Source organism: Muntiacus reevesi, chromosome 19 (genome assembly GCF_963930625.1).
Source record: "Muntiacus reevesi chromosome 19, mMunRee1.1, whole genome shotgun sequence".
Classification (NCBI taxonomy): Eukaryota; Metazoa; Chordata; class Mammalia; order Artiodactyla; family Cervidae; genus Muntiacus; species Muntiacus reevesi.
The window spans coordinates 33152528-33224616 of NC_089267.1; the positions used below are offsets into that span (position 1 = coordinate 33152528).

Genomic DNA, 72089 nt, shown 5'->3' on the forward strand with positions numbered 1-72089 from the left:
TCTTTCAGGATTTGAAATTGCTCAACTGGAATTCCATCACCTCCACTAGCTTTGTTCATAGTGATGCTTCCTAAGGCCCATTTGACTTCACATTCCAGGATGTCTGGCTCTAGGTGAGTGATCACACCATTGTGGTTATCTGGGTCATGAAGATCTTTTTTTCTATAGTTCTTCTGTGTATTCTTGCCACCTCTTCTTAATATCTTCTGCTTCTGTTAGGTCTATACCATTTCTGTCCTTTATTGTGCTCATCTTTGCATGAAATGTCCCCTTCGTATCTTGAATTTTCTTGAAGAGATCTCTAGTCTTTCCCATTCTGTTGTTTTCCTCTAATTCTTTGCATTGATCAGTGAGAAAGTCTTTCTTAACTCTCCTTGCTATTCTTTGGGAGTCCGCATTCAAATGGGTATATCTTTCCTTCTCTCCTTTGCCTTTAGCATCTCTTTTTTTCTCAGATATGTAAGGCCTCCTCAGACAACCATTTTGCCTTTTTGCCTTTCTTTTTCTTGGGGATGATCTTAATCACTGCCTCCTGTACAATGTCATGAACCTCTGCTCATAGTTCTTCAGGCACTCTGTCTATCAGATCTAACCCCTTGAATCTATTTCTCACTTCCACTGTAAAATCATAAGGGATTTTATTTAGGTCATACCTGAATGGTCTAGTGGTTTTCCCTACTTTCTTCAATTTAAGTCTGAATTTGGCAATAAGTAGTTCATGATCTGAGCCAAAGCTTCCGGTCTTGTTTTTGTTGACTGTATAGAGTTTCTCCAGTTTTGGCTGCAAAGAATATAATCAATCTGATTTTGGTATTGGCCATCTGGTGATGTCCATGTGTAGAGTCTCTCTTCTGTTGTCGGAAGAGGGTGTTTGCTATGACCAGTGTGTTCTCTAGGCAAAACTCTATTAGCCTTTGACCTGCTTCATGTTGTACTCCAATGCCAAATTTTCCTGTTACTCCAGGTAGCTCTTAACTTCCTACTTTTGCATTCCAGTCCACCATAATGAAAAGGACATCTTTTTTTGTGTATTAGTTCTAGAAGGTCTTGTAGGTCTTCATAGAATAGTTCAACTTCAGCTTCTTCAGCATTGCTGGTCGGGATATAGACTTGGGTTACTGTGATATTGAAGGGTAACTCCTAGGTAAATTATTAACTTGAACTTTTTAGTGAATTAAGTTATTTTCAAGAAAATCTTGAGTTATTGCTGAGTTGGAATGAAAAGTATGATTTTTGCAATAAATGCATTTTTGATGCTCCAAGAAATTTCATAATCTCCATATTTGATCAATCCTAAAATAGAGTTTAATGGTAAAATGAGATTCTCTTTCATCTATATATCCTCATACCATGCTCCCCATCATCTACAGAGGCTTGAGATTCTGTGAGGGTCTTTTGAATTAAATCTCAGGGTCCACTGACTGTGACCATAATAACCTATGCAGGGAGTTAATTGTTTTATTTTATTTTAATTACATTATATATATAACATTCATTAGTACATACTGAGGCATATCCTTCATATCATTTGCTTATATTCTTTTTGTTTTGATGAGAATATTTTATGATCTACTCAGCAACTTTCATATATGCAATACTTTTGTTGTTAACTATAGTCAATATGCTGTACACACCAACCCTAGAACTTGCTAATCTTATAACTGGTAGTTTGTACCTGTTGACCCCCTTCATCCATTGTTTTCTCTTCCCAGTTCCCCACCTCTGGCAGCTTCTGATCTGTTCTTTGTTTCTCTGAGTTCAGGTTTTCAGGTTTTATCTGTAAGTGAGATCATGTGTTAATTGTCTTTCTGTCTGACACTTCATTTAGCATAATGCCCTCAAGGTCCTCTCCCATCCCAGACACAGGATTTCCTTCTTTCTTACCATTGAATAACATTTCTTTGTTATACAAGGCACCATTTCTTTCTTTTTTTTTTCTTTTTTTTTTTGTAAGAATTTTTTTTGATGTGGATCATTTTTTGGTCTTTATTAAATTTGTAACAATATTGTTGCTGCTTTATGGTTTGGCGTTTTGTCTACAAGGCATGTGGGATCCTAGCTCCCTAAGGAAGGATTGAGCCTGCACTTCCTGCATTGGAAGGTGAAGTGTTAACCACCTGAATACCAGAGATATCCCTATGCCACATTTTCTTTAACCATTCTTCCATCAGTGGACACTTAGGTTATTTCCGTTTCTTGGCTATTGTAAGGAATATTCTAATGAACACAGGGATGCAGCCATCTTTTTGAGATAGTAATTTCATGTTTTTGGATATATACCAACATTAGAATTTGCTAGATCAAATGGTAGTTCTATTTTTAATTTCTTAAAGAACCTCCATACTGTTTTCCATAGTGACTATGCCAATTTATATTCCCATTAACAGTGCATAAGAGTTCCTTTACAACACTTGGCAACACTTGTCATCTCTTGTTTTTTGATGACAGTTAGTCTACAGACATTAGGTGATATCTCATTGCAGTTTTGATGTGTATCTCCCTGATGATTCATGATGTTGAGCCCATTTCATGTACCTGTTGTCAATTTGTTTGCCTTCTTTGGAAAGAGGTCTATTTAGAGCCTCTGTCCATTTTAAATTGGATCCTTTGGATTTTTTTTTTTTTTTGCCACTGAGTTGTAAGAGTTGTTCACATATTTTGGATAGTAACATCTTATCAGATAGATGGTTTGCAAATGCTTTCTCACATTCAGTAGGTTGCCATTTCGTTTTGTTGATTGTTTCCTTTGCTGTGCAGATGCTGTTTCATTTGGTGTAGACTCTCTTGTTGATTTTTTTTTCCTTTTGCTGTCTATGCTTTTGTTAAATTAAAAAAAAAAAAAAAAAAAAACAATGTCAAGACAATTTACTCTCTATATTCCTGATCTTAGAGGAAAAGCTTTCAGCTTCTTTACATTGAATATGATGCTACCTGTTGAATAAGAAATAATTCTGTGTTTTACTAAAAAAGTTTTGGTTATTTGGGTTAGAAAAGTTAAAAATGTATACTCCTTTGCTGTATCACTAGTCATCGTGATTCCCAGAGATAAACAAATATTCTTCCAGAGAATTTCTAAGATTAATAATTTTGTAAGGAATTTTGGAGAATGTAGTTCTTTGTGACTTTGCTAAGAGGGAAGAATATTTTTTACCTTTTAAAGAGCACAATTTTTGTATAACTATTGTCTGATTTTTTGCTACTTATAATTTTGATATTTATCCTATCTGCTGTCATTTTTTTGTATCTAGTGATGCAAAAATTTGGGTTCTTTCCAGAAATGGCAGATATTCCATATCCACAATCCTAATATTGGCATAGATGATAGAGCAAAGTGATTTTTAACTTTAACTCCAGGCAAATTTGTTTTCATTGTAAATTCAATTGTGTACAACTATAATAATATACTGACTTTTTATTGAATTAAAGATGCTATTAGAGCATGGTTAAGTGAAAAGAATGGAAAAAGGCTCTTAGCTTTCAGTTCAGAGAAGGAATAAATAATTGTGTCACAGTAAACATTTTACCCTCATCTATAAACACCAGAATAAAGAATTCTGGCATCAGTGTATAACCAGATGTTTACCTCTGTAAATTAAAGATCAAAATAATTGTCACATATTTCGTCAAAGAGATATAAGTATGAATTAGATCATGACTTCAGGGCAAATTTTATATACATCTTCTCAGTGGATATGATTATGTAGATATAATACATACAGAAATAGCAAATCATTATTACCTTTTTTTTTTTATTAGTTAGAGGCTAATTACTTCACAACATTTCAGTGGATTTTGTCATACATTGACATCAATCAGCCATAGAGTTACAAGTATTCCCCATCCCGATCCCCCCTCCCACCTCCCTCTCCACCCAATTCCTCTGGGTCTTCCCAGTGCACCAGGCCCGAGCACTTGTCTCATGCATCCCACCTGGGCTGGTGATCTGTTTCACCATAGATAATATACATGCTGTTCTTTCAAAACATCCCACCCTCACCTTCTCCCACAGAGTTCAAAAGTCTGTTCTGTACTTCTGTGTCTCTTTTTCTGTTTTGCATATAGGGTTATCATTACCATCTTTCTAAATTCCATATATATGTGTTAGTATGCTGTAACGTTCTTTATCTTTCTGGATTACTTCGCTCTGTATAATGGGCTCCAGTTTCATCCATCTCATTAGAACTGATTCAAATGAATTCTTTTTAATGGCTGAGTAATATTCCATGGTGTATATGTACCACAGCTTCCTTATCCATTCATCTGCTGATGGGCATCTAGGTTGCTTCCATATCCTGGCTATTATAAACAGTGCTGCGATGAACATTGGGGTGCACGTGTCTCTTTCAGATCTGGATTCCTCAGTGTGTATGCCCAGAAGTGGGATTGCTGGGTCATATGGCAGTTCTATTTCCAGTTTTTTAAGAAATCTCCACACTGTTCTCCACAGTGGCTGTACTAGTTTGCATTCCCACCAACAGTGTAAGAGGGTTCCCTTTTCTCCACACCCTCTCCAGCATTTATTGCTTGTAGACTTTTGGATAGCAGCCATCCTGACTGGCGTGTAATGGTACCTCATTGTGGTTTTGATTTGCATTTCTCTGATAATGTGTGATGTTGAGCATCTCTTCATGTGTTTGTTAGCCATCTGTATGTCTTCTTTGGAGAAATGTCTATTTAGTTCTTTGGCCCATTTTTTGATTGGGTCATTTATTTTTCTGGAATTGAGCTTCAGGAGTTGCTTGTATATTTTTGAGATTAATCCTTTGTCTGTTTCTTCATTTGCTATTATTTTCTCCCAATCTGAGGGCTGTCTTTTCACCTTACTTATAGTTTCCTTTGTAGTGCAGAAGCTTTTAAGTTTCATTAGGCCGCATTTGTTTATTTTTGCTTTTATTTCCAATATTCTGGGAGGTGGGTCATAGAGGATCTTGCTGAGATTTATGTCGGAGAGTGTTTTGCCTATGTTCTCCTCTAGGAGTTTTATAGTTTCTGGTCTTACATTTAGATCTTTAATCCATTTTGAGTTTATTTTTGTGTATGGTGTTAGAAAGTGTTCTAGTTTCATTCTTTTACAAGTGGTTGACCAGTTTTCCCAGCACCACTTGTTAAAGAGGTTGTCTTTTTTCCATTGTGTATCCTTGCCTCCTTTGTCAAAGATAAGGTGTCCATAGGTTCGTGGATTTATCTCTGGGCTTTCTATTCTGTTCCATTGATCTATATTTCTGTCTTTGTGCCAGTACCATACTGTCTTGATGACTGTGGCTTTGTAGTAGAGTCTGAAGTCAGGCAGGTTGATTCCTCCAGTTCCATTCTTCTTTCTCAAGATTGCTTTGGCTATTCAAGGTTTTTTGTATTTCCATACAAATTGTGAAATTATTTGTTCTAGTTCTGTGAAAAATACCGTTGGTAGCTTGAAAGGGATTGCATTGAATCTATAGATTACTTTGGGTAGAATAGCCATTTTGACAATATTGATTCTTCCAATCCATGAACACAGTATGTTTCTCCATCTGTTTGTGTCCTCTTTGATTTCTTTCATCAGTGTTTTATAGTTTTCTATGTATAGGTCTTTTGTTTCTTTAGGTAGATATACCCCTAAGTATTTTATTCTTTTTGTTGCAATGGTGAATGGTATTGTTTCCTTAATTTCTCTTTCTGTTTTTTCATTGTTAGTATATAGGAATGCAAGGGATTTCTGTGCATTAATTTTATATCCTGAAACTTTACTATATTCATTGATTAGCTCTAGAAGTTTTCTGGAAGAGTCTTTAGGGTTTTCTATGTAGAGGATCATGTCATCTGCAAACAGCGAGAGTTTCACTTCTTCTTTTCCTTTCTGGATTCCTTTTACTTCTTTTTCTGCTCTGATTGCTGTGGCCAAAACTTCCAACTGTATGTTGAATAGTAGTGGTGAGAGTGGGCACCCTTGTCTTGTTCCTGATTTCAGGGGAAATGCTTTCAATTTTTCACCATTGAGGGTAATGCTTGCTGTGGGTTTGTCATATATAGCTTTTATTATGTTGAGGTATGTTCCTTCTATGCCTGCTTTCTGGAGAGTTTTAATCATAAATGAGTGTTGAATTTTGTCAAGGCTTTCTCTGCATCTATTGAGATAATCATATGGTTTTTATTTTTCAATTTGTTAATGTGGTGTATTACATTGATTGATTTGTGGATAATAAAGAATCCTTGCATTCCTGGGATAAAGCCCACTTGGTCATGGTGTATGATTTTTTTAATATGCTGTTGGATTCTGTTTGCTAGAATTTTGTTAAGGATTTTTGCATCTATGTTCATCAGTGATATTGGCCTGTAGTTTTCTTTTTTTGTGTCATCTTTGTCTGGTTTTGGAATTCATTATTACCTTTTAAGTACCAGCCTCTATACCACATACTTTAAGATGCATTATCTCATTTTATCTGTAATATTGAAAGAAACTAGAGCAAAAACGAAACCATTTATGTTATTTATCGTTAAAACTGAGTCCAGGACTAGTCTACCGTGGAATGTTAAACTTAAAACAGTTTTCCAAAGTTTTAATAACTTCTAATATGAGTCTTTTTTTCTAGTGCTATTTTATATCTTGAAATTGAATCCAACTAGTTTTATGAAGTCTGACTGTCAGTTCACTCATTTATTTGCAAAAGTAAACTAAATTTTTAAATTGAATTTTCAAAAGGAGCCAAAGATTATTGACACCTCCCTGTCAATAGAAGTTTTGTTCCATTTGGCTACAATCTGACCATTTACATCAGCAAAACCTCCTTTTGAAAACTGAGTCTGCTAATTGTTATGAAGTCTGCAAAGATTTTATTTATTTTCTTATTTGGTATCATAGGCTTTAATTTCAGTGGCTGGAATATCCTTTTAAAACCACCAGACTAAGGGATTATTGATTTAATTTTGAAAATTGTGACCATGGTCTGGGAAACACTAAGTGTTTGAATATTTTCCCTCATTCTACAGCATGTCTTATAAAATTATGCACAGAGAATGACAAAGTGAACTGTTCTGATTTATTGCCTGTTTTTTTTTTTAAAAAGAAGGATTAGGATATATAGACATAAAACTTCTTTAGTTCAAAGTATCAGGAAAGGAGCAGCCTTTTCAATTACTCTTGCCAGTCTTCAATAGTAACTTTGTTTTGATTCCATCAGAAACTGCCTTCCTTGTCTTGATATTCTTTGTGACTGCTTAAATAGATTTATTCTCAGTGTAATCCTTATTTTCATCACTGTCAAATGTGTTCTCCACTTCGGTGGATGCATTTAGATGGCAGAAGAATGTTTCCTTGATTACAATTTTCACAAAAGGCATCTCTGATGTGTGTCCTCTTACTTGATTATATTCCAACTTCTCAATCATCATCTCCTTCATTTTCTACCCAATATTTTTCAAAACTCAATTTGGATAAGAAATCTCACTCAAAAAATTGTTGGTGCTATTCAGTTTATACACATGACTATCACCTAAGAAACAGAAAGTGCCCACATGCTTTTTGTCAGTAATGAGCACTTACACAAATAGCCTGGCTTTAGCAACAGTAATAAAGCCTTTGATTTCTTTCCTCAGTCAATCATGAGACTTTTTTATTTTCCCGCTTCCTTAAAAGTAAACTATATATTTGCCATTTCACTGTTTGACAGAAAATCCAAACCTGCCATTATAGAAATTTTAGAAAACGAAATGATCTGAGTCCAAATGATAATGATAAGTATTAAAACAAACACATATATAGCACTTTCTCTGTGCCAGACATTCTTCTAAGAGTGTCCTTAAATCATACATGTATCATTACTGCTCTCCCAAATCATCCAATGTATGAGCTTTATCTCTGTCCATTTTACAGATGAGGAGAGACAGCGAGGCTCAGCTCTGTAAATACAATGGTGATTAAGGAATTTTTTCAAAGTCACTTATCTACTAAGTATTGAAGATAAATTTAAACCTTGGCAGTCTGAGTCCAGAGCCTATATATTCTTACTGACTACATTGTAGTAAAGTGTCCAACACAGTGTCTAGGATATACAGCTCAGAATCAATACAAGTGTTTGTTTTCTTACTTTCTTCCACCTTTAAGACTGCATGTGATCTGTTCTTATAAAGGTGCTTTTATTTATCACCCCTAGTTATCATATCCTTTAAAAGTTATGCTGCAGATGACCACATTCTCCAAGTCTGAACAAAATCTGCCCAGTACCACCCATAATTTTGCTTCAAAAAAATGGAAAACCAGCAAACCAGAACTTCTATTTGCAAATTCTGCAGGCTATCTGATACATCAAAATCCTGAACTGGTAGCCTATGGGAGAAATTGGGCAGGATTCTCCCGTGAGGGCAAAGAAAATGGTGACTGAAAGAAAACAGTTTGAATCTTTGGTGAGATAGGAGAAATGTGGAAAGGTTGGAAACCGTTTCTCAAATGCATCTTTTGTGATAAGGAGAAGTGATTCCCAAATAACATTTCAATCTGGTATAGTCTTTCTCAGGAAAGGATTATGAGGATATGGGATTGGGGAGAACTTGAATTTATCTGTATAAACTTTAACACATATTTAACTGCCTCCGATATTCATTATTTCCATTCGTCCATTAAGCAAGTAATTCTTCAGTGATACCAGGCATTGGGGTAGGTATTGAGATGGGACAACAACTAATGTAGTACTACTGATTAGGGTATAGGATATTGGGGAAGACATATAAATAAATGTAAATAGATAATATGATTATCCTGGGATAGAGGCATAGCGGGTGCTCTGCTTGTGAGAGAATGGACATCCCACTTGTTACCTTAATGATGAAGGGGAGGTAGCAAGCAGGGGTGAGAAGTAACTGTTTCAAGGAGAAATAACACCTTAGGCTAAGGCCCTGAGTCAGGAAAGTGTCTAAAATATATGACTTGTCAAACCTTTAACTTCTGAGTGATGTGCTTCAATTCCTTTTTCCAATGGTTTAAACAATATGTCTCCAAGAAAACTTCTGTACTCAGAAAATGACTGGCAAATTACTCTCTCTGTTCAAGCTCACACTCTTACTTGTAGCTGTTTTTCCATATCAAGACGCTATCCTCAGGACGGCTGTACTTGTTAGCACTCAGTATTTCAATGCGTGCTACCATATTTCCCCTTCCCATTTATAATTTGGCATGAGGTTTAAAGCCATTATTTATCATGTTAGTGTTATAATTAGCTGAAAATGATTGAAGCACATTTTTAAATGTCCTTAAAAAATAGACTGAAGCTTGCCAGGGTCACAATTGACAAAATATGTGGTGATAAAAGAGACAGTTGGATTGTACTTGGCAAATACACTGCCTTTCATTTTCTAAGAAATGATATAAGATGATACTCTGTTATTTCTGTAAAACTCAAATGCCATGTGTAATTTTTGGTAGTGATTAGAAATGTAGACAGTCTCTTTCCTGTCTTTTAAACCTGGTCATAGACTACCTTGGATTTAATATCAGAGTATGTATTGAGTCAGATGGAATTTTACTGCCTAGCATTTGGCCTCCAATACTTGAAATTGTGAACACTTGACCATGAGCTTTCTTAAAGACGAAAAAAAATTTTTCTGAACTCTTTAAAATGTTCATAACTTATCAGCCTAATACAATTTTGTTATAATTGGCTATTAAACCATCAATTGATTTTTTTAAAGAAAGTGTACTTTCCTATCCACACATCATTCTCTTATTCCTGAAGTTAACTGTTCCTAAAAGAGGTCTGCACTTTCCAAAAAGTAAATAGAATTAGAGAAATTAAGAAAGCTCCCAGGCCATGCAGCTTATTATTGCTAGAGCTGGAATTCAAATTTTGACGTTGCGCCTTCAAAATACTTGCTCTTCAGAGTTTAATAAATAACCAGACAAAATCACAATATAGCACTTTCATCATATATATGACAAACAGACCAGACTGAGTTCAACAGAGCTCAGCAAATTAGAAAGAATGGGAAATTCTACTTTTTATTTCTCAACGAAGTGACAGCTTCTGCATCTCATCAGGCCCACTTATAAATCATAGCGTCCCCATATGAGCTGTAATAAAATTAGATGAGGAAGAATCTTGTTGAAGTGGAATAACAAGAACACCAGATGTGAAGCAACTGGAGAGATGAATGAATGAACACCTTATTAGTCACACAACTCTAGATTTGTCAAGAAAGTATTTTTTTTTAATCAAGCAGATTCTCCAACATCTTGCTCTTGTACTCAAACCGAAGTGCTGACACTTGCAAAACCAAAAACCAGGTCCTGTTTTTGTTAGTGTTTGGTGGGGAAAAAGGCAAGGTCAGTAAGATATGCTGAAGTGTAGCTAAAAATATCAGCATTTATTAAACTTTGCCATGAGTGAGGACACATTCAAAAATTGGTGCAGACACAGTTCCACGTTAATGGTCACCACATTAGTTCTGCTGCTGTTTCATTCCATTTTTTTGAAAGTGATTTGTATTTAATTTGCCTTTGATGCTGCAAAAGTATAAGGGTATTTAATGCCTGCACATTGTTGGACTCTGAGATCTTAATAATGTTCCCTGTAAGAGAGTTATTAATAAAACCTAGAAGACAAGGTCTTGGAAGAAGTCACCTCTAGATTTTAACCCCAGTTCTAGAAGTAGTAGAGATACAAGGACCAACAGGTAAAACAAGAATTAATTCTAGGAGTAAGTTAAAGACCCAAGTTGCTTTGCTAAGTTCACACCAAAAATCCAGTAATGCAGGATGCAGCCCACAAAGCTTTGGATTAAAAAAAAGATGGAGGCGAGTGCCTTCTTGAGATAGGCTTATCTCTGAGTGCCTGAGAAGTGGTAACACAAAGAGATTATCAGCAGACGAATGGATAAGGAAGCTGTGGTACATATACACCGTGGAATATTACTCAGCCATTAAAAAGAATTCATTTGAATCAATTCTAATGAGATGGATGAAACTGGAGCCCATTATATGGAATGAAGTAAGCCAGAAAGATATAGACCAATATAGTATACTAATGTGTATATATGGAATTTAGAAAGATGGTAACAACAACCCTATATGCAAAACAGAAAAAGAGACACAGATGTACAGAACAGACTTTTGGACTCTGTGGGAGAAGGCGAGGGTGGGATGTTTTGAGAGAATAGCATCGAAACATGTATATTATATAGGGTGAAACAGATCACCAGCCCAGACTGGATGCATGAGACAAGTGCTCGGGGCTGGTGTACTGGGAAGACTCAGAGGGACGGGATGGGGAGGGAGGTGGGAGGAGGGATCAGGATGGGGAACACATGTAAATTCATGGCTGATTCATGTCAATATATGGCAAAAAGCACTACAATATTGTAAAGTAATTAGCCTCCAACTAATAAAAATAAATGGAAAAAATAAATAGATAAAAATAAAACTTATCATTATAAAACAAACAAACAAATAAATAAATAATTCATGGTTCTAACAGAAAAGGGAGACTAGCTATCAAACAAGACAACCACCCTGACCTATCTCCTTCTTTGCAGAAATACCTTCATAATAGCTTAAGGAAACCTACCTTATTTAAACAAAGGGAAAAAGAATCGTCCTTGAACTCTAAACTAAGACATTGGACTAAAAAGATGAAAATAAAATGAATAATATCTCAATAGCTAAATAAAACACTCCAGAAAAAAAATTGTTTATGAGGAAGGTGATAAATGTAACCTAATATTTAAAAATTATCAATATGAATTTCAGAAGTCATAAATATGAAAGCTCAGAAATGATTTGGGTAAATGTAGAACAATACAAATCAAGAAATAGGGGACTTAAGGGAAAAAAATATTTAATGAAATAGAACAAACTTCAAAAACTAACACTAAATGGTAACCTAAAGCAAATATTCATCAAATAAATCATAGGGGAAGAGATAAAATACAGTTAAGGATGGCTTGGGAAAAAAAGTAACACATATAAAAAATATGCAAAGAGACATGATGTATACCTAGTGGTGTTTATGAAAAGGTAATGCAAAGCAGTAAAATGTAATAAATAGTTAAAACTATAATACCAGAAATTCTCTTAAGAAAATTTGAATTGCATGTTACTAAGGTACACTCTCTACCTCAGAAATTCTATTCAGAGTATTCAAAACTGAGACCATTCCTAAAATAACTATTGCATTTTAAATATTAGAAACAGAAATTTGGGGACTTGGAAGAAGCATCACTTAAAAGGAAAAATAAAAACAGCATCAGACTTGATTATAATCCCTTATTACACTAAAATGTGAACTTAAGACCATAGGACAATATTTTTAAGTTGTACAAGGAAAGACAATTATAAGCCAAGTATTTTATACACTGACAAACTGTTCTTTGAGAATGAAGAAAATATTTATGAATTTTTAAAAAACTGGAGAAGTGTTCAAATGATTCTCTCCTGAGAAATCTAGTAGAGAACAAATTTCTGGTAACCTTAAAAGAATGAAATTTGAGATGAGCATTGGGTATATTTATGCTGTGTGCTCTGCCGTAATAAATTGCTTCAGACATGTCCCACTGTTTGCGACCCTATGGACCAAAGCCTGCCAGGCTCCTCTGTCCATAGGGTTCCAGACAAGATGCTGGAGTGGGTTACCAGGTCTTGTTCTGGGGGATCTTCCCGACCCAGGGATCAAGCTCTCATCTCTTACGTCTCCTGCAGTTGGAAGGCAGGTTCTTTTCACCATAAGTGCTACCTGAGAAGCCCATATTTATGAACTAAAACTAAACTATAAGAATGAGAAATAGAAAGTAGAATGTGTTATCTTTTCTTTAAACATAGACCAAAATAACTGAGATATTTCTGGTGAATAAAATTGGAGAGTGGAAGAGAAGATGGAGGTGGGGGGCGGAGAAGAAATGCTACTTACAGTAAGATTGTAACATATACCATCTAAAGGAGGGTTGATGGACTTCCCTGGTGGCCCAGTGGATGAGAATCCAGCTGCCAATGCAGGGGACGTGGGTTCAATCCCCGGTCTAGGAGGATTCCACGTGCCATGGGGCAGCCAAGTCTGTGTGCCACAACTTCTGAGCCCACAAGCTGCAACTACTGAAGCCCATGTGCCTAGAGCCTGTGCTCCAGAGAAGCTGCCACAGTGAGAAGCCCATGCTCCGTAACTAGAGAGTAGCCCCAGCTCTCCGCAACCAGAGAAAGCTCACACGCAGCATCGAAGACCCTGTGCAACCAAAAGGTTTACCTTTTGGTAACTATTGACTACTTTTTTAGAAAAGAAGAGTTGATTGAGGAGTTTATATGAGGCTATTAGTATCAAAATACAACTTGGAAAAATGCAAACTACTCAGAATAAAGTAGTTATTTTCTTGAAAAAAAAAAAAACAAAATTAAAAAGTAAAGAAAAAAAATCAACTACATTTGATCCTTGAACAGCATAGGTTTGAACTGCTCGGGTTCACTTATACGTTAATTTTTTTCGTTAAGCATATCAGCACTATTTGCAGTTGGTTGTATCTGTGAATGCAGAACTGTGGATGTGAAGGATTGACTGTGAAATTATATTGAGATTGTCCACTGCAAGGGGTAGGCCTCCCTAAACTCTGCTTTGTTTAAGGGTCAACAGTAACCTGAAAGTAGGTTAGGTATTAGATAATTTTAAGGCACATTTTAAATTTTGTTAAGTGTGATAAAGATATTGGGTTATTTAAGAAAAATTATCTATGTTTTTGAGATGCATTACAGAATTATTTATGGCTGAGTTGACATGGTACAGACATTTTGCTTTGAAATACTCCAGTAAAACAATTTTGAAAATATTTTAAAAATCTGAGTGGAGGATAAAGTATGGGAAAATACACCTTTCAACAAGCTTAAAAAGCTATCATTTTGCCAAACTTGCTTTAGTTTCTACCCACTCCTACTTTTATAAAATGATACCATGAAAGATTTAAAACATACCAAAAAAGTTACAACTAATACTCAAATCTAATGCTTTATTGTAGATTTAGATATTTTCCTAATACTTTTAATTGCTTTATAGCAATTTAATAAATGATCTAGATAATCTTAGAGTCATTTGGAAGTGTTGGTTTATAGATTATTTGTTAAATATACTAGCATAGATGAGCAAGACAGTTTTAGGAACATTTTCTTTCAGGAGTGCTTACTAGGCTGAGGAAACCAAGGAAGTTCCCTTTATCATCTTTTCCTGAATCATTTAAAATGAGACCATCTGAAACATTTGAAATAAAATGTGAAGAAATCACCATGGGCAAAGTGGCATATTCTGAAAAGGGTTATCTAGCACTAAACTTCCATGATTTTATTATGCTTGTTGAAGCTTAGAAAATTGTCCTTTGTTCTCACATCACTACATTGAAATGCCAGAAGGTTCGCTTCCCAGCATGCAGACTCGGAAACAGTCTAAGACTTCTGAGAAAGAAAACCTTGCTGAGGCACCAAATGATCGGAGTGGTTCATTAATCACGTTTGAGTTTTGTAACTTAGAAAACACTCTCTTTCCTTTATTTTCCTTATCAAATCTGTATTTTGGTATGTAAAATTTCATAATTTAAGTTTAAAGGCAATGAAATGATGTTATTGATTGCCTTGGGGCATTTTTAGTTTGTAATATAATTGTTTAGCATTTTGACATCATTTGGGCTTCCCTGGTGGCTCAGAAGGTAATGAATCTGCCTGTAATGTGGGAGACGTGGGTTCGGTCCCTGGGTCAGGAAGATCCCCTGGAGAAGGAAATGGCAACCCACTCCACTATTCTTGCCTGGAGAATCTCATGAACAGAGGAACCTGGCAGGATACAGTCCACAGGGTCTCAGAGAGTTGGACCTGACTGAGCGACTTTCACTTCGGGTGACATATCCGGAGGGCTATTTTGTTCATATAATCATTACACCATCAGGCTGTTTCCACTCTTGAATCATATGGTGATATTCTGGATTGTTTTAAGAAAAATTCACTGATAGCATAATTCTGCAAGTGACTTGAGGAGAAAAAATGCCTTACTTCTCATCCTTTACAAGAATAATATTTTTGGGAGATGAATTTTAGTAGTAGTAGAATGTAATAGCTGACATATATTGAGGTTTTATTATTAGTCCCACCCAGTAGTAAGAAATTTACATACGGGATCTCATGTAATAGTCACAGAAGTCCTATAAACTAAGTACTATTATCACTCTTTCCACTTCATGTAACACCTGGAATATTATTGTTGGTTAAAGTTTGTGAATAAATAAATGAATACATTGATGTGTGGGGGAACTCATATTTAGAAAGTTTCTGGAAAATAGTTTATCTTTTCTAAATAACTTCTTTTATCAATTGACTACATTAGAAGCTTACGTTCCTGGGATGAGAATACAATGATACATGTCCTTGTTGGGCTTCCCAGGTGGGGCTAGTAATAAAGAACCTGCCTGCCAAAGCAGGAGACCAGGAGATGTGAGAGATGGAAATTTGATCCCTGGGTTGGGAAGCTCCTGTGAAGGAGGACCAGTCAATCCACTCCAGCATTCTTGTCTGGAGATTCCCCATGGACAGAGGAACCCGGAAGGCTACAGTCCATGGGGTCGCAAAGAGTCAGACACGACTGAAGCAACTTAGCATGCACGCATGCCCATGTCCCTGTTGTTCATTTTATGCTTTTAAATATAAAATCACAACTGAGTTGAATCACAGATGACCCTCCCTATTTTGATAACTTGTGAAAAGTTGTATGGTAAAATAATCAACTGTGGCTTTGTTTTTATAACTTTATTCTTAAAATTGTGATTTTCTGGTTGCGTAGGGTGATGATTAAATGACCTGTTCTCCTGTGTTTGCTTACATATTCTCCTTTCCTTTCTTTGTGGCGTTTTGGATTCAAATCCCTAATTATTCTGCAGTTGATAAGCAGAAATCTCTGGGTAGAAGCAATATAACTTTGATCTGAATTGGAATCTGCCTTGGAATTTTGTGATAAAATTGATCCAGCCTACTTAAGTTAGGTGGATAACGGCTCTCTGCCTTGGAGGCCTCTTACTCGGGTTTATCATTTCTGTCAATGTTATTCCAATTTGTGGAACTGATTCATTGTGTGGTAGATGTAAAGTTTGTGCATGTGCTTCCTGTCTTCTTTCTTTGTGTGTGCATGTGTGTTTATGTATGTGTGAGATTGCATTTATATGTACACTGTACCTGCTTTTAAGTTTTTCCTGTTAACATCATGACAACAGATGTCATGAGTATTATTCTCCAGCATGATATTTAATGCTTGTGCTGTATTATGGGATTAAATTGCTTAGAATGTATAATCCAGTCTTATATTGTTGGATACTTAAAGTTTTTTCACCATTTTACTGATTTAAATAATACTCTGATGAAAATCCTTACATATAAATATCCATGCCTAATGTATTTCTTTATTAGAAATAATTTTCTGGGTCAAAATATGAGAATGGCCTTTAGGCTTTTGTAAAACCATCTTCAAATGTACATTTTTTCCAGTGGAGAATAGTCAATATTATACTTCTTTACAAACTTTTTATATGCATTTCAGATGTTTGGACTCATGTTCATATTGGTTCTTTGAATTTCACCTTTTCTAAGAGAAATGATTTGTCCTTTGTTTTACACTTTTAACTCCATTTTTATAGAGTAATTCTCTCTGGAGATAACTACCTCCATTCTCCAGGTTATCTTGTAACTTGATGAAAATTGCCATTCTTCCATCTCTACTGTCTTACGCCACCTATCAGAACTTTTCTGTTACTAGACAGGATGCCTAACACTATTCCAAGCAAATAACTCTTATTCAGCTATTTTGTTTATTAAACTGAAAATAATACCTGAACTTACCCATATGAGCATCTCTTTGTATTATATATTTCTTGCTTTGTAGTCAAAGTTACTTTTTTTTTGTTTTACATTTTTTAAGGAAAAAACAATATGACATAACTAGAATCTGTTACTATAAGCTTCATATCAGATAATACTTTCAACAAAGCTGTTGTAGTATGCCTCCCTAGGCTAGAACTTTACACACACAGTCACAGAGAGCAGCCTGTTTACTCGCTAAATCTTATGCTTTGAATGCCATTGATGTGTATGAACTAATTTATATACACTAACTTGCTTAGTATAATGAAGTATTTGATCAACATGCTCTAGGCTAAGTTACTCCAGCAACAAATTTCACAAGTTGATTCACAATAATTAAACAGATTTAGCCAGTGTTTTGCAGAGGTCTTATTATGGTTTGGGTACTAAATCAATAAATAATAACATTCCATAAGAGAAAGCCCCAGGTCAGATGGGTTCACTGGTAAATTCTACTATAATCTCTTTCAGAAGGTAGAAGCAAAGGGAATACTTCCTGATGCATTCATGAGGCCAGCGTTACCTTAATACTGAAACCAGACAAAGACACTATAGGAAATGAAAGCTTCAGACATATCTCTCATGAATATAGTCAATGACCCTCAAAAATATAAGCAAATGGAATCTAACAATGTTTAGATATAATTATATACAATGGAAAGTAGGATTTATCCAAGATATTCAAGGATTCTTCAATAATTGAAAATCAACTGATTATAATCCATTGCATCAACAAGCCAAGAAAGAAAAACTACATAATCAGAGCAATAGATACAGAAAAGAAATTTGACAAAATACAACAACCATCCATGATAAAAACTCTCAGCAAACTAAGTATAGATGGGAACTTCCTCAACTTGATAACAAACATCTACAAAAAACCTACATAGAATGTCATAATTAATGCATGTTAACTATTAATAGAAGCTTCCCCACTAAGGTCAGGATTAAAGGAAGGATGTCTCTCTTATCATAGATTTTCAAAACCCAGTACTCTGGAAGTCCTAGCTAATGCAAAAAGACATCATAAGACGTTATTATAAAGCCTCCCACATCAAGACAGTGTCCGTTCGGTCACTCAGTCGTGTCCAACTCTTTGTGACCCCATGCACTGCAGCACACCAGGCTTCCCTGTCCATCACCAACTCCCAGAGCTTGCTCAAACTCACATCCATTGAGTCGATGATGCCATCCAATTGTCTCATCCTCTGTCGTCCCCTTCTCCTCCCACCTTCAATCTATCCAGCATTAGGGTCTTTTCCAATGAGTCAGTTCTTTTCCAATGAGTCAAGACAGTGTAGTATTGGCAAAGAATAGACAGAGCAATAAAGTAGATTGTTAATAGACCTATATAAATATATATGAATAACATAGACCTATATAAATATAGTCAACTGATTTTGATATAGGAGCAAAGGCAACACAATGGATAAAAAATGGCCTTTCCAACAAATGATGCTAGAACAATACTGGACATTCATGTGTACACATGCACACCCACACCCAAATGAATCTAGGTATAAGACACTGACGCTCTTCACTAATGTTAGCTCAAATAGTTCATAGTAGTAAATGGAAAGCACAAAATTATAAAACCACTAGAAGATAATTTAGGAGAAAATCTAGATGCCACTGGACACAGTAATGGCTTTTATTTCTTTTTCAACTCTTCTTAATATTTTTCTTTTCCATTATAATTCATACTACTATTGGTCTTAGAGCAACCGTAAACAACAGTGTTGTTATGAAACCTGCCCCCATCTTGAGAAAATAGATTTGCATACACTGTCAGAAAAAAACTGAAAGTGAAAATACTCTTTTGTATATGTTGGCACTGATCTATTGATCTTGTTTCAAGTTCGAACTAAAGGAATTCTGGATTGGAAAATATCTATACCTGTATCTATATCTTCTTGTATTACACATAAATATACAACTAACAGTGAAATGTACTATACCATAAAGATCCCTATTACTCTGAGAGCCCAAAAGAGAGACATAACATACTCTGTAGACTGAGGAAGTAAATTAAAGAAGTCTTTCGTGAAGTTCTGGTTGATAGGGACTGATAGGAATTAACTGAGAAAATGTGAATGCACTCTGCTCCCCATGCCAACTTAGTCAGGCCACTTCGTTCCTCCACTTTACCAAGAAATAGGGTTCATTTTCTCTAACACCAAAGTAGAGAGAGTGAGCTAGTACACTAAATACATGCACAGTGGGGTTTTTCCAGTGGCTCACTGGTAACGAAGCCACAGGAGATACAGGTTCAGTCCCTGGGTTGGGAAGATCCCCTGGAGGACGGCATGGCAACCCACTCCAGTATTTGTGCCTGGAGAATCCCATGGACAGAAGAGCCTGACAGGCCGCAGTCTATAGGGTTACACAGAGTTGGACAGACTGTAGCATCTTAGAATGCAGGCACAGGCATTAAACCTACACAATTGGAAACCTCCAGATCCATCCTCTGGGTGTCACCATAATGCTTACTGCCAGATTTCTATATCCCAATAGGAAAAGTGGAAGATTTCCACCTGGAGAAACATTTTAGCTTCCAGATACCAGTATTTACTGGGTACCTGAATAAGAAAATCTGGCGCTCACTTCATGTCCCATGGTAAAGCCCAGCATTTATGAAAGTGAGGAAGTTGTTTAACCTTTACAAATGATTGGCTATTACAGTGAGGGTTCCCAGATGTCAGGGGATTGGTTAAAAGTGATTATCTTATACCACTTTTATGAAGATGATTCAAAGTTTCCTTTATGATTATCATAAGCATTCATAAGAAAAAAGTTCAGTTTTCCCTATGTTTATGAAATAAGCTTATGGGGCTTAAATGGTTTTATCTGCTCAGAGAATTTTCAAGTATTTAATTTTCACAGTGCTTTAGTATTAAATATGAATGGACACCAAGGACCAGCAGACATTTGAGGAAATCCTCTAATATAAAATGCAGGATTTAACCTCCTTCATAGGAAAAAAATTATATATACCTCAGGGAAAACAGGTAATACTAGAAAGAAGAAAATGTATATCAATAAATCTGTAATTAATATTTTCAGAGAGATAAAATTGATTTTATATATATGTAAGAATTATATATCAAAATGAATAATTAGAAAACATTTTTAAAGCTCTTGGAATTAAAAACAACATAGAAATTAAAAATGGTACATTGCTGAGCTGAAGAAGCGGAATAAAAGGCAAATAAATGGAGAATAAGTTTAAAAGTATAAGACAACTAGAGGATCTGTTGGGTCCAAAAGATACTAACGAGTTCTACAATAAATGTAAAAATTGTTGCTGTTCAGTCACACAGTCATGTTCAATTCTTGGCGACCCTATGGACTGCAGCATGGACTTCCCATGTGATGCTAGTGGTAAAGAACCCACCTGCCAGTGCAGGAGACTTAAGAGACACCGGTTGGATCCCTGGATCAGAAGATCCCCTGGAGGAGGATTGGCAAGTCACTCCAGTAGTCTTGCCTGTAGAATCCCCATGGACAGAGGAGCCTGGCGGGCCACAGTTCATAGGGTCTCAAAGAGTTGGCTATGACTGAAGCAACTAAACTCGACAGGGACTGCAGCATGCCAGGCTTCCCTCACCCTCACTGTCTCCCAGAGTTCGCTCAAATTCATGCCCATTGACTCGGTGATGCCATCCAATCATCTCATCCTTCGTTGCCCCCTTATCTTCCTGCCCTCAATCTTTCCCGGCATCAGGGTCTTTCCCAGTGAGTCAGCTCTTCACATCAGGTGGCCAAATTATTGGAGCTTCAGCATCAACATCCATCCTTCCAGTGAATGTTCAGAGTTGATTTCCTTTAGGACTGCCTGGTTTGATCTCCTTGCAGTCCAAGGAACTCTCAAGAATCTTCTCTAGCACCACAATTCGAAAACATCAGTTCTTCCATGCTCAGCTTTCTTTATGATCCAACAAAGAAATTATAAAAGAAAATGCCTAAAAATTAATCACATCAATTCTTAGATTAAAAAGAATGACTCAGTGCAATGAAGAAAGCTCATTTTGAAATCTCAGAGCATTGGAAATTTTGGAACATTGGTGGATCTCAGTTTTTCCAGAGTAGATAAGTTATTTATAACAGATAAAGTCACTGGCCACAGTCATGCTTCTGTAATTATAGGAAAGCTGGAAGCTAAAAGGTTATGGAGCAATGCTAACAGAATTCTGGAGGAAAATAATTTTCAATCCATCTCTGAAAGTGAAAGTGAAATCGCTCAGTTGTATCTGACTCTTTGTGACCCCATGAACTGTAGCCTACCAGGCTCCTCTGTCCGTGGGGTTTTCCAGGCAAGAAGACTGGAGTTGCCATTTCCTTCTCCGGGGGATCTTCCCCACCCAGGGATTGAAACTGGGTCTCCCGCCTTGAAGGCAGACGCTTTACTGTCTGAGCCACCAGGTCAGTCCGTTTCTACACCTCGCCAAATTTCTACTCAAGAGTAAACAAAGAATAAAGATATTTGAAAGCACACATGAATTTAAAACATGAAAACTTCCTATATGTGCTTTCTTAGAGAGCTGATGAGAAAATGTTCCATCCTTATTAAGGTGTAAACCAGGCCTGAGGAAGACAGGTATCCACAAAACAGGGAATTCAGCATAAGGGAGATTTCAACAGGAGAGAGAGGTAAACGGAATTCCAAGGAGGATAGTGAAGGGAATTCCAAGTAGAACAGCTGTGTAGCTAACTGAGAGGATGATTATCTGCAGATGTTTTCAAAAGGATGCTTTCCCCAGAGCATGTGCATTCTGACGATTTGAAGGAATGAGAGTTTTTATTTTGAATTATTGGTATAATCTTTAAGCTTTTGATAATTATACAATAGCTTGCATTATTTAATGTCTGTATCATGCTTACTAAACACCTAGCACTGTTTCAAGCATTTTACATATATTTATTCACTTAAATAATTCATTAAATTAAATAAAATAAATAAATTCATTTATTAATCCTCTGACATAGTTTTTTTTTTTTTTTTTTTTTTTTTTAATCTTGAGAACTTGGACCACTGCTTAGTGGCAGCTAGCATTCAAACTCAGGAATTCTGCCTTCGCATCTTCTGCGCTCAGTCATACCCTATCTGCTTCTCATCCAATTTCTAGTTATACTGAACATTTCCCTCTTATGAGAACACAATCAAAAGTTTTTGCTTCCTAATCTTGTACTGCCTAGTAGATTTGAGGGTTGAGATTGTGACTTTTTCTGCCTTATCTTTTGTAAAAAGTAAAAATTGAGTCCTATTGTTGAGTTTTAGCAGAAGTGATATATATATTTTGCCATTGATGTTTAAAAGAGAAGGAAATTAGTAAGTGAAACCAATCTCCAAGAGTGGTTTTATAAGATAGTGGAACGTTTTACTGCTTTCTATCTAACACTGCATTTCAATTTTAAGCATTTAACAGTTTCTATTATAGATGAAACAGTGGTTAGAACAAAGACATTCTATTCTTTGCTGTTAGAATTCAGGGTAGCTTTTCCTTATATTGGAGTCTACAGAAGGCAGTGTTACAATGGAGTTCTTTTCTTTCTTTTGCAGTACAGTTGGTTTATAATATTATATTAGTTTTAGGTGTACAATGTGTGAGTCAACATTTTTTAGATTATACTCCTTTAAAGTTGTTACAGAGTAACGGCTACATTTCCTACAATGGAGTTCTGGGATAATAAATGTCTTTATCTCTAGTTCAAATTACTTGAAAGAACAATTTTTGTCTACTAATATAAAGCCTAATTAAGAACTTATATCTGCCACTAAATAGCTCTGTCTACTTATAAGCCTGTATCACTCCTCTGATTTGCATTCTATGATTAACATGGGGTATAAATGGGGGTAATAATAAGCGGGGTAATTAGTCAAGGGTAGCTTTATGGCTTTGATAAGGCTCAACACATATTGATAGATTTTGAAGTATTTAACAAAACATATGAGTAAATGCATACATACTATTTTGCTTTTCTGGGTCAAAAAGGCTCAGAAATGCTATAGCAGACAGAAAACTAACAAGGATTATTCTTTCCCTGGAGAAATTCACGCTGATGAGGAAGACAAACAAAACCCACTTGCAAAACACAGTAAAAATTGCTAAAATAAGGGTAAGTGCAAACTTCTATGAAGCACAGAGACAAGAATCCTGATGTCTCTAGTCTACCGATATCCCCACTCTCTTGGACAGTCATCACCACCTTCTTTCCTCAGGTTCCTAACACCTGCTAACCCATCTTCTCTGTCAGCTGCTCAACTTGCTCTTTCATGACCCTGAAACAAAGACAACGCCCAAGGCCACCATCACCACACCGGGTCATCTGCCAGCGTCTGCTTCCGCGTGCTCTGCCGTGCTGTCTGCTTTCATACATGAATGTGATCATGTGCACAACCCGTCCTCTATGGGGCATGGATCACATCACTTCTCAGACCAAAGAGGGCATTATTCTAGTAGCTATCCTCTCTTTTTGTGCATTACCATTTTCTCCTGTTTACTGGGTCATTCTTGGAAGCATAGAAACATGCTGGTATTTCTCCACTCCTCCTTTTAGAAACAAAACCTTTTCTTGAAGCACTCTACCAGTCAGCTGTGGCCTGCTTCCTGCCCTTTGCAGCAGCAGTCCTTGAAAGAACTGCCTGCCTTTACTCACTCATTCTGATTCCTCTTTCCCAGTTGTCTCTTCAACAAGCTCCAAGCAGACTCTAGTCTCAACCACTTCACTGAATCTGCACTGGACACTGACTTCTGCTTTGCTAAATCGGATGGCCAAGTATCAGTTTCCCTCTTGCTTTGCAAACAGCCTATGACACACATATCCTTCTCCCTAAAAAACCTGCTCTACTTGACAGTCCAGTTGTTTTCCACATAGTATTTTCCCCACTTCTTTTGACCCATTTCTCCTCTTCTTCCTCTTACATCTTGATTTTGGAGTCCTCTCCCCTCCCCCAGGCTTAGTTCTTGCTCCTCGTCACTTCTCTACCCAGATTCACATCGGTACCTTTATTATATTGTCTCAATGCATGGTTATGAATATGCTTTGTATGTTACAACCCCCACATCTATGTCTCCACTCAGGATCTTTCACTTGACCTCTAGGACTAGAGGCAAAATATATTAAAGCAAATGGAGATTTTTTTTTTTTTTTTGGTATGGATCATTTTTAAAGTCTATTGAATTTGTTACAATATGGCTTCCATTTAATGTTTTGGATTTTTGGCCACAAGGCATGTGGAATCTGGGCTCTGAGGCCAGGGATCGAGCCCACACTTCCTGCATTGGAAGGCAAAGTCCTAACTACTGGACTGCCAGGGGAAGTCCCAAAGCAAATGGAGTTTAAGTTTTGGGCTGTCAATTGTATGATTCCCTTTCAGAGCTCTGGGTTGTGGCCCAGCAATGTGATCATTTGGGCCAGCCTCTCTGTAAAATGCATTTATTAATGGCTGTGCTAGGTCTTTGTTGCTGCATGCAGGCTTTCTCTAGTTGCGGTGAATAGGGGGCTACTCTTTGCTGCAGTGGCTTCCTTTGTTGCAGAGAGCAGGCTCTAGGCACATGGACCTCAGTAGCTGCAGTGGGTGGGCTCAGGAGTTGTGGCCTGCAGGCTCTAGAGCGCACGGGCTTAGTTGCCTGGTGGCATGTGGAATCTTCCTGGACCAGGGATTGAACCCTTGCATTATCAGGTGAATTCTTAACCACTGGACCACCAGGGAAGTCCTAGACTTTATGTAATGGAAATGTATTATGATGCCAAGACTCTATGTCTCTTACTTCTCCTTCCATCCTTAGACATAGGGACAGCCATGGGTATTTTGAAGATATAGCCAATAAGATACAGAATATAGTGCACAGTGCTTTTTTTCTATAGAGCATACAGATTTGTTGCAGTCCTGTGTGGGGAGCATATCTGTTTGTGGTTAGGGGCATGGAAAAAATTGAGAGGAAGGAGGAGAAAAGTAGGCACCATATAGTCACAAGAAATAAGCTTAAAAGACAATTTCAGTGACATATTAGGAAGAGATTCTTTTATAAGTTTAGGGCAAATGAAAAAGAAATAGATTAGAAATGTTTCAAAGTAGTGTTTTGCTACACTGGGCTTTGTATACTGTATGACTGGAGGAGCCTTTGTATTCTGAGATGCAACAATCCTTCCTTGTTAGTTGGATACCTGGGAACACATAAAATTTGAAAGGATTCAAAAGAACACCTAAAAGTTAAGATGATTCAAAAGACATATTTTACATACAAATGACCAGTAGATAATGAGAAGATACAGTGTATTCAGTATATTCATTGTCTTGTGTGTGTTCAAACCCCAAGCCATGTCCAACTCTGCAAACCCATGAGACTATAGTCCACAGACTTCTCTGCCCATGGAATTCTCCCAGCAAGAATACTGGAGTGGGGTACCATTTCCTCCTCTAAGGGATCTTCCCAACACAAGAATCAAACCCATGTCTCTTATATCCCTTGCATTGGCAGGTTGATTCTTTACCACTAGCACCACCTGGGAAGCCCAACATATTCATTGGCATATGGATAAATTCAGTCAATCCTTCAATTCAGTTCAGTTCAGTTCAGTTACTCAGTCATGTCTGACTCTTTGTCACACCATGGACTGCAGCACACCAGGCTTCCCTGTCCATCTCCAACTCACGGAGTTTACTCAAACTCATGTCCATCGAGTCGGTGATTCCATCCAACCATCTCATCCTCGGTTGTCCCCTTCTCCTCCTGCCTTCAATCTTTCCCAGCATCAGGGTCTTTTCCAATGAGTCAGCTCTTTGCATCAGGTAGCCAAAGTTATTGGAGTTTCAGCTTCAGCATTGGTCCTTCAGGTGAATATTCAGGACTGATTTCCTTTAGGATTTACTGGTATGATCACCTTGCAGTCCAAAGGACTCTCAAGAGTCTTCTTAAACACCACAGTTCAAAAGCATCAATCTATTAATCTAGTTTATACTCTATTCAAGGCAGTATGAATATATGAAATAGTCTTCACACATTTCTTTCAAGAAGTCTTCTTGAGTTTAACGTAATAAATTATAGACATATAGGAAATATAAGATAATATATGAGAGTTGTTAAATCTCAGGTTTAGGCACAAATGAATCAATAAAGCAAAGGCCATGTAAGGTAAAGTGAGTAGAACTGCTTAGGTTAAAATGAAGAGTTGAGAAGAGAGAGCACTGGAAGATTATATTAACTGTTCATATAGGACAAGATTACACAGGGTCTTGAAAGACAGGTTACAATAGATTTTAATTTTGTCTTGAAGAAATAAACCTTCTTTAGTGTTACATGAAAAGATACATTTTTTCATTAAAAAAGTTTTTAAAAGTTAGACAACCAGACAAATTATCTACCTAAAATGTTTCCTACTTCTGGGAGCAGTTTTCTTTAAATACCAGAAGTGTTAAGAATATTAGTATACTTGTTTAAGGAATAAATAAAAATGGTAATTAAAAGCCACAGGCCGTGAAGAGAGGGTTTTTCCTTTAGTTTCTGTAAGAAAATAAAAAAATACAAGAATATTCCCAAGATAATGAATCTTCTCTTTGGAAAGGGGATGGGGCTTTGCTAGGTGTTTCTTTGAAAAAATTTGAAGTGCAGAAATTGAGTTCTTATCAACTGTTTTCACTAAAATTTGACTGGTACTTATCCCTCTATCCTAGCCTTGGGTTCAGAATTAATGATCAGATATAATTCCCAGATTCTCTATTAATAGAGACTAGAGATCCCTCAAATAAAAATTCAAACTGACACTGTATTTGTGTTTTATAGAAGATTATTTTGTCAAACAGTGTCAAGTTGAGGCCAGGAGCAAGGAGAGTAATAGAGTTTTGATATAATTCATGGGAAAAATAATAAGAATGTAAGATACATAGATGGTTGCTTGAATAAAAACATTTAACATTTATTAAAACCACAGTATATCCAGGGATATCCTGAGTTGAGTTGAGTTCAGTTGCTCAGTCGTGTCCTACTCTTTGTGACCACATGGACTGCAGCACAGGCTATCACCAACTCCCGGAGCTTACTCAAACTCATGTCCATTGAGTCGGTGATGCCATCCAACCATCTCATCCTCTTTCATCCCCTTCTCCTCCTGCCTTCAATCGTTCCCAGCATCAGGGTCTTTTCCAACGAGTCAGTTCTTCACCATCAGGTGGCCAAAGTATTGGAGCTTCAACACCAGTCCTTCCAATGAATATTCAGGACCAATTTCCTTTAGCATGGACTGGTTGGATCTCCTTGCAGTCCAAGGGACTCTCCAGAGTCTTCTCCAACACCACAGTTCAAAAGCCTCAAGTCTTTGTCACTAAGCCTGCTTTATGGTCCAACTCTCACATCCACACATGACTACTAGAAAAACCATAGCTTTGACCATGTGGATCTTTGTTGGGAAAGTCACTGACATTGGGAGAGGTAAAAAGAATAAATCTTATAAAGTGAAAAGAAAACAGCATTCTCTCTGAGTAGATGACATCCAGTTTCTCCATTCTTAAGGATGGGTGAACTGTGTTGAGGCCAGCATATGTCTCATTCTAGAGATCATCTGTTAGGCTGAATGACATGTCAAACCATGTAACTGGTTTTCATGCATTTGCACTTACTATACCAATAGGTGTTAATGTTCTGTAGATGACTTAAAAAGAAGAAGAGGGATAAAAGGAGTCATCAGTGGACATGCTAATAGTAAATATATATACATATATATAAAATAATATATATATATATTAAACATATATTAAATATATATATATTAAATAATAGTGTGTGTATATATATATATATATATATATATGAAGATAAGAGGGAGAATAAGGAATACAATTTTGGAGCAATTACCTTGAAAAAGAGTAAGTAGGTTTTTTTTTTGTTTTGTTTTAATTAGGAAGAAAGATCATGCTGTGAGATAGGAAAGCAGAAAGGAAATGTCACCTTGTCAGGCCAGTAACATAAATGAGATTCCTTCTTGGAGAAGGAAAATTCCAGAGTGGAAGGGAGAGGAATTGAATATAGGCATCCTCAAACATATCTTATTTTTAAAATTTGACTCTGAAAATATGAAAATATTTCAATAGTTAGGAAACAACATCAAAGAAAAATGAGACAAAGAAATTAACACCTACAAACTACAGGCAAAACAAAGCACTAACTCTGTAGGACATCAGTGACTTAAATTTAAATAGAAATTTAAAATAAGGAATTGACTTGCACATCTGTCATGAGATTTATACCCTAAGATCAAACAAACTGCAAAAATAATCCCTTACACTGACTTTGTAATTGTGTTGTTATTAATAATGTAGCACTGGCATGTTGATTCTGAAAGTATGCGTATCCATGCAAACACACACACAGGTAAGAAATCATCTTAACGTCTTTTGGTGTATTAGTTTCTTATTGCTGTTGCAACAAATCACCACAAATTTAGAGGCTTTAAACCACACAAATATATTACCTTATAGTTTTGGAGGTCAGAAGTCTGCAGAAGACTCACAAAGCTGCTTCCTTCTCGAAGTTCTAGGGAAGGATCTCTTTTCTTGCCTTTTCTAGTTCTGTAAGCCACCAACAGCCTTGGGCTCATGGCCACATCCTCTATATTCAAAGCCAACAGCACAGCAATTTCCAAAGTTTCTTCCTCTTTCTATTCCTCTGCTCCCAGCATCACTTGTCTTCTCTGTATGGGAGACTCTCTTGCCTCTTTCTTACAAGGATCCTTGTGATTATAATGGGCTTGCCTGGATAATTTTTCCATCTCAAAAATCCTTAACTTAGTCATGTATGCAAGGTCCTTTCTGCTATATATGATAATGTGCTCACAGATTCTAGAGAGTAGGACATACATATTATTGGGGGTGGATATTATTCAGTCTAGCACAATTAGGGACTAAGAATTTTAGTATTATATATTTAAATGAATAAAGATAGGTTTATTGAACTTACTACGTGAAATGAAATGCACTCCAGAGTATACATATAGAATGGGAGAAGTTACAGAAATAGACATAAAAGTTTAGGCAGCCTAAGGAACTGTTGATAATTGGTAAACTAAGCAGGTTGCTGGCATATTCTGATTATGGGAAGTTACTGTGGGACCAATTAGGTATGATCTTAGTCACAGAACCAAGCCTGAATGAGTTAAGACTGCAGCTATTTGAGTTTAGCTATTCTGTTATGTATCAATACTTCGTGGTTGAGTTTCTTAAATATCTCTCTTATTAGACATAGTATGGTCCACTTTGCTCATGTGGTTTCTGTTTTAAATATCAGCACTGTTCCTCAGGTTATTCTTCAGCCTAAGAAATGAATAAATCATTATCATCTGAGGATGTGATCAATTCAGATTTATACCACTGTTTGATGGATCGAGATCATTTACTGAATTTTTAACGCAAGGTAAAAGATGGTGGAGGAACATCTTTAAAACACTTGAAGAAATGTCAACCTAGAATTCTAAACATAGTGAAAATACCTTTCAGAAATGAAGGTAAAATAAAGACATTAAAGGCCCAGATGGTTCTAGAGGTAAGGAAGTCACCTAACAATGCAGGAGATATAAGAGATGTGGGTTCGATCCCTGGGTGGGGAAGATCCCCTGGAGGAAGGCATGGCAACCCACTCTAGTATTCTTACCTGGAGAATCCCATGGACAGAGGAGCCTGGTGGGCTACAGTCCATAGTGTTGTAAGAATCAGATATGAATAAAGCGACTGATCATGCACGCACAAAGGCATATAAAAGATAAAAGAATTAATCACACCAAACCAGAACTACAAGAAATATAAAAGGAAATATTTCAGATAAAAGAAAAATGACAACAGATAGAAATTTGAATCTATGCAGAGAAATAGTATACAAACATATGAAGTATATAAGTAGGACTGAAGTAACTTCTCCTTATTTTATAAATAAGATTTAAGATTTTAAAAGATAACTGGCACTTCTGATTTCTGGTCATTCAATAAACATAGACATTGCCACTCCATCCTAACAAGTTGAACAGACTAAAATATCAACAATTTTAGATCCATTGGGGAAGTGAGGTAATAGGACAAACCTCTGTGCCAAAGTCTGGCAGGCAGATACAGATGATCACAACTTGTTGGGGTAGAAACCCACCTCTGTATGACCCACTATTGGGCTGGGAAAACCTGAACTATAATCAGTGAATCACTGGAATCTCAGTGTAGTCAAGCCTGAGAGAGAAAAATCTCCCAGAGAGTACCAATCTTTGGGGATGTCACTACACTTTTGTGAGTTGAACCTCCACTTTATTTTTTTTTTAATTTTTTTTTATTAGTTGGAGGCTAATTACTTCACAACATTTCAGTGGGTTTTGTCATACATTGACATGAATCAGTCATAGAGTCACACGTATTCCCCATCCCAATCCCCCCTCCCACCTCCCTCTCCACCCGACTCCTCTGGGTCCTCCCAGTGCACCAGGCCCGAGCACTTGTCTCATGCATCCCACCTGGGCTGGTGATCTGTTTCACCATAGATAATATACATGATGTTGTTTCAAAACATCCCACCCTCGCCTTCTCCCACAGAGTTCAAAAGTCTGTTCTGTACTTCTGTGTCTCTTTTTCTTTTTTGCATATAGGGTTATCGTTACCATCTTTCTAAATTCCATATATATGTGTTAGTATGCTGTAATGCTCTTTATCTTTCTGGCTTACTTCACTCTGTATAATGGGCTCCAGTTTCATCCATCTCATTAGAACTGATTCAAATGAATTCTTTTTAACGGCTGAGTAATATTCCATGGTGTATATGTACCACAGCTTCCTTATCCATTCATCTGCTGATGGGCATCTAGGTTGCTTCCATGTCCTGGCTATTATAAACAGTGCTGCGATGAACATTGGGGTGCACGTGTCTCTTTCAGATCTGGTTTCCTTGATGTGTATGCCCAGGAGTGGGATTGCTGGGTCATATGACAGTTCTATTTCCAGTTTTTTAAGGAATCTCCACACTGTTCTCCATAGTGGCTGTACTAGTTTGCATTCCCACCAACAGTGTAAGAGAGTTCCCTTTTCTCCACACCCTCTCCAGCATTTATTGTTTGTAGACTTTTGGATAGCAGCCATCCTGACTGGCGTGTAATGGTACCTCATTGTGGTTTTGATTTGCATTTCTCTAATAATGAGTGATGTTGAGCATCACTTTAGATCCTATGAACATTAAAAGGATAAAAAGGCAATACTCCATATACAGATATTAATAGCCTAGATCAGGGGTCCCCAACCTCTGGGATCTAATACCTAATGATCTGAGGTGGAGCTGATGTAAATATTAGAAATAAAGTACACAAAGTATAATACACTTGCATCATCCTAAATTCTGCCCACCCCCCAAAAACCAGTGGAAAAATTTTCTTCCAAGAAACTACAAACTACAGAATAAAAATCACAAGATGAATATCAATAGATTGATAGAGTAAATATGTAACAGAAATAGGTAAACAGAAAGATACAATACACAGATACAAACCTACACAGAACAGTAACATTTCATACTATATTTTGTGGAATCGTTACCCAAAAAGATGTTTGAATTCTTTTGATTGTAGGACACTTAGCAATATTTTTGGTGATTTTCTTATAAAATTTCACTCTTTGTTTCTTTCTATCATTCCTTAAATGATTTGGTTCCCAGATATTGTATCTTTCTGTTTACCTATTTCTATTACATATTTACTTTCTGTTTACCTATTTTATTACATATTTACTTGACAAGTAGAACACCCATCTATGATAGAGATTATCAGTAAACTTGGAATAGAAGGGAACTTCCTCAATTTGATCATGAACATCAGTTAAAAAAAAAATCTACACCTACCACAATGAATTGAAACCCTGCTAGTTCTTCTGTTAAGATGGGGAACAAGGCAAAGATGTCCCTTCTCACCACTGCCTTTTATTATCATACTGGAAATCCTAGATAATGCAATAAGACACCCAAAGGGGAAAAATAGATATACAGGTTGTGATGTAAGAAGTAAACTGAGTTTGTTAGCGGAAGGCATGATCTTCTATAAGAAAGTCTGAAAGAGACACATACAACCCTCCTGAACCTAGTAAGTATTTATAACAAAGTTGCAGGATGCAAGGTTAATGTGTGTCAATCATTTACTTTTCTACTAGTAATAAACAAGTGGACTTTGAAATTAAAAACACAGTATCATTTACATTAGCAACGCAAAACATGAAATACTTAGCTATAACAAAGTATGTACAAGATCTATGAAGAAAACTACAAAATTTATAAATAAAGCGTAAGGATTTATTCCACCTTTTCAGTATAAATATACCTCAGGAGAGTCAAAAGCTGCTAAGAATTCTTTCTGTATGTAAAAATTGCATTTTAACAAAGAAGGAATAACAAAATGGAATGTCATTATTATACTTCTTTCAATGAAAAATGGTAAAATAAGCATAATTCTCCCTCTTTCCCTCTTAAGCAAGTTTGAATTGGGTTTCCGTTACTTGCTATGTGTTAGACAGTGTAGTGGGTGATATACTAATACATTTTTAGGATTCACAATGGATGCCTGGTAACATTTCTTTTATAACGAAAGCCTCTGTAATAGGAGAACTCAGTCGGCTATACAGCACCCTGGCTTAAGCTCAGAAAGACATTTCTGATGAGTTGTCATTGCTCCATTCAATACACTGTTAAGAAAACTGTGAAAATGATAAGTAAATGTTAATTTTTGTCCTTGATTGTTGTAACAAAGAGAAAACAGAAAAAAAAATATTAGACTGGAACAAAGTATAACCCACACAGAACAGTAACATTTCATACTATATTTTGTGGAATGGTTACCCTAAAAGATGTTTGAATTCTTTTGATCGTAGGACACTTACCAATTTTTTGGCTGATTTTCTTATAAAATTTCACTCTGATTCTATCATTTATTAAATGATTTGGTTCCCAGATATTGTATCTTTCTGTTTACCTATTTCTATTATGTTTTTACTCTAGTATAGTTCTCAGAATAGAAAAATAATATTCCAAATATAATCTCATTAGTGATTCTTCTGGGACTACTGCTTTCACTGACACCAATGAGCACATATTTTGCTTCCATTTGTGTTTTTGAGCTTCCTACATAGAGTTTTCCAGGCTTGGTATCTGGTCAGGATATTCAGGATCTGGGTAGACAGGGGAACAAGATCATGCAGTACTATTAAACCAGAAATGTAGAGCCACTAAATTTGATTTAAAAAAAAATGGATTTGAATATGGATAATCTAAGCAAACAAGAGTTATTCAAGACTGGAAGAATTGGACAAGTGGTACAACTTGAAATTTCCTCTTCAGTCAGCACTGTTTTTATTGGATGACATGCCAAGAAAGTCACATTTAACCATGGTATGTTTTACATGCTGTCTAGTTTCAGACTTTGAAAGTTAATTTATTCAAATTATCAATTAAAGATCTGAGTTATTTTTTTTCTCATAGTAACTGTGTTTAAGTTAGATTTCTTCTCCTTTAGACATATGAATTTAATTCTATACATCTGTACCTGGAGCTTTATATGTAACCATTAGGACCTCCATAATTGGCAATGGGGTCGCAAAGAGTCGGACACAGCTGAGGGACTGGACTGAACTGAACTGAATTTGGCAATACAAATACTTTCCATTGGTACCCAACTAATATACTGTGTATCACTCCAGGTTTTCTGTTATTCATTGCACTGATAAACATATAGTCCATGCTTTATATACAATGATGATTAATGTTAGGAACAAGAACTGTGCTCTGTGCGAAAACCCAGGACTTCTGCCTTGGTGTGCTTTTTCCCTGTTTCTGCCAGATGTGCAGAGCTTACCTGGCTGCTTCAACCTAAACCATGCTGTGGGTCTGTCCTGCTTTCCAGCAGCTATATGCCTGACATCTAACTCTAAATACAGAAGAACATGTCCACCATCCGTGCTTGGCCCTATGCATCATCACTACTAATATTCCCCTATAAGTAGTCATGGTTTAAGTTGAACTTGCTGTTTACTCACTCAGTTGTGTCCGACTCTTGGCAACCCCATGGACAGAGGCACACCAGGCCTCCCTGTCCATCACCATCTCCTGGAGCTTGCTCAAACTCATGTCCATTGAGTCGGTGATGCCATCCAACCATCTCGCCCTCTGCTGTCCCTTTCTCCTCCTGCCTTCAATCTTTCCCAGTATCAGTCAAACCTGAATTTGCCCATTGAAATACTATCATCCAGCCTCTTCCATTCTCTGAAAACTAACTTTTTCCTAATCCCCATTGTACACATTTTCCCCTTTCTTGTTAGGTCACTACTGAGCCACTGAGTATCTTGTGGTGAATCCCTGTCACATGTGAGTAGATTTGGGGATTCACAGAAAAAATATATAAGAAAATAATAAAATATTAAAATAAAATATATAAAATATTAAAAACAAATGATTAGTCTCACTGAATGTTTACTACATGTTGGGTATTTTTTTGCACATATTAATTCATTAATTCAACAACAACATGAACTATCCTTATTTTTCGAATGAGGAAATTAATTGATGCATGGAGTAAATTTCTCCTTTTAAAACTAGGCTTCTCTCTTTGATTTGTTGAAACTTCTCCATTTGAAGAGAGCCAAGTGTTTCCAAAATCACCTTAGTATGTGAATATCCTTTCTGCTTATTCTAATCAATCATGGGTTACACTGTGCTTTTAATTTTTCTTAGCATTTTTTAACATCCTACTTAATTTGTGGCCATTTCTGATATTCTTAGTATCTTGTAATAGTCCTTGCATTTATTTTTTTCTAATTGTGGTATTTCTCTTTTTGTATGACTTATTTTCCTTTATGACTCAAGCATATAATTATTGTCCATTCACATTGGTTTTTAAAATTTTATTTTCCTTCTCTCTTCACAATGAATTATATAATAAAAAGTAGAGTAAAAATGGGAGTCACATTTTTAATTGAGTCCCATTTTTACTCTACTTTACCTCACATTCATAGATTCCTGTATGTTTGCATAGTTTCTCCAGGGTAAACTGACAGCTCATTTGATCCTTGCTCTAGGGAAACTGATGTTTGACTTCCCTTTTATTTCTGATGAGTCCATCACAATAATTTAATTTTTTTCCTCATCATACCATGATTTGGATTTACAAATGTTTCCCCATTTTATGGAAGTTAGTGATTTTGTTTCTTATTTTCCTTGAAATTTCCTAGTGATTTTGAAATCAAGATTGTCAGGATTATTAGAGATGCACCACTCTCAGCTGACCATTTTTATTTCCTTCTTGTCTCCAGGGCTTGGCACCTACTGTTCTTTCTTCAGAGAAAGACTCACCTTATAGCATCCTTTACTTCTCTATCATAGCAATAATCACACTTGGTCGTTCTTTTATAAATGCTTGTCTTAACACAAACTTTGGGACCCCAGGAGAAGAAAGTCGTGCTGTGTTTGTTCTCTCCTCTTCCTCAGTGCCTTTCAGTAAATATATGTTGAAAGGATAAATGTGTCTTTTTGTGACTCGATTCTCCATCCCCATGTGGACCAGTGGAAGTGGAGGGGAGTGAGGTTGATGACTCTGGGCAGGCTTTCTGTCATGTCTTGGATTCACACTCCAGAAAGACAGCCTAAGAGCCAATTAGCCATGCCATCTCTGCACATGGCTGTCACCATATGCCTCAGCAGAAAGTCACCAGACACAAATACACCATCCTTTCTTCCCAGAATTTTAACAGTGTGCATACATCTGTTATTGCTCATGGATTCTATTATTGTTTATTACTGCTTTGTAGAGTGCCCTGATTTTTCTCTAGGAGAAAATCTTCATATGTGTGTCTTGGAAATGCTGCCTACTCTTTTATATTTATCTACTCTTCCAATATCCTCTTTGATCTGTCAACTTCTCAGTGACATTTTTAACTCTTCCTCCCCTCCTTAGACACTCTTTCTCCTCATCCATCTTCCTGGAGTATTTCTTCCATCTGGTTTAAGAATTTTTCGTCTTCTTCAATAAATCAGAGGATAGGAATGTTTTATAAATGCTTTCCCTTTTTTTTTTTCTAGTCAAGAGATCAGCCTCCATCTATAATATTTGGAATAGGAAATAGCCTTAAACAGGAGGAGGTTTGATTAAATACAGTACATCCTGTATAGTTTTCATAGTTTTCAGAAACAGTTCCACCTGTGCCCATGTGGGTCTTGCTAGTCCTGGGGATATGTGGCCATGTGACAGCTATCAAGAAAGATGTTTTTAAGCCTTTCAGTCATTTGTTCCCTGTCTCCTTAATCTTTCTTAATGTATTTATGGATGGATGCCTGTGTACCAAGCCTTGCTTTCTTTCAAATATACAGAAGCATACATAACCCTGTAGATCTATACCAGCAAATTTGAAAAATTCTCCCATTCACCTCTAACAGTTATATTTACTTGTGCCTACTCACCAGAGGATTCTTGCAAGTCACCTTTTCTTTCACAAAAGGCTCTAAGAATCGTAAAAGCACTCATCTTGCCACTTCTCTCATTTGAACTCGAACAGCTTTAAATTATCTAATAATTTTCATCCTTTGAAAGCTGACTCTGAAAAATAGAAGGATTTACAATGACCGTCTGTTGCTATTTCTTTGTCCTGTACCACTAAAAATGAGGCTGTAACTCACAGGGATGCATGGATGTCCCATTTGGCACATTCATCCCCTGCAAGTCATCATTGAGGGTAGGACAGGTGCTTTCCTCAACAATTTTCAACCTGCTGTTAGTGGGCTCACAAGTTGACTTCCAAATAGACCCAGAGATGAATAAAGATTTATTCTTGGTAGCATTTTCCTCATTTCTCTCAACTGAACTTAGAAATGAGTCCTCAGAAAGAGAAACCTGGGTTAGTAAAATATTATGTCGTGTGCACATATCATTCTTTGCCCCCAGTGACAATCCATGCATTTTTTAGAGAATGCAGAGAATGTATTTATCTATTCTCACATATTCCATAAATTAGAGAGCCCCAACCAACAAGAAGAATAAAGTCTTTGCATTTTGCATGGTACCTTCAGATTAAGGAAGCAGGCATTTTTTCTTCCCCTTTTGGGCCCTCGCCTTTCAAGGCCCTTGGCCAAACTGATGCTGAGGTATTAAAATAAAGTGAAGATGTCCCAACTGCTGTTGCCTTTGCTCTGAGCCAGTTTGTCAAACACTATAGGGCTGTGAAGGGAAAATATGTCTTCCTGATCCCTATAGTGTTGAGCTTATTTTCTGAAGCGTGAGATTTGATTACTCATTTCTCCAAGTAGAATCACTGATACTGTTTGTCAGAAAAGGAGTTGAACTCTTTTCTGTTTAAAGAGCCAGGCAAGATTTTTTAAAAATATGAATTCTTCAAGGTAATAATTTGCTGGGTGGCATAGAATTTTTTTGCTTGCTGTTGCATATGTGTTGCGATCTACAGTATTGATCTATATAATCTTGCTTTTCTCAGCACTGTCCTGGGGGCTAGATTAGAAAGTGTTGGCACAAGAAATGAGAAGCAGCATTTTGGACAACAATCTTTCTACTTCTTGTCCTATTAACAGCTATATTTTATTAGGGGTAGGGGAGACAGGTCTTAAGGAGGAGTTGTTCCTTCCTTTGCAATCCATGGTTTAACTTGGAAGGTATGTATATAAATGTTCTAGGCTCACTGGAATATGGTTGGTGCTTAGTGTGTCCTAGGGCCTCCAACTGACATAGTAATTATTGTCAAATAACTGTCCTTAACTGAGTAATCTGGAAATGCATGTTAGGGTTGTAGCAAAACTTCAACAGATTGGTAAACTCTTTCACCAGAAAAAGTTTTTTATAGACCTTTCAGTAAATTATTTCACAACCTCCCCATCCAGGTTTCATCCAGTTTCTCCCTGAATTCCTCCTAAGAGAGGAAGTTTACTACTTTCTTGAGGCAACCAATGATGCTGTTGACACATTATCAATTATTATTAGCTTCTTTCATCCATTAAGGCAAATCTGCTTCATTTTCACTTCTACTCCTGCCTCTGCTGCTGCTAAGTCACTTCAGTCATGTCTGACTCTGTGCAACCCCATAGACGGCAGCCCGCCAGGCTCCCCCGTCCCTGGGATTCTCCAGGCAAGAATACTCAGTGGGTTTCCATTTCCTTCTCCAATGCATGAAAGTGGAAAATGAAAGTGAAGTCACTCAGTTGTGTCCGACTCTTAGTGACCCCATGGACTGCAGCCTACCAGGCTCCTCCATCCATGGGATTTTCCAGGCAAGAGTACTAGAGTGGGGTGCCATTGCCTTCTCTGACTCCTGCCTCTAACCCTAAGAAAATCATAATTATTGAGCTTCTACCTCTTACACAGTATGTTATTTTGTGTTCAGAACTGGACTAACTATTTCTCATGTATTTGCATAGCATGTACAACTTAGATAATGCATTAACTTAAATGATCTTATTTGACCTGCACAATGACCTTATACAGAAGATGACATCATTATGCCAGTTTTATAGCTGAGGAAACTGAGCATTAAAGGTGTAAAATTACTTGCTCCAAAGTACTCAACTCTCCCATAAAACAGTAGGAGTTCAAATCTCATCTTTCTGACCACTTTTTCAACTCTATTCTATTCATAACAATGAAGAGTTTCTGGAACCTTCACTCATGGTGACAAATGGTGACAAAATATTGCCATTTCCTCGGTAATATTTACCATGCTTATTTTCTAATGGCAAGGCTTACAAAATCAAACACTTAGGCATGGCCTGTCCAGTGCAGAATTTAGTGAGGTGATCCTCTACCCTGCCCAAACTGAGAATGACATCGTTTAGTCACTTCAAGGCCACAATCCCTTCCTGAGCCTCCCTTCACACTGTTGACCCATGCTGAACTTATAATTAACTTAAAGTTTGCTCTCCTGAGATTATAAACAATTCATGACTTCTTTTTGCTATTGTACAATTAATTTTAAAATATTAATTTCTACCAAATACTTCGTTAATACTACCAATATGTCCAGATTTTTAAAAATTTGGTTCCATGTCCTAAGTTTATGACACAACTGAAATGACAGGCTTTTTATCTGACATCTAACAGAGCATTTTCCAGTGGCTTGCAGTTGTCTCTCATATTTATTATATATTTTCAGGAAGATCTCAGTGAACAAGAACAATGGTGTATTTTATTTATCAAGAACTTTCAGTACCTTATGCTGAATTGAAAATTTGAAAATTTAAGGCAATACAAGTAGCCAGTGACAGAGATGGATTTTGTTCAGATCAGTCACTGAGTCATGTGCGACACTTTGTGATCCCATTGACTGCAGCACGCCAGGCTTCCCTGTCCATCACCAACTCCCAGAGCTTGTTCAAACTCGTGTCCATCCAGTAGATTATGCCATCCAACCCTCTCATCCTCTGTTGTCCCCTTCTCCTACTGCCTTCAATCTTGCCCAGCATCAGGGTCTTTTCCAATGAGTCAGTTCTTCTCATCAGGTGGCCGAAATATTGGAGCTTCAGCTTCAGCATCAGTCCTTCCAATGAATATTCAGGACTGATTTCCTTTAGCATGGACTCATTGGATCTCCTTGCAGTCCAAAGGACTCTCAAGAGTCTTCTCCAATACCACAGTTCAAAAGCATCAATTCTTTAGCACTCAGCTTTCTTTATGATCTAACTCTCACATCCATACATGACTACTGGAAAAACCATACCTTTGACTAGACAGACCTTTGTTGGCAAAGTAATGTCTCTGCTTTTTAATATGCTGTTTAGGTTGGTCATAGCTTTTCTTCCAAGGAGAAAGAATCTTTTAATTTGATGGCTGCAGTCACCATCTGCAGTGATTTTAGAGCCTGCCCAAATAAAATCTCTCACTGTTTCCATTGTTTCCCCATATATTTGCCATGAAGTAATGTGACTAGATTGTGACTAGTAATGTGACTAGTAATGTGACTAGATGCCAATATCTTAGTTTTTTGAAGGTTGAATTTTAAGCCAGCTTTTTCACTCTGCTTTTTCACTTTCATCAAAAGCCTTCTCAGTTTCTCTTTGCTTTTTGCCACAAAGGTGGAGTCGTCTGCGTATCTGAGGTTATTTCTCCTGACAATCTTGATTCCAGCTTGTGCTTCATCCAGTCTAGCATTTTGCATGATGTAATCTACGTATAAGTTAAATAAGCAGGGTGACAATATAGAGCCTTGACATACTCCTTTCCCAATTTGGAACCAGTCTGTTGTTCCATGTCTGGTTTTAACTGTTGCTTTTTGACCTGCATACAGATTTCTCAGGAAGCAGGTCAGGTGGTCTGGTATCCCATCCATTTAAGAATTTTCCACAGTTTGCTGTGATCCACACAGTCAAAGGCTTTGACCTAGTCAATAAAGCAGAAGTAGATGTTTTTCTGGAACTCTCTTGCTTTTTTGATGATCCAAAGGATGTTGGCAATTTAATCTCTGGTTCCTCTTCCTTTTCTAAATCCAGCTTGAAGTTCTCGGTTCACATACTGTTGAAGCCTTGCTTGGAGAATTTTCAGCATTACTTTTCTAGTTTGTGAGATGAGTGCAGTTGTGTGGTAGTTTGATCATTCTTTGGCATTGCCTTTCTTTGGGATTGGAATGATATGCAGCACTCTTTAACCATATTTCTCAGGTATAACTATCCTGCCTATCCTTAGAATCACTCTTTAGATGAAAATATATAATAAGGTTTCAATAAAAAATTATAAATTATAATCAAGACTGAGACAAGTAATCGTATGTAAAAATAAATACCTTTTACTGAAAAGAACTCATTGTTGGGTTCACATTGGAGTGTCAATCTGAATTATTGGAAGGAACTCTGTACCTGATTTCAAAGCTAGTAAATGGTATGAAATAACTATACTATAAATAGCAACATGTTTTTTATTAGCTGGGAATTTTGTTTTCTCTCCATTCTTATTGAAGTTATTTTTGAAAAATACTGCCTGTTTCATCTTTGAGAAGAGAAACCAAGCCTGGGGGATGAGTACCCATCCAGCATCTGGCTTAGGACAGGCTATGTGAAAGGGAGTGAGAAGGTCAGAAGGGAACTGAAGGTCATGGGAACGTCAAGACCATTTAAGTAATAGCCTATCTCCTCCTGGATGATTTCTTCTTGAAAGATTTCTCTGAAACCCAGGAAGCCACAGGTTCAGCTTTGCAAATGGAGAGTGTTTTCCATGTGAAATTAAATCACAGAGATAATCTTTTCAGAAATTAGCATCACTCACGAATCATAGCCAGAATTTAGAATTGAGTCTGTGCTCATTTTTGGCCATTTTATAGTTCCTTGATTTAACCGTTTGAGGTTGGCTGTGGTGAGCATCTAACAATAATGGATACAAACCCAATCTTTCCTCCCAGCAGTGACCACCACTCATTATCTCGGTGCAATGCCAGGGGTCTCCTGTGTGGGTAAGCCTTTTCCAATTAGATGGGTAAACCCTAAAGTGTACAGAGTCTTCTCTTTTTAGTAACCTCTTTTAAAGAGCTAAATAGATGGGAAGCCTACAAGAAAAGCAAAGTATCTTGTGTAGGCTGTGAATCCTAAATAGTAGGGATTTAACCTTGACAAATGTTGATGGGATTGAGCATAAATTTTGGAAACACCCAAGGGTTTGTTGGTCAATAAAACCCTTTAATGGTTTCACTGATTTTCAGAATATAGGGCTTTCCAGGACAGCAGGGGAGTACTAACTGCATGTGGAGTAAAATGGGGTGTTTCAAATCAGCAGTTGCCTAAAATTCAGAAGACTGCCCAATAGATGGTTTGGACCCCTGCCAATCCTTTCACATAGCCACTCCAGAGTGGCTGGCAGACTCTAGCCCACCTCCAGATGTACCAGTGATAGCTCCATTATATTTCTTGCAACAACTAACATCTCACAGGAAAACTTGACATGTTAACCATGAGATGAATCATCCTAAACCTGAAATGTCATCTCTCTCCAGAAAAGCTAAATACCATGTAATTCTCTACTGGATCATTCATCAATTCTTGGCCACTGTCATTGACAGATTAGATTCAAAGAACAGAAGATGTGATACCATTTTAAAACATAAAGTAACTTCTGTATCAGGAAAACTATTGCTATAGATGAGGTCATTCAGCTAGAACATTTAGGGTTTTTTCAAGGTTTTAGCATAAAACTCATGAAAACATGACATACTTAGGTGGACTGTAGTGACTTTCTCTATAACTCAGCATCTCTTTCAATTAATGATATATTTTGTCAAATTTTCAGTGTCAACAATAGCTATTGTTTACATCCAGCTAGTATATACACATTTTTAAACTGAAGAATCAAGGTTGGAATAAATTATGATTGCAAAAATGAGCTGGTAAATTTCAGACTAATGATCCATTAGATCAAGCATAGATTTTAAATAGCATTACCTCTAGCACCGTCATTTTCTCAGTAAGTAATTCACCATAAACTTGAAGTGATTATTTAGAATTATAGCATTCATTAATAGCAAAACTAGAACTTAACCAAAGTTCTCTTAATTACACATGTATAGAGTTAAAACCTCAAGAGGATATGTCAGATCCCCTGGTGACATTTATATGGTAAATTAGTTTAAGAGCATGAGCTTTGGAACCAGGCAACCTAGCTTTTAAACATTGACTTTGCTGATTACTAGGGCCATTATCTGATAAATTACTTAAATTCTCAGAGCCCTAGTTTCCTCACATCTATATAATCTATAGACACAGAAATAATACTATCACCCTTATAATGATGTTTCCAGAAGTAGAGAATGATTCAATAACCTAGTTTTAGATTTCTCCTTTCTCCTTACTTCTTTTCCTGTTGTCAGGATACATACATTTAATGAACAAATACAGTTCACATCCCAAGTTAACAATCTTTCTCAGAGGTAAGTTTAATATTTATTTATTCATTCATTCAACAATTATTCAATCTTCATAAAGATTATAATCTGAGATGGGAAAAATAGCTTCTGCAAAGAAACCCAGCTCTTAAATAAAGAAAGGTCCAAATGTGGTACAGAAACTTTCCACCCTGACAAGAGGCAGTATGAGATCAGGGTTAAGAGACCTAGTTTTGGGATCACACTGTGTGTGAAGCATGGTTTAGCCACTCACCATCTATATTATCTTGAGTAATTGCTCAGCTGCTCTGGATTTTAGATGTTTGATTGCAGACTGTAAATAATGCCTATCTCATAAGGCTGTGAGAGCTTGATTATTATTACATTCAAGTCAATTGTAATAAGTGCATATTTATTCTACATTACCAGTATCAGTTCAATTCAGTTCAGTTGCTCAGCTGTGTCCAACTCTTTGCGACCTCACGGACTGCAGCATGCCAGGCCTCCCTACCATCGCCAACTCCCAGATCTTGCTCAGACTCATATCCATTAAGTCAGTGATGCCATCCAATCATCTCATCCTCTGTCATCCCCTTCTCCTCCTGCCTTCAATCTTTCCTGGCATCAGGGTCTTTTCAAATGAGTCAGTTCTTTGTGTCAGGTGGTCAAAGTATTGGAGTTTCAGCCTCAGCATCAGTCCTTCCAATGAATATTCAGGACTGATTTCCTTTAGGATGGACTGGTTGGATCTCCTTGCAGTCAAGGAACTCTCAAGAGTCTTCTCCGACATCACAGTTCAAAAGCATCAATTCTTCGGCACTCAGCTTTCTTTATAGTCCAACTCTCACATCCATACATGACTACTGGAAAAACCAAAGCTTTGACTAGATGGACCTTTGTTGGGAAAGTAATGTCTCTGTTTTTTAATATGCTCTGTAGGTTGGCTATAACTTTTCTTCCAAGGCATAAGCATCTTTTAATTTCATGGCTGCAGTAACCATCTGCAGTGATTTTGGAGACCTCCAAAGTTAAGTCTGTTACTGTTTTCACTGTTTCCCCATCTATTTGCCATGAAGTGATGGGACCAGATGCCATGATCTTAGTTTTCTGATTGTTGAGTTTTAAGTCAACTTTTCCATTCTCCTCTTTCACTTTCATCAATAGGCTCCTTAGTTTTTCTTCACTTTCTGCCATAAGGGTGGTGCCATCTGCATATCTGAGGTTATTGATATTTCTCCCGGCAATCTTGATCCCTGCTTGTGCTTCATCCAGCCCAGCGTTTCTCATGATGTACTCTGCATATAAGTTAAATAAGCAGGGTGACAATATACAGCCTTGATATACTCCTTTCCCAATTTGGAACCAGTCTGTTGTTCCTTGTCCAGTTCTAACTGTTGTTTCCTGACCTGCATACATATTTCTCAAGAGGCAGGTCAGGTGGTATGCTATTCCCATCTCTCTAAGAATTTTCCAGAGTTTGTTGTGGTCCATACAGTCAAAGACCTTGGCATAGTCAATAAAGCAGAAGTAGATGTTTTTCTGGAACTCTCTTGCTTTTTTGATGATCCAAAGGATGTTGGTAATTTGATCTCTGTTTCCTTTGCCTTTTCTATATCCAGCTTAAACATCTGGAAGTTCATGGTTTACGTACTGTTGAAGCCTGGCTTGGAGAATTTTGAGCATTATACAAGTATATTTATTATGTAAAACAAATACACAGTGCCAGTATACAATGCTTAGCGTGTATTTGCTAGACAGTATTTAGTAAATAATAAGTGCTTACTTTGGCTTGCCTGGTGGCTCATCAGTAAAGCATCTGTCTGCAGTGGATGAGATGCAGATTCAGTCCGTGGGTCAGGAAAAGACCCACGGAGAAGAGAATGGCAACCCACTCCAGTATTCTAGGCTGGGAAATCCCATGAAACAAGGAGCCTGGCAGGCTACAGTCCATAGGGAAGCCAGTCAGGCATGACTTAGTGCTAAACCACCACCAAGTGCTTACCCTCAATGATGTTATTTACATGAAGATCAAGATTTAAATATGTGTGTTTGAAAGAGAGTACATATGTGTTATGGGTATAGGTAGATTATTCCAACCATGAAATGTGCTGAAGAGAGACACCCTTTGCAGTTTACTGTAAGCCCAGGTTGGATGCATGAGACAAGTGCTCAGGGCTGGTGCACTGGGAAGACCCAGAGGGATGGGATGGAGAGGGAGGCAGGAGGGGGGATCAGGATGGGGAACACATGTAAATCCATGACTGATTCATGTCAATGTATGGCAAAAAACACTACAATATTGCAAAGTAATTCGCCTCCAACTAATATAAATAAATGAAAAAAAAAAGATATAGAGTTGGCCCAATATGTCCAATGAGAGAACACCTTATCAGTAGTAGCACAAGATCAGATGGTAGTTATCAGGGGTGGGGAGAGGGATGGGGATAAACACGTGATGGTTCTAACATTCGGTTATATTGAAGAGTACATTTATCTTTAGGTTGCTTATCATTGTAATCACTATAATGAAATTTGACCTATACATCAGTATAGTATGCTTTTTTTGGAGAATCTAATTAGAAAAGGCCAAACCAACTAGAGACAGACAATCATTAGCATCCATCCTTCAGTTCCCGAGTTGCTTGAAAATGGATCTATAAAATTTCCATTGGTTTTAGGTCAAGCTTCTCAGGAAATTCTTTTTTTTCACTTTTGATTTTATATTGGAGTATAGTTGGTTAACAATGTGGTGATACTTTCAGGTGTATAGCAAAGTGATTCAGTTATACGTATACATGTATCTATTCTTTTCCAAATTCTTCCCCCATTTGGGCTGTTACATAATATTAAGGAAAATCTACAGAGGTAGTAGAGTTCTTTGGTCTCATCAAATTGATGATCTGAAGGATAACAGATTTGAATATAAGAGGAAGATAGAGCAGGTTTTACAATGAATTGCTTAAGGTTTTGAGAATTTAAATGTAGAGCAGGAAAAATTAGGTGGACACAGAACCAGCTGGGAGCCCCCATCTTACATTTTGCGTTACTGCCAGAGAACTCTTAGCATTCTAGAGGGAGCCAGGATGGCAGATGCCTGCTGCTGAGCCTGTGTTGCCTGCCACTAAAGACGACAGACCCTTAAGCTAAAAAAGATATGAGATGAAGGAAACTGTGTTCTCCAGATTTTCGGGGTCAGTTGTGGTTCAGATGTCATTAGATTAATACAGAAAATAGAAAGTTTGCCTTTGATAAGGATTTTGAGTTGGGAGTCTGAGCTGGGAATTAGGGGGAAGTGGGAAACCTATGCAGTTTTGGATTCTTTTATAAGATCTGTCTGCAATTTAAATTTGTTTTTCTTAGCTTCAGGATTGAGGTTTCAACAATTCTTATTGCTTTATCATTATTATTTTTCTATCATGATTTCATCTATGTTATGCTCAATGGTTATACTTTACTGGAAAACAATCTTTTCCTCAGATTTTCTCAAATAGAACCCGTTTTCTTCTGATTTCTTAGTGGCTACATAAAGGATTTCATCCTAACAAGATACTTCCTTTAGACTGGAGAGATAGGCACTGACGTCAGAAGCATGAATCCTTGCAATTGAGGAGAAAAAGACAAGAATGAAAGTGACAGATGAATTTACCAGCTGTGCTGACTGACCTTTGTAATGGCAGCCAGGCAATCTAGCATGCAATGCCAAACTTAGCTGAGGGTCAGCTGCTGTTTTCAATGAAGATATAATATAGTGGAGGAAGTAAAAATGATACACAAGACTTGAAATTCAGTGGAGGACAGGAATGAGGTTCCAGGCCACGCTTCCTTTGAAAGACCAGTGTTTAGGGACAGAGAGAATAGGATCTGCCTCCTAAGGACAAGGATTGAAAGAGCTATTTAGTGGTTATTGCCATGTAGGCATTGGTGCTTCCAAGACAATAGGGAATTGGAATGACAGGCAAGGCCATGTAGAATAGTAGAGTCCTTGGAGAGTACATGGTCAACCCAACAGGCTTGTTGTCCAAAATCCAGCTCCCCTGAGCACTTGGATTTAGTCAACAAAAATGATACTAGATGATAAGAGTTGGTGGATTGAAGATACTGAATGATTAAGTCAACATTGTTTTCAGTGACGGTAATGATGAGCCTGAACCTGTGCATATGGCCTCAAGAATTCCTAGAAGGAAGGTCTTGATAAATACTAACAGTAAGAGGGATTAGGAAGGGGAACTGTTTAACATTTGCCCAATATACTGTCAGTAGGCACTTAAACTGCATTAGTTCATTGACTATTAGTAAATTCTGAGTATTATTATCCTCACATTATTGATGTGATGAGATTCAGAATGTTAGACCTTGGTGTATTATTTGCAGCTCAGTATGTCATGGCTTTGAATGCATACTTTGGGTCCCATACCATGATATATTCATATTCATGGCTCATGTTATATTGAGAGGGGCCAAAAGTGGACATTCTCAGCATACTTTCACATACATGTCATTTAACTTAAGAGATCAGGTATAAAATTTATCAGAAAATATTTTGTGTGTTATGGCAGCAATCCCCAACCTTTTTGTCACAAGGGACTGATTTCATGGAAGACAGGTTTTCCATGGATTAGGGTAGGGGTTGGTTTCTTGATGATTCAGTTCAGTTCAGTCACTCAGTCATGTCTGACTCTTGTGACCCCATGGACTGCAGCATGCCAGGATTCCCTGTCCATCACCAACTCCTGGAGCTTGCTCAAACTCATGTTCATTGAGTCGGTGATGCCATCCAGCCATCTCATCCTATGTTGTACTTTTCTCCTCCTGCCTCCAATCTTTCCCAGCATCAGGGTCAGTGTACCTTTCTCCTCCTGCATCCAATCTTTCCCAGCATCAGTGAGTCAGTTCTTTGCATCAGGTGGCCAAAATATTGAAGCTTCAGCTTCAGCATCAGTCCTTCCAATGAATATTCAGGACTGATTTCCTTTAGGATGGACTGGTTCAATCTCCTTGCAGTCCAAATGACTCTCAAGAGTCTTCTCCAACACCATAGTTCAAAAACATCAATTCTTCAGTGCTCAGCTTTCTTTATAATCCAACTCTCACATCCATACATGACTACTGGAAAAACCATAGCTTTGACTAGATGGACCTTTGTCGGCAAATCAATGTCTGCTTTTTAATATGCTGTCTAGGTTGGTCATAGGATGACTCAAGTGCATTAAATTTATTGTGCACATTAATGCTGCTGCTGATCTGACAGGAGATATCAGTCTGTGGCCCAGAGGTTGAGGACCCTTGCTTTATGGAATTATAATGAGTAGATTATGGAACCATCTTGTATGGACTATCACCTAGTTGCAGAGTGTACTAGTCTCTATTACATGCCCTTTAAAGAATTCAGAGAGATGACAGCTTTGTCTTCAAGGTGGGAGGCAGACTAGATGAATACACAGATTGCCCTATAAACCTGTCCCCCTCAAAAGTTCAAGATGTATTCATGGAATTAGGATTGAGCCTGTCACAATGAAGAAAAAGATTAAAACTCAAAGATCCTTGAAAGAGAACTTAAGAATCTTAAGTCAGGTAAAACTCCAAAAGGCTTTTTGAAAGCATTAAGCTGCAGAAGAATATGCTGATAACAAGTGAGAAACGGGGACAACCAGAAGCACATAAGAGATTAAAATGCCAGTTACAGGAACAAAAAACTTCAAAAAGGATTAAATTAAGATATAAATAGCAGAGGGATTTGTGCAGCTCAGATTATTGGTGAAAGTTATGAAAGTTTTCTTCACTAATTTGTCAACCTGAATGTCATTTAGATTGTTATGGGTAAATTGGATACTAATAATCACTGCTTGAGCTTTTAGCTCAGATGTTCAATTACTTCTGCATCAGTATATACCAAGGAAGCTCTTGCATTCCATTCCTTTATTGGTCTGGAAAGAGGTTGGCAATTGGGTAAACTTTCTTTAGTTGTTATTTTGTATGCTTAATATTTACACAAAAATTGGTCAAAGATAGTACCAGAAAAGTCCAAATCAAACTGACTTTTGGGAGCTACAGAGTAATAAAAAATAATCACTCTTTGATGCAATTAATATTTATAGAGAACTTACTCTATGCTAATTGTAATTCCTGGGCGACCATGGTTCATGCCTTCATTGATCTAACAGTCTAGTTTTAGGGAAGCAACAACAAAGATAAATATCAGACTGCAACTGTGGCAAGGATGATGATGATGAGTCTAGCACATTTGAAACTGGCCTCCTCATGTGCTGAGAACACTTCCCTAAGGACACAATTTTCATTCTTGAATCTTCTGAAAAATGTTGTTGTTTAATCACTAAGTCATGTCTGACTCTTTGCAACCCCATGGACTATAGCTTTCCAGGCTCCTCTGTCCACAAGATTTCCCAGTCAAGGATACTGGAGTGGGTTGCCATTTCCTTTTCCAGGGGATCTTTCTGAGCCAGGGATTGAAACTGCATCCCCTGCATTTCCTGCATTGGAAGGCGGATTCTTTACCATTGAGCCACCTGGGAAGTCCTCTGAAAGATGAGTAGGTTTTAACTAGAAAAAAAAAATGGGAAGAGTTCCCCCAACAGAGGCATAATATTTGCAAAGTTTTCTTGAGTCAACTAGAAGCAAAATGAAAGTGTGAAACTTAAAGGAGTGAGTCAGAGAGACCAAGAGGTGGGGAGCTTGGAATAGGAAAAGGTTAGAGATAGGTAGGGACTCGACAATGCAGGGGCCATCTTTTGAGCTCCACATGGATGCTACTAGCTGTTATTATTTAAATTTGGATTTAAAGTCATTAAAACTAACGAGAATTAAGAATTGAGTTCTTCAGTTGAACTTGCTACCTTTCGGGTCTCAATTGCCCATTTGTAGCTAGTAGACACCATATTGGAGAGTTCAGGGAGCATTTCCATTATTGCACAAAGTTCCCTGGATAGCACTGTGTTAGATTTAGCTTTACCTTAAGAGCAATGGGAAGTCACAGACAGATTTTCTTTAAAGTTGAAGAGTGGAGTGATGTGACCAAAAGGCACATTTTGAAAAGAACTTGATAGCTGTAGAATGGAGGCAAGTTTGGCTGGGGAAAAGCGAATTGTATTTAAGTAGACAATTTAAAGGGCTTCCCTGGTGGCTCAGAGGTAAAGAATCCACCTGCAATGAAGGGGCTGCAAGAGGTGTGGGTTTGATCTCTGGGTCAGGAAGATCCCCTGGAGAAGAAAGTATAAATATAGTAAAGGACCTTCCTTTGTCAAAATTTATGGCTTCAAAGGATGAACAGGAATGTCATCATGAAACCTCATATTCTTCAGATTCTGAAAATCAAGTGTCTTACGCTAGTATAACCGCCCCCCCCCCCCCACCACCACCTGGCAGGGGACAAGTGAAAAAGGAGTCCACAAACCATGATACTGTCCAGCCTCATGCATCTGTAGATTAGCAGGAACCTGCGTTCCCAGTAGTTTCACCACAGCAGTCTCCACCGACTTCTCCAAACACATAGAGGAAGAAAAACCATCATCCCAGTGGAGGAAACAGTGAGAGGCCTCTTGCAGAACCTGGGCCATTCTGGTCTCCCTTTGGTAAAGCACAATCAGGTTCTTCTTCTGGTGATACAGTGTGGTTAAGACATTCTCCACTTCCACCTCAAGAAAACTGGGTCAGTATTGCAGATATTCCACAAACCAGTACTCTTTTAACCATGCATCCTGCTTCTGTCTAGGACCAGACAACAGTACGAACTGTAGCCTCAGCTACAACTGCCAATGAAATTCAGAGACAATCCAGTAGTTATGATGATCCTTGGGAAATAACAGATGAACAAAGACAGTACTATGTAAATCAGATTTATTTATTAAAACAGATTTATTCCTGTTTAGCTGCAGGATCTACAGCTAGAGAGATTTTTTTGCAAAATTGAAACTTCCTATTCTTTAACTTTCTCATATTTAGAGACTCTTAGATTTTGATAAAGATGGAGCCTTGACACTGGTTGAGTTTTGTGCTGCATGTCATCTGATAGTTGCTAGGAAGAATGGCCATGACTTACAGAAAAAACTCCCTGAAAGCTTAATGCCCAAACTGATTGATTTGGAAGATTCAGCAGATGTTTGTGATCAGCCAGGTGAGGTAGGTTATTCAGGCTGTCCTGCAGAAGCTCCTCCAAGCAAATCTCTGTCAATGCCGTCACTAAACTAGAGTTGGCCGCAGCTGATCAGAGCAGTGAGCAGTGGGAGACATTTAGTGAATGCTCTTCAAGCTCACAAACTCTGACCCAGTTTGATGCTAACACTGCACCAGCTGGTCCCAATACTGCTATTGTTCATCCAGTTCCCATTCGTATGACTCCAAGCAAAATCCACATGCAGGAAATGGAACTTAGAAGAACTGGCAGTGATTGTACTAATCCCACTAAGTCCATTGCTTGTGAAAACATCTGACCTTTCAGAAGAAAATAAGATAAATTCATCAGTGAAATTTGCTTCTGGAAATACTATAGCAGATGGTTACAGGACTTCAGACTCTTTTACTTCAGATCCAGAACAGATTGGAAACAATGTAACTCGTCCAAGGTCTCATTCAGGAACCTCGCCTGAAAACACTGCACCACCATCTCCACCTCCAAGAGCTCAGCCTTCTCATTCTAGATCATCATCTTTAGGTATGAATCAGACCTTTTCCATCACAAGTCAACAACAGGCTGGAGGTGTTGCCCAACCTCCTGCAGTGCCTTCAAGACCACAGCCCTCACAGGCTTCTCATCCTGTGCATCGTCCAGTGGATGCCAATGGCCTCATAACTCATACTCCTACTCACCTCAGCAGATACTAGAACAACCAAATTTTGCAGATTTCAGCCAATTGGAAATATTTGCTGCAAATGAAGAACAGATGATGAAGCCGAGAAACATCCAGAGGTCTTGCTGTTTGAAAAAGCTTCTGATCCCGCAAGTTTTCTTTGAGTTGCCAAAACAGATAGTAAAATTAAAGAAAAGACAGCTGCTAGTGCTCCCGCCAATATGAGCAAAGGCACAACACCTGTTGCTCCACCACCTAAACCTGTTTGAAGGAGATTAAAATCGGAAGATGAATTAAGGCCAGAAGCTGATGACCGTGTGCAGAAGACAGGTGTCCTAGCTGTTATTCTTGCATCACAACCTTCTATCTCTTGCTCTGTTAGGAAAGATAAGAAAGCTATTCAGGTATCAACTAGACACAGTAACGAAACCAACACAGTTTTGGCCAGATTGAATAGTGAATTGCAGCAATAGTTAAAGTATGGTCCTGAGGAAAGCACTTCCCTGGAAGTTCAACTGAACAGCTTTGACAATTCTCTCACCTATAAGCCAGTTGCCGATAACTGTGAGCATACCCATTTTTAAGCGGTTTTGGGTTCAAAGCCAATTTGGAGATCCAGCCATTCAGCTCACTGCTTAATTCAACATTAAATTTTATGATTCTGTTTTGTCCTATATATTCACCATTGTATTTAAGTATCTTTTATTTTGTTAATTTCAACAATGAAAGGGTCAGGATGACTTAAAAAGAGCTGCCCACTCCAGTATTCTTGCCTGGAGAATCCCATGGACAGAGGAGCCTGGTTGGCTACAGTCCATAGGGTCACAAAGAGTCAGACATGACTGAAGCAACTGAGCATTCATGCACATAGGTAATTTAAAAAGCTATGTAGGGACTTCGCTGGTGGTACAGCTGCTAGGACTTCGAGCTCCCACTGTAGAGGGCTCATGTTAAATCCCTGGTCTGGGAACTATATCCAACATGCCACAGCAAAAGATTCCACATGCGTCATGGAAGATCAAAGATCCCATGTGCTGCAACTAAGACATGGCTCAGCCAAATAAATTTTTTTTTAAAGCTATTACAGTCTTCTAAGAAAGAGGTTATAATAGATGAGAGATGCTAGAAGTGGACAGAATTGTATAATTTTAGCAGGTAAAACAGACTGGATTTAGTGATGGATTAAATTTGGGAACCAAAGGAGAGATTTTGGTTTTCAAAGTTTCTGAATAGTGTTTGTTATTCATTGACAGGAGAACATTGGAAAAGGATCAGATCTATAAGAGATAGGAGTGCTTAATTTGAGGGACCTGGACAATTCAAGATGTGCAGAAGCAGCTTCCTATGAACTCTCCGTTCTTCCCTTCCTTACTTCTCAGCCACCCCAAAATTTGTTCCTTTTAACAGACCGTTTAGCTTAGAGAACAGTTGTATGAGATTTGTGTAATATAGTCAAATTCTGGTCATATGCGAGAACTGGACATTTTACTGACTAGAAAGGAAGACTCCTAGAGCACTCAGCTCTATGAGACACCAGAGATGCCACAATGCACTCTCATTATTTTCTGGATATAAAGACCAAATGCTGGAGAGTTTCATTTGTTGGTGAATGGCAGAGACAGTTTTGCTTTTGCATACTACTTTTTCTGCTTACACCATGTTTCTTCCCCAGAGTGAGAAAAGTGTTTCTGGTCTAAAAACTTTGGCAGTATGCAGTTGTATGGGAAATATCTATGGGATTGCCTAGCCCAAAGGCAGGCGGTGTAGAACTCTGTTTGATAATGAAAGAGAGAAAGATGCTGGCTAGGTTTCTTGGCACAGCTTTAAAGGTATAATTCTTCAACATTTCTTGATACTATGGCAGTATAGTTTGATGGGATCTGTGAGTTGCTCAGAGAATTTCAAAGCAGTTTTAAATTTCCTTAGCCACAAAGAACTTGTCAAAGCCTGCTGAATGACATGAAAATGTGAAAACAAAGACTCCTGATGAATACAAAAAGCATACCACTTTGGAACAGGCTTCAAAAGACAAAATTCAACATTTCTTGTTGAGATAATACATTTTCTGTTGCTTCATTATGTTCATTCATTCTCTTGTTTTATTTATTATGTCTGTCTATTTATATATACTCTAAATTTCCATTGGATTCCAATATTTGTTAATGTAAGTATAAAATAAATCTTACTTACCTGAGTAATTAATTCATTACAAATATAATTGAGGCATGTAAATCTTATATGACATTTTTTTGCAAATATATTTTAAAGGGGAAAAAATCTACACTCAATTTAAAGCAAACATTTTGCACTATAGAATATCTTGATTTTTATTTCATATCTTTATTAAAAACAGAATCTACATTGTATATCAAAATAAAATCTAAAGTAATTGTTTCATTTCATTTATGTAAGTACCCAAGGCAGTTAGCATTTGTTCTAAATAATCTGCTTAACACTCTGGTGACATACAAAAATGTTGCCACTTTTTAAACAATATTAAGATAAAATGTGGGAAAAGTGAGTTTGTAATAAAGGGTAAGAAATTAGTTGATAGAAGTTAGGAGAAGAGTAAATGATTCCTGTTGAATATTAACCAGTTTTGCAAAAATCTAAAATATATATATTATAGCATCAGTACTATAAATACATATAATTTATGAATTAATATTATTCTACAGCCATAATATTTTTTTAACAAGATTCTAGAGACACATGATCATGCTCAACGTTAGTGTGATTGAAAATGAATTGTATCCCTCATTTACTGACAAATTAGGAATCATCTCAAAATATTTTATTTATAACAAATGCCAAGGTTAGGACTTATATTTCTGATTTAACTACTACATTTAAAGGTGATTTGAAATTTCAGAAATTAAACTTAAAAAGACTGAGATATATAATTTTAAACTTATTAAAATGTAAATAGAGAAGTGATTGTTTTTTCTAATTTAAGCCCATTATTATTTGTAGCATGGCAGTTATTATAGATGACAGAGAAAAACAGTCCAGTTTTTGGGGTATAGGGTAATAAATACTATGTCCTGTTGCTTTCATTATATATTTTCCAATTTTGATGTAAATGAGAGAAAAAAATGTAGTCATGGAAGTCACTTACTATTATATCAATTTTACACAGACTTGACCTTGACCAAAACAACAAGCTTTGAAAAGTAGAAATGTTTCCAGCTAAGCAATATACATTAATCATTAACATTAACTCAATTTTGAGATAAATAATAAATCTCTTCTGATTTTATAGCTAAGAGTTAATCCAGTAGAGTGGTTATCATCAACTCCAAGCCTTTTAGCGTTTTTAATTGTTCTATTCAAATGAAAAGCTTTATGCCAGCTTTTGTTACCACCCAATTAATTCTCAAAACCAATTAAGATAAAATCATACATAATAATCTCCTACTTATTACTAAGTGTATAAAATTTGCCTTCATCACTTATTTCTTTTGACCTACCATTGACAACTCCTGATTAGTGGAGCTCCAATACTTTTCACTTCTCTCCTTATTAGCATTAATGGACATTTGGAAAAAGACACCCACTTCAACTTGCTAATTCAGATCGACATTGCACATTTCCTATAATTTGAATATCTCTATATTTGTTTGTCTTTGAATACCCGACTTCACATTATTTGTTTTTTTTTTAAACATCACTTCTGCTTAAGAACAACATGATACTTCATGCTGTGTTGTAATTAACCTGTTGGTTGGTGATTATTCTAATTCATATAAATATTCTGAGAAAAAACTAAATGTTAGAAATAATCTTCTTAAGTTCATAAATCAGATGTGTAAATTATATTTCTGATTAATTTTGATTTGGATAAATGATTATGATATTTCTTAAACTCCGGGTGCTGTTCTATCAGTACATAATTTTAAGTACTCATTCAAGTAATTTTAATATAAATTAGAAATAAGTTCTAAAAAAAAGAAATATGTTCTAAATTATATTTAATTATTGTATTCTTTCCATAAATATAATTTAGTACTATGTAAATTTAAATTTATTGCAACAATGTTGTGAAATTAAGTGTTAAGGTGTTTTTGCCATCTGGATTTTAAAATTATTAGTCACATCTATGTTAGGAAGCTAACAGCAGTCAAACGCATTCTTATGCTTCATCTGTATAAACTGACTTAGTTAAAATATTTTAAGAAAATATATATTTAAAATACAGCCAAGAAATTAAAAGATACTTACTCCTTGGCTCCTTGGAAGAAAAGTTATGACCAACCTAGACAGCATGTTAAAAAGTAGAGACCTTACTTTCCCAACAGAGGTCCATCTAGTCAAGGCTGTGGTTTTTCCAGTGGTCATGTATGGATGTGAGAGTTGGGCCATAAAGAAAGCTGAGCACCAAAGAATTGATGCTTTTGAACTGTGATGTTGGAGAAGAAGCTTGAGAGTCCCTTCGACTGCAAGGAGATCTAACCAGTCCATCCTAAAAGAGATCAGTCCTGAGTGTTCATTGAAAGGACTGATGTTGAAGCTAAAACTGCAATACTTTGGTCACCTGATGCGAAGAGCTGACTCATTGGAAAAGACCCTGATGCTGGGAAAGATTGAGGGCAGGAGAAGAAGGGGACGACAGAGGATGAGATGGTTGGATGGCATCACTGACTCAACGGATATGAGTTTGAGTCAACTCCGGGAGTTGGTGATGGACAGGGAGGACTGGTGTGCTGCAGTCTATGGGGTTGCAAAGAGTCGGACATGATTGAGCGACTGAACTGAACTGAACTAAAGAATATATTGATGACTACATATTCATGCAAAACTCTGGGATAAACCATACATATTATTAGCTATGTGGAATTAATTTGTCTTCATAAATATCTAAAATGACAATAAATTAGTGCTTTTTATATCTATCTTAATAATGTTTTATTAATGGGATATTTCTGAATTCTCATTACATGTGCATATAAGATATCCCATGTATCTAATACACTTGCTCAGCAATAGTGATAACAGTCAACTAAAGCAATGATTTCCCATTATGATTTGAACAAGGAATTTGGAAATTTTTGTGAAAGAAGTTGTTTTAAGATATACTATGGGAAGATAATGAGATAAATAAAGTTATGTCTTACCTTCAAAATATTTTCTTTGCCACGATTATATTATTTATGTTTCACATTGTATAGATAATGTTGCCATACTTTTAATATTACAGTTAGGAACATAATATTTTTGATTGAATATCAGTTTACAAAGACTGGAATTCTTGTTCCAGCCCTCCAGTTTACATGCCAGAAGCGAAGCTTGATTAGATGCTAGTCTCTCAGGTCACCAATCAAACAAGGATCAAAGGTCCTGGCAGCAAAATTTGTCTAAGAAATTAGTCAAGGGTTGGGGGCAGGGTGAAGTCACCCAGTCCTGATAATTAACAGGATATGCAGTTAAAGAACAAGTTGAAACAGTAGAACCTAATAATAAAAAGTAACTTCTAATTTCTAAAAGAATAAGAAAAGAAAGGCATTTGTTTAGAAATGAAGAATTTGGTATAGTTGAAGGAGATGAAATGAGGATGGTAGGGGAGATGTTTAAAATGTAATTGTCTTTTTTGGACAATCTTATTCTTAGGTGATAAACTACTTTCTTTATGCAAATGTAGATGACTCTTTATGCAAGTGTATAAAAATATACATTTTTAAAAAAATGTGCATACTGTTAGACTGGTGATTTCATTTCAATTGGACAAATGAGAAGAAATAAGTCAGTTAGACTGTACTGTTTTTCACTGAAACTGCCAGCTGCCCTCAAAGTCGAATTGAAAAGTAAGAAGTTAAAAAGCACACAAAAATTCAGGTTATCGTTTTTTTTAACACAAAGTAAAGATAAAATATAAAACAGAATGTCAACGATATCAACAGATACAACAATCATAAACCAGCTTGAAACAGCTGGGAATGCATTCTGAAAAAGAAATCTGGAGCCCTAAGTTGCTAGGGAACACGATCATAACAGTGACTTTTATCTACATGTGATTTAACTTTGATCAACTTAGAAGAGGCATCTTTTAAAAGTTAACTGTGTTTGTATTTGCAGCCAATTTTTCACCTGGAAACACTTCACCTACAAAGACATGAATATTATTCCTGAATAATATTTTTGATAAGGGAATGACCCTTGAGGATTTGTTTCATTCAAAAAGTAAAAACACACTCAAATGCCTTCGTTGACAGTTGTCATCTTTCAGTGAGGTAAATGAAGGAATATCTCTTCATGTGGCCACTTTCATAACTGTGATACTTTACTGTTGGCTCCAGGTTACCTTTAGGAGCCTGGGAGGTCAGAACTTGAGAGATGCTGAAAAAAATCCTTCTGCTAATGTTATTTTATCCATATTACAAAATTCTGGAAAGGAAAGTGAAATATATTAAGTGAATTTCTGACTGTATGTGAATTTTAGGTTCAAAAATTTCCATTCCCACTCATACTCAATTGGCAGACAACAGTGCCTAAGAAATGGCTGAATGTATTTTGAAACAATAACAGTGATGTGTTCAACTCCATACTTGGGGGCGATAGCTGCAGAATCCTCGTTCATTCAGTAAACCTGCACTGATCTGGAAAGATCTAGATCTGCTAATCTGTGAGCTGCGTGACTGCAGATACTTGGCTAGCTCAGTTTTGTACTCCCCAAATTTAAACAGACCTGGTGAAACGATAAAAGGTAAGATTGAAGCAAGGATCTTATTTTAAAGGAATGGTTTGTGTGCTTAACTTAGAGACTGTATTCTCTAGAAGTTAGAGAATATGGAAGGATTTTAAGTGAGTATGCTGACACTCACTGTGTGAAAAATGGAGTGCAAAGTGTCATTTCCAATGTAGGAATATACATTAGGAGACATAGGCATTATTTTGGTAGAGGTAAATAAGATTCTGAACAAGAGTAGCCAAAGTGAGAGTGGTAAGGAGATGTATTTGAGATATATTTGAAAAAAAAATGATGAGATTGGATAACCATCCTCCTTTACCCACCTCAGTTGTGTCTGACCCATGGACTCTACAGTTCATGGACTTCTCCAGGCCAGAATACTGGAGTGGGTAGCCTATCCCTTCTCCAGAAGATCTTCCTGACCCAGGAATCGAACTGGGGTCTCCTGCATTGCAGGTGGATTCTTTACCACCTGAGCTATGAGGGAAGCCCTTTGGAGAATTAGCATCCCTCTAGTCTTGGTCCTTGGTTCCTCTTCTTTTTTTAGATTTTATTCACACACTGATGACTCAAATTCTGTCTCTAACCTCAATCTCTCTTCTGTGTTCTAGGACTTATAAACACCTTCTATTGCATGTATTTACATGTTTCAAAGACATCTCCAGGGAATCTCTATTATTCTTTTGCTGTGTCCATTATCATAAAATGTAGCTCCATTTACCTGACTGGTTTTTTAAGCTGGAAACCAAAAGTGACTTTGAAATATCATTCTTGCCTTGTCCTAGGAAATCCACAGTGTCTTCATGTTCTTATCGCCTCTTGGACTCTAATCTAGGGCTCCACTGTCTCTCACCTGGGTTATCACATAATATTTTTAATTCAGTTTTTTTCCTATCCACTCAGTCCAGTCCCAATCCAATCTCTATAATGTCGTGGCTATGATCTTTTCAAAACGCAATTCTGATTTGTTAGCATCTTTCAACTGGAAACGTTTAGTGGCTCTATTATTTTATAATAAACACTGGCATCCTTAATCTTTAACATTGTATGTAATCTGGCCCTTTTCAGATTACTCTCTTGCCTCTTCTAATGTCTCTCTCTTTACCTTTTCTTTGAATTCCTCTGCTAAATTGGGTATATTTCAACTTCTTCAGATTATATGCCCTCTCCCTTCAGGACATTTGCTTATGCTATTTCCTCTGCCTAACATTGCTCTTCTCACCCGCAACTACTTCAAACATTAATGCATTAGGTAGGACTCTTCCAACACCTTATTCCTACCCCTCTATCGAGATAGTACATGTTTCCTATAAGGACTCATAGTTACCAATATATTTTGATTCATAGAAGTTATCACAGAATTTATATATTATTGTAATTTCCCTATTAATGTCTAGCTTTCTATCTGGGCTGAGGGCAAAATACTATATCTGTTTTGCTCAGCAAAATATCTTTAGATTCTGATACAATGTTTAGTGTTTAATATATTATTTTAATGAATGTCTGACAATTGAATGAATGGATGAATTAATGACCAGTTAGAGGGAATAAGGTAAGCAAAAGATTTCAATATATGCCAAAATTTCCTGAAAATAGATTTTTTTCAGGCTCATGCAAACAGATGGTCTCAAGTCAAATATATATGATTAAAATTAAAAGTACTTTTTAATAAATAACTGGAAAATGAAGAATAAACAATACTGAAATGTCAAGGGCTCTTTACCCTGTCATTATTTGAGTTATGCTTTAGAAAACAATGCTAATCAAAGAATATTTTGGATTTCATCATGAAGAAAAAAAAAACATAACTCTGTGAGATTATATCAAAATTCAATAAATGGTTTTAAGTAATAGCTCTAAAAAGTTTTTGAAAGGTTACCACATGGAGACCAAAGAATTGATGAAATATAATACCATATAGTACACAATAAAATTTTCGGTTTTGTTGACCTTCTTAAATCCATTACTCATGGTGTACTCAGCAAATCTTGTTAAATTCTTGCTACTGAGACCTTTGGGAACAAAACTTTCTTTTGTAAATACATTTACTAACAGCCTTCCCTGGTAGGTTAACACAATAAAAATATTTCCTGGGAATCCAGCTTAGACTAGACTAAACTGAAAAGACTCTGACCAGAGTCCTGCTCTCCTATCAGTGACTGTAGCTGAGGAAATGAGAAGGGTCCAAAGCCTAGAAAATGGGTATTGCAGCTCTTATGTTCCACATGTATGGTTGTTTTTGACAGAAGCATGTTTTTCTCTTCCATATATAGGTAGAGATGTGAAAGATCTTTGGATTGCAGACTCATAAATAGCATCATATTTGGGGTGGTTGATAGCCTCATCATCCTCTCAGTGGGTTTAAATTCAACATATTCTGTGTATAAAACTATTTAGATGCAGACAGAGAGGACAAACAGGTGGACACAGGGGGAGGTAGGGGAGGGTGGAATGAATTGGGAGATTAGGACTGACATATATACACTATTACGTGTGAATAAGTAGCTAGTAGGAACCTGCTATAATGGGGCTCTGTGATGACCTAGATGGGTGAGAAGGGGGAGGGGGAGGTCCCAGAAAGAGGGGACATATGTGTGCATTTGGGTGGCAGTTCACTGTGCAACAGAGATTAACAACATTGTAAAGCATCTATACTTCAATAAAAACATTAAATATTTACATATGAAATAATTTGGGGGGCATAATATTAGAGGTTAGATCAAATACAACTCAACCACTTACTGGCTACCACTTGGCTTTCACATCCACAGCAAATTTATAATAATGGTACTAACCCCATGGATTTGTGGTGAGAATTCCTTGTGCTGATATATATAGAGCACATGGAACAATACCTGGTATGTAGTCAGAGCTCAACACACTTTAACCAAGATCATTACTATCATAGAATTCATTAAAAAAAATATGTGCCCTCTAAAATCTCACAATATATTAAGATATATTTTTAAAAACACAAGGAAAATGACAATTCCTGTTGTTATTGTTCAGTCATTCAGTCGTTCTGTTGTGTCCATCTCTTTGCGAACACATGGACTGCAGCTTCGCTTCACCATCTCCTGGAGTTTGCTCAAACTGATGCCCATTAAGTCAAACATCACGTCAGATTGTGTTGGATACCATCCGATCATCCCATCCTCTGCCGTCCCCTTCTCCTGCCTTCAGTATTTTCCAGCATCAGGGTCTTTTCAAATGAGTCAGTTCTTTGTATCAGGTGGCCAAAGTATTGGAGCTTCAGCTTCAGCATCAATCCTTCCAATGAGAATATTCAGGGTTGATTTTCTTTAGGATTGATTGGTTTGATCTCCTTGCAGTCCAAGGGACTCTCAAGAGTCTTCTTCAGCACCACAGTTCACAGGCATCAATTCTTCCATGCTCAGCCCTTTTTATTGTCCAGTTCTCACATCCATACATGACCACTGGAAAAACCATAGCTTGACTAGATGGACCTTTGTTGGCAAAGTAATGTCTCTGCTTTTTAATATGCTATCTAGGTTGGTCATAACCTTTCTTCCAAGGAGCAAGCGTCTTTTAATTTCATGGCTGCAGTCACCATCTGCAGTGATTCTGGAGCCCAAGAAAATAAAGCCTGTCACTGTTTCCATTGCTTCCCCATCTATTTGTCATGAAGTGATGGGACCAGATGTGATGATCTTAGTTTTTTGAATGTTGAGTTTTAAGCCATATTTTTCACTCTCCTCTTTCACCTTCATCAAGAGGCTCTTTAATTCCTCTTTGCTTTCTGCCATAAGGATGTTATCATATGCATATCTGAGGTTATTGATGTTTCTCCCAGCAATCTTGATTCCAGCTGTGCCTCATCCAGCCTGGCATTTCACATGATGTATTCTGAACATAAGTTAAATATGCAGGGTGACAATATACAGCTTTGTCATAGTCCTTTCCCAATTTGGAACCAGTCTGTTGTTCCATGTCTGGTTCTAACTGTTGCTTCTTGATCTGCATACAGGTTTCACAGGAGGTAGGTAGGGTGGTCTGGCATTCCCATCTCTTGAAGAATTTTCCATAGTTTGTTGTGATATATACAGTCAAAGCCTTTACAGTAGTCAATGAAGCAGAAGCAGATGTTTTTTCTGTAGTTTTCTAACTTTTTCTATGATCCAACAGATGTTGGCCATTTGATCTCTGGTTCTTCTGCCTTTTCTCAATCCAGCTTATGCTGTGCTGTTCTCAGTTGTGTCCCACTCTTTTGTGACCCCATGGACTGTAGCCCTCCATGCTCGTCTGTCCATGGAATTTCCTGGCAAGAATATTCAAGTGGGTTGCCATTTTCCTTCTTCAGAGGATCTTCCCGACCCAGGGATTGAACCCAAGTCTCTCGCATCTTGTACATTGACAGGCGGATTCTTTACCATGGAGCTACCTGGGAAGCCCAATCCAGCTTGTACATCCGGAATTTCTCAGTTCACATACTGTTGAAGCCTAGCGTGGAGAATTTTGAGCATTATTCTGCTAGCATGTGAAATGAGTGCGGTTATACTGTAGCTTGAACATTATTTGACAATTTCTAAATAAGTTAATATGTAAATTTAAGAACTGTCACAAGACACATACAATTTATTGCCAAATAAATTGACTTTTAAAGATTGTTATAGGAGGGCAGAGGATGGATGGAGAGAGACCAATCAGGGTGGGGATCTATGGACTTTTTTTTTTTCTTCAGAGAAGATCAGTTTGGCTCGAGCTCATGAAATTAGTAAATATACTGCTTTTATGTTAGAAAATTCTGGCAAATACTTGCTTAAAACTTATTGTAGCTTGCATCAAGCCTTGCTCTGAAAATATTGGGGCAATTACATGAATAGATAAGAGCATATATCAAAAATATTGTGAAAATACACTTTAAAGGAATATTCTTAATAAGTTGTTACCAAAAAAAGTCAAATGCCATTTTTTTCTGGGGGATGTCTAAGGCCTTTTCTCTGGAGCCACTACAAATACTGGATTATTGTTGTCGCACACCCCAGAAGATCTCCGAAAGACATGCACAATGGAGACAAAAAACCCAGCATGACATTTGATTACCAGTGGAATCTGTTAAATTGTGCTCAAATGTTCCACCCTAAATCTCAGAAGTGACACTCTCTGGAGTCTGGGCAAAGATCAGGGCCAGAACCTGAGAGAAAGCATTTGCTCCATGGTCTGTGGATTAACCAGTCCAAACTGCCTGCTGTGAGCTTTCTTCTGTCTGAACATCCCAACTCTAGCTGCCCCTCCACGGGAGAAACGTGAGGAGAAATGTCACCGGCTAGCCTAGATTCTTAGTGTCAGGGGAATCTCCTGTTGGGAGAGAGGTCTTTTCTTTCTTTGAAAATCTCTCCCCAGACACAGAAGATTGGCTCCCCAGCTAATCCTGCCTCTAGAATTTAATCAGCCTGTCAGGACTTGTCCTTAGGGTCCATGGGTGGAATTAAGTAGAGGAGCCTTCCGCTGAGAAGTATTTTGCCCTAATAAGATGGGCAGTAAAATAACAAAACTCACTTTCTCATGAGGGCAAGAGGTACAAACTCAACTTTATTTACCTAGTGGAAATATAGAAATAGCTTTGAGCCAAACTTAATTCCAAGTTTATAGCACCTAGCTCAAATGACAGTGAAGGGCATGTTTACGGCATTTGCTTTTGGAAAAACTGACTCAGAGGCTCCTATTCACTCAGTTGTGTCCAACTCTTTGCAACCCCATGAACTGTAACCCACAAGGCTCCCCTGTCCATAGGATTTTCCAGGCAAAAATACTGGAGTGGGTTGCCATTTGCTTCTCCAGGGGATCTTCCCAACCCAGGGATCGAACCTGGGTCTCCTGCATTGCAAGCAGATTCTTCAGCATCTGAGCCACCAGGAAGCCTACCTATCATAGTTAAGAGGACTAAATAGAGGGGGATCTGGATTACAGGCAATGTAGAAATATTTAGTAACAGTTTATTTTAGAAGGTACTTCAAAAGTTACAATATTTATAAATCTTCTTTTCAAGAAGCTGAAATACTGAATACAAACTCAAACTTTCAATATAAAATGAAGGAAATGGTAGAAAATGACATGTTTATTAATTCTTTAAGAAAGTCATTATTCTTCTAGTACTAATCTTGCTTTCTTCCTACCCACCCCCCCATAATTTTTATGAAATTATCAGATATACCACCAAGTAGATGGAAAGAAACCCTGAACACTTTAAAAAAAATAGCTGCCAGAATTTTGAAGAAAAAAAATCCTCATGTACCTAGAAGAAATTAATTACTCTGTCTAAATTGTTGATAACAGTGGCAAGAAAAAGATGCTACTTTCATCATTTATTCAAAGCTGCCAAAATGGTATTGGAGACATTGATAAAAAATAACTATATTTGCAATTTAAATAACATGAAATATTTCATTTTTAGCTGCACTCCTCCTTTTATTTCTCAGGCAAATTCATTCCTCTTTTCAGCTTGGCTGCCTGATTGCTCGTCTTCATAATATACTGTTTGGAATGATTTAAATTCACTGCCTTAAAACAGAAAAAAAAGATAAGTGGGATTTTTTTAAAAGCTCACACACATTGGTATGTTTTGAAACGGTACTCTTTACTCAAATTTACTATAAAATGTAGTTGCAAATTGTAAGCTTTAAAATTTGGAAATATGGGGAAGGGGAGAAAGAGAATTTGACTTACGTTAGGAAATAGGATGTCTCTCATAGACAAATCTTCATGGGTTTCATTTTAATTAACCTGCCTTCATTTTTATTGTAGTATTATTCAGTTTCACTTTATGGTGCCACTTAGACAGTAAACTTTTCACACATCTGCAGGGACTGATAACAATGAGCTTAATTTAAATTAAAACTATCAGTGCAATTTAAAGATACCAGTGCTACTAAGAATATTTGCTACAAGAGCATATATCAGAGCATCCTTTATTTTCAAAATGTCTATAGAAATGCTGAGGGCTATGCAGAGAATTTTACCCTGTTTTTTCTTCTTATACCAAGTTGTTTGCTTATTTTCTAATTTGGGGATCTTTAAGAAATTAAACTGTTCTTCTTGATTCTCAATTAATTTGTTTCAACTTCTGTATGACTAGACTAATCCTGAGTTGTTTGAACTACAATTATTATTTGGAATTGTTAGAGTTTGATTTTACTGTTTATGGAAAAATAAGAATTTTAATTATGTCTTATAAATAGAATTATTTAAATGGCTTTGGTAGAAAACATATAATCAAGAAGTTACATAGTAAAACAAAGGAAATGTATTGTCCAGAAAAATTGAAAGATAAAAACCAAGTAAATAGTAATAGGAAATAAAATGCCTGTAAGAAAAAATAATTATGATTGTGGTTCCACTGCTCGCAATGTTGTTTCACATAAATCTTGATTTTTAGACCACTCTAAGTTTCCTAAAATCACCTATTATGTATTATACAATTATATACTCGTGTATCATGTTAGTATTAGCTTTCTCTGAACTCCTTCACCCTTGTTTTATGGTTTTAAGCATATGATTGATTTGAACACAGTTTTGGGTTTTATTCAAATCACTTCTGTTTAAGTGTAGGCAACGGATATATTTTTCACTGGTCTAGAGTTCACAAGACCTCCATTGTTTTAATAAGTTTAAAAAAGCTCATAGATTTAACCAATAGATTTATTGCTAATTATACATTAAAGGAAAATATTGTCAGATGAGTTAATGATGGTATGTGGGAAATATTTTAACTAACCCAGAAAATAACACCTCAGTAAATGATTTAATAATAAATTTAAAGTCTGTTTAACTGCAACACATAACACGAAAAAATTAGTAACTAAAACACACAAAGTGATAAATAACAACATTGTGCTGTACAATTAGGAATTTTCTAAAATCCATTCAAGCATTCACTAAATATTTACTGTTCTAGTCTCTGTCTTTGCTGGTGATGAATATCTCCCTTTGTCAGTTTTGATATGTGTGCATGTGAAAGTATTATAAAGAAAAATAAAGAAAGGTAAAGGCAGAAGGAGAGTTGAGGGGTTGAAACTGTTAAGTAGGGAAAGACCAAAAACATTTGAGTAGAAATCTGAATACGGTCAAAGAGTGAGCCAAGGGAATATCTGGAGTAGCAGAGCATTCCTTGTGCAGTATGGATGCAATGCAAAAAATATTAGACATGGAAGCATACCCTGTTAACAATGACATTTCAAGGGGCGCTAGAAAATTAATAGATTGTGGATGAATGAAGAGGAAAAGGGATAACTTTCTTTAGTGGGAGGAACAAACCCAGGGAGGCCCAGGAGTTGTAAACTTGGTGAAATGGAATGATGCTTAGTCTGCACAGAGATTCACTAAGTGATCAGGGTAGTTTTGATAAACCCACATCCAGCAGAAGGAGTTAAAAGGAAGAGAAAGATTTGGGAGTAGACTTCTGACACTGTCTGATGTGTTCATATTATGAAAAACCCAGGTAATAGTTATTATTTACATGCATTTGTGTCAAAATTTCAGTCCCCAAAGAATTATTATAATTTGAATAAGGTCAGCAATGATCTAATTATCAATTGATTTAATGATTATAGTGTTTAAAATAACAGAAGTATGACTCTTGACTCTCTTCATATCTAATATTCTATCTATAAAACCAAATTGCTCATTATAAAGTAATAGAATTCCTGAGTTGTAAATCCCTTGACCTGGTCAAGCTTATTTCCTACATTCTAAATTTTATGCTCAAGAATTACTAACTTTCACAAATCTAATCATAGTGATTATAATAATAAAGCTTTGACAAAATTAGATTATATGCTTTATCAAGTCAGAGAAAATTAGTCAATGTAATATGGCAACTTTAATAAGGCCAAATGGAATAATATTCTCTTTCTCTATATGTTGTTGGTTAGAAAAGATTTTTGTTTTCCTCTTACAGTATTTTTAAGGTAGTCAAATTTTAGGGTGGAACATTGTTTAAATGAAAATGCAAATATATGAAATTTAGCTTAAGATGAATTTTCTCCAATTTTTTTTTTTTGAATTTTCTCCAATTTTTTATTAGAACAGCCAGATCTACAAGCTCCAACAGAACACATCATTATAAATCACTTAAAATTCCCTCTTATCCAAATATTTAAAAGAATATTTAATGGGATGCACATATGTGTGTGTTGTGCTAATGTGTATTTATGTGTATATATTTGGTTTCTAAGCTATCCAGGTACCTACTTTTATCTTTTAAAACCATCTATCCATCCTAATCATTTAAATACATTCACTATGTGTGTTGAGCATATAAAGAACATTTTGAGGTTTAGGTACAAGATTATCTCTTCTTTCTATAACACTGCTCTTAGGACTTCCCTGGTGGTCTAGTGGTTAAGAATCTGCCTTGTGGTGCAGGGGACACAGATTTGATCCCTGGTCAGAGAATTAAGATCCCATATGCTGCAGAATAACTATGCCTGTGGACTACAATGAAAGAGTCTGTGTGCTCCAACAGAGACCCAAATAAATAAATAATTTTTGAAAATTGCACTCTCTTTCCTCAGCCTCTAGTCATATATTCTCTTTTCCTCATTCTGTTGTTGGATATTATCATTCTTCATAAAAACTTTGAGATAAGATTATTATTGGAATATTAATTTATGATATTTTCTTTATTTTTCTCTCTTCTCTCATTTGTCAGAACATTTTAAGGAAATTTTCCTTAAGGCAAAGACATAGTGAGAATTTTATATAAACTTTTCTTTCTTGGTTTCTTGCATTTTGAAATGTGGAGTAACTAAAATAATATAATGCTGAGATGTTTCAGAAAAGGAAGGAAAAGAAGGGTACATTTGAAGAACAAAATAAAGAAGTGATTCCGAGATAGTGGTAAGAGATTGATTATGTTATCGTTAGGAATTTTAGGAACTATATGATACCCCATGGAACAATTTGGGAAGATGGAATAAGAGAAGGCAGAGAAGAAAAGTGCCATCTGAATCAGAGATATAGGAAGGCACTAGAGTCCAAGGGACCACTGTAAGCTTAAAACATGTCAGTGCTAACGGTGATGCTGTTGGGGTTGTTTAGTTGCTAAATCGCATCTGACTCTTTTGTTACCCCATGGGCTATATCTGCCAGGCTCCCCTATCCATGGGGTTTTCTAGGCAAGGATACTGGCGTGGGTTACCATTTCCTTCTCCAGGGGATCTTCCTGACACAGGGATCGAACCCACATCTCCTGCAATGGAAAGCAGATTCTTTACCACTGAGGCACCAGGGAAGGCTAACAATGATGTACCGGAGGTCAAATTACCACTTCCCAATGGAGCGTATAGGTCCATTTTCTACTTTCCCATAGTCTCTAAAATTGCTCACAACAGGGTGCAACAGTGGGCAACAGAACTCAACAGTGACTACAAAATGGACTATAAATAATTTAAAGAAAAATATTAAAATGGAATATTTCTTGAGAACCTTGGTTTGGGGTCTGAATAATAAGTCAGACCTTCTTTAGGGGTTCAAATAATTCAAATTTATCTTTGATCATCAGTGAAATTTAAGAAACATTTTAAAAAGTTTTGTTAGAAGGATAATATGAACATAATATAATATCAAGCTATTTCTAAGGGATTTACCAAATGATGACAGAAAATTTAGAAACTATAGTATAGTTATAATGTGGATAAGTCATGTAGTAAATCATTTCTTAAATGTCTCAATATCATGTTGGTATTAAAGTCTTATTTTAAAACTTTAATTAAAAACGGTTGAGTCTTCAAATGTTTCCTTTGAATTGTTGACCTATAGTTAAGTGCCATTTTAAATATTGGAAAAATACAATTTCCTTAATAAAAATTCTCGGAGATTTCAAATGTCATATATATTTGATGGTGATGAAAACAGGAAGTAATTACTTAATCAATGTAAGATATTGTGAGGACTTCTCTGGTGGTCTGATGGCTGAGAGTCTGCACTCCCAATGCAGGGCACCCTGGTTCAATCCTTGGTCAGGGAACTAGATCCCACATACTGCAACTAAAGATCCCCACATGCTGCAGCAAAGACATAAATAAGGAAATAAATATTAAATATATATGTAATATATTGTGAAGTCTTCTTATAATCAACTTAGAAAATAGTTTATCATTAGAAAAAGACTGCACATGTACATGTTGTGTTTATTTCCCAGTGAGTGAAAATCGCTCAGTTGTGTCCAACTCTTTGCGGCCCCATGGACTATACAGTTCATGGAATTCTCCAGGCCAGAATACTGGACTGGGTAGTCTTTCCCTTCTCCAGGGGTTTGTTTTCTATGTCTGCCACAAAACAGAATGACAAACAGTGGCTTAAAAAACAGAAGTTTAGTGTCTCACAATTGTGGAGGCGAGAAATCTGAAATCAAATGTGTCATCTGGGCCATGCTGTCTCTAAAGTCTCTAAGTGAGGAGTTTTCCTTCCTACCTTTATGGTGGTATCAAAGACAAATTGCACCTGGTGAATGAAAGAGAAAAAACACACAGCCTAAAAGTTGAGAGTTATGTTTCATTTGGTGGACAGAACCGAGGACTTAAGCCAGAGACACAGCCTCTCAGATAGCTCTGAGGAACTGCTCTGAAAAGGTAAGGGAGGAGACATGATATAGAGGAGTTTTTGCATCAGAAAGACCAGGTTGTCAGACTTCAAAAGATTACTGTCACTTAAAGAAAACCAGGTGTCTCAAGTTAATTAATTTAGCACTTTTCTATGTATGGAAAGATGCAAGAGTTTGAGCTTACTGCAAGCACTCTTTTGAGAAGCACCTTCGCCATCTGGGGCCAGTGTCCTGTGCTTCCCCACCCTGAGTCTCCTAAGGGTGCGCCACTGGGGACGGATGTAACGGCTTGATGGTTTCATCCTTTGTTTACTGATATGACAGACAATATTTTTCATGCACACACTGGACAGTTGACTAGGTAAGAAGACTTTCTTCAAGAATTGCAATAGAAGTCAGGACTATTTCAGTAGAAGTGATAGAATGAATGTGACTCTGCTGAGTTCATGAGTGCTGGCTGTGAGCCTACCTCTTCCTCTCCCAAATTAGTAAGAGTAACATTATTACAGGGATAACCTTAGTAGTGAGTCATCAGTAAGTCTCCTGCCTGTATTTTTATAGCAATTATTATGTTTCATTTTATGTTTATTTTCCTATCTCTAGTGCCCAGCATAGCACCTGCCATTGATCAGTGGAAAATGGCTGAATGAATGAGTGAATGAACCAAAAAAAAAAAAAAAAAAGATTGTAACTCTGCTGAGACAAAAGGCAGACTAGCTTTTAAGCCCTGCGGTGAGCTAGTAGAGCTATATTTGAATATACTGGGTTAAGAGGTTGGTCAATATCATGAGACCATCTGTGCTTGTTAACTGGCATATCAAAGATAGGCTCCTACTATTCCATAGAGACTGAGACTAAAGTAAATGCTTAAAAAAAGAGAGGTCCAGGGTTTATAGTCAGGAAGAAACTTATCTAAAGTTTAGCTAAGCTGAGGGATATGTTAAAGCTGTCTTTGTCAGTGGTTACTGGCAATCTTTGGTGATTCTTGACTTGTAGAGAAGTCACTGCAATCTCTGCTTCTGTTTGAATTCCACATCAGTTGTGGGAAACTATTGATGGCTTTTTAAGCAGGTCTGTATCATGAAGTCATGTTCTTAAGAGATTCCTTCAATTGCTTAAAAAGACTAAGTAGGCAGATAGCTATTGCCATAGTCTGGGCAAAAATTTCTGGTAACTTATGGAGTAGGAAGATGTCTAAAAAGATAAATAGAAGTGAGTACTGAGACAGATTTCATCTATGGGAATGTGAGAATTTGCTTAGAAATTGGACTTGAATAAAGATACATATGGATGAAATGATGATCCTAAGTTTCATCATTGTCACATGTATATATTACTGCTGTTTACTGAACTGGATAATTATAAAGGTCAGAGACACTTAGTACGTGAAGTAATTAGAATAGTTCTGGGCTATCTAAATTTAAAATCTTAGTTTTGTTTTTCTGAGGAAGAATATATGATAGACAATTAAATATGTATGTCAGCAATTTGGGAAAGAGGTCTGGATAGAGGTCAGTTTGAAAATTATGAATCTTATTTGGTGTTTCAAGTAATGGGACTCTTTTATACTAATTGATAAATTTAATATTTATTGAGGAATTAGTCTGTGCCAAACACTGTGTTACATTCATTATATTTATGACCTTTACAAAATTCTCATAATTTTATCATATTTGCTCAATTTCTGTCTCCATTGTGACAGTGATAATACCTAGTTTTAAAGGAGACATTTAAGATACTTTTTCATATAAATGTCAGAAAATCGAATTCCAACAGGATAAGCTACATAGAAAATATGAAAGTGTAGATACAGCTTTATATGGGAGAGATATAGTATCTCAGAAGAGTCACAAAGATCATTATTTCTTTGTCTCATTCTATTATTCTTCTGTATATTTGGCTTCATACTAATTCTGACTCACCTGGAGATCAAAGAGAACTGCCAGGAGCTCTAATCTTCCATGCTTTGTATCCAGCAGAGAAGAGGGAGTATCTTCATCCCAGCCTTCCCATCAACATCCCAAAATTCACTTTGATTCAACTGACTTAGGTCAATCATATCTACCTTCAAATCAATCTCTAGTCTGCACAAAGACCTCAGGGCAGCAAGGAGAAAGATGTGTGACACCAGGAGATTCTAAATTTCTTAGCAAGTGTCTACTGAAGCTCCAGCAGAAATCAGAGATGAGTTGAGGTGATGAGACACAGGGTTCCGGAGGCAGTTTGCTCTAATAATAGGGGGGAATTGGAGAAAAAAGATAAGGACAGGAAATGGCACCAGGAATTAGGCCAGCATTACAAATGCATGTGATGAAATTGACTTTATTTGTTAAAATTGGACTATAAATTTGGTA

General features: G+C 36.8%; 1 pseudogene; it reads left to right on the forward strand.

Annotated features, from left to right (window-relative positions):
* Positions 1 to 14361: 14361 nt before the first annotated feature.
* LOC136150702 (ralBP1-associated Eps domain-containing protein 1 pseudogene) lies at positions 14362 to 52071 on the forward strand (annotated as a pseudogene).
* Positions 52072 to 72089: the final 20018 nt, after the last annotated feature.